Below are 64,802 nucleotides of genomic sequence, written 5' to 3'. Positions count from 1 at the left end.
CAACTATTTATTTTGGCTTCACTTCTCAGTGACTTGTTCTAATCGAAATGCTTTGATGAGATGTACAAAAGGGATAAAAATATGATTGAGAAGCCAGAGAGTAATATCTCGGTTTAAAACAATTGTGAACATAAACTTTAATCTCCGGCCATGTTATAAGGGCTATTTTGACCGATGAGGGCAAAGACTTTTAAGATACTATTTGAAAAGAATTTTGGGTTTCAGAGTGGGTGTAAATGCATCCTAACACTACCCTTACAGAATATATTTTCACCAAAATGTCTTTCTGCCTGTAAATCAGTGCACATTTGATATCTAAAACTCCATGTTTTAGAGGTTTCCATAATAATCTACAGCTCATAAGAAACTAAGGTTAGCTTCGTGCTGAGTTCGAGCAGTATTTGTGGGACTTGGGTTCCTGTTCCTCCTACAAGCAAACCAGTGGGCTTCCCTCCTATGTTCCACGAAGTATCTTCCTTGATCTACATAAAATTCATCTGTTTGTGATGTGCTTACCTGAAGTGGATATTACTTCCTGAAGCCAATAGCAACAATAAAAAACAAGTGTTAATATTTATCAAAATATCACCATATGTCAGGTATCCTCTAGTAGAACTGGGTTTGAAGCCTGACCAAACTATTTGACTACCTGTGAAAACATAGTAAGTTATTATCTCTCAAATCATCAGTTTTTTAATCTAAAAACTGGTGATAATATATTGGTTTGAGAAAGATAAATGCCATATGATTTCACTTATATGTGGAATCTAAAAAACAAATGAACAAACAAAAATCAAACAGACTTTTAAACACTGAAAGCAAACTTCCTTTACACAAGGAGATCAGTCAAATTGAATTAGGTCTATCTTAATGATCTCATTGTAACTTAATTATCTTTTTACAGACCCTGTCTCCAAATATAGGTCACATTCTGAGGTACTAGAGGGTTTCAAAATATGAATTTTAGGGGGAAAACAATTAATCCTAAAGCATGTGAAATGCTGAGAACATGGCATACTTTCAATAAATCCTAGCTCCCTTCTTCTGCCTACTTCCAAGGTTTGGTGTAAAGAAGACACAGAATATGTAGTACATGTTCTTTCAGTGGATTGTTCAGGTTATTTAGCAGATACGAAAATGCAAAATAATCCCATTTAAATGGAATGTCCATTGCTGCTCTTTGGCAGGCCTTCAGTTTAAAACAAAGGCAAACTAGACTTCACTTTACATCTCAAAAAAGCATATGTCAAGTTTCCAGGAGGAAATTTTACTTCCAGAGCTCTGTTTCCATTGAGTCAACTTCTAGTCAAAAGCAAGCAAAAAACTAGAATGACGGTGACAGTGATGATGATGTGACCGGGTAGCAATAGCAGCTCATATTTACTGAGGACAGACACATATGAAGCTCTTCAAATGCATTCTCCCATTTCATTTATCACATCTTCTACAAATGAGTAGCTGTGTGTGGTCTTTCAAATAAACTGAAGACTTTTTTTACGATTTCTCTTTTTTCTTTTTCTTTCTTTTTTTTTTTTAAGGAGAACACATTAGGAATTTCTACATGTAATAAAGGGTAAAATCAGTGTTGATTTCAGGAGAAGATTCACCAGCCCAGATAATCATTGTAACTTTAACTGTAGTTTTGCTGATATTTAAGGACAAGTAAATCATGTCTGAATTGACTAGAATATGCTGACATCTACTTTTGGACCCAGAGCCTGTTCTGCTGTACAGAGAGATTCCTTAACAGGTGTCAATTGACCATGAAAGGTGGAGATAATGTGCTTTCAAGTCCTTCTCTACCTATCACACTGCTCTGCATGCCATGAAGATAAATAAATATCTGTGGAATGAATGATGCACTACCCCACTGGACTTCTGCCGAGTTGCTCTCTCCTTTCAGGATCAACATGGCTAACAATTCTGACGGACTCACTGATCAAACAGCTGTCATGCCCCTCTTCTGGACACTCAAGAGACCTCCAATAACACACTGCTGCAGAATGAGGGAGAGCACCACTTGGGTCCTTGGTAATTTACTCTCAAGTGCGATAGGGGTTTTGAGCAAGAATCTTAGTCATGTAAACATAGCTGTGAAACAATGGTTAGGAAAGTAGAAAAAGCAAAAGTTGAAATTTCCAAGGTTTTTATTTAATGGCACTTCTACATCCGCCTCCTGAGGGAAAGAGAGAGAGAGAGACATGGCAGCTGCCACTGACAGTGATGGCAACACACATTTTGAAATACAGCAAATCATAGAAACGTCTAGGCCATGGTAATACCTGTTAGATTCTGCTTTTGCCTACTTCTGCCAGAAGAGGCAGGCTGCGTCTTCCTCATTTAGCTCATTGCAACTACCCATCAGAAAGAGTCAAGTGGGCATTGCTTTTGGTGACTCCTCCAGACTTGAACAAAGGGAAAGGGGGGACAGATACACTCAGAGAGCTGCTTTCTGTCAGCTGGTTCTCTGGACACGCTTAGGCCTGCGGGCAGGGCTTTGAGTTTCTGGCCTGCTGTCAACCCCATTGAGCAGCAGCCTTGGCTGGGTCATACACAACATTTTTTCTGTCTGAAGGATGACCTGGTTAGCAAAGGACAAATAGTAAAGCTCCCAAAAAATAATTAAGTCCTTGGACCCCTTTCTGCAAACACAAATCTGTGTGAGGTTTTCTGGAGCAAATGCTGCAGACTGCATTCCAAAGGCCAAAAGGCAAAACACCACACTGGTCAGTAACCCATGTTCTCTCCATAAATAGCACCATGCCTTTCTGAAGCAATGAGAGAGAATGTTAGACAGTCCTATTTGTGGTACCAGCTGGATGGAAGCTTTAATTAACAGACATGAATATGACAAAGACAACAACAGGGATGGATAGAGGATAAATTCAGTCAAAGCACAGCAGGCTGAAAAGTCACTTAACTACTTGGGCCTCAGTTTCCTCAGCTCTAAAGTTAGGCTAGTAAGTCCATTCCATAAGGTAATCCATTTAACCAGAACCCATCCACTGAGAACCTACCACATGTACAGTACCATGCTAACGGCTGGTGGTGAAGATGAAATAAAATGTGAGGGCCCAGCTGAGCAGCTGCTTCATAAAAAAAAGCCTTTCTACAAATGTTTGTTGACTATGGAAGAGAGGTTGGGAAAGAGGAAGCCCTGGGTTTCCTTTGAAAATGTGGATATTTATTCAGATTCTCAAAGTATTTATTAAAAGTATTAAAAATTGCTTTCTTCTACAGGAATAATGATTAAGTACTAGAAGCAGACAACCGAGACCCTGGGAACAGAGAATTAAGACAGGAATCGTGAGCTCTGTTCCTGCTCAGGGGAACCTTGACCGAGCTTTGACAGATGTGACTAGACTCCCAGGAGAATCCATGGCTTCAGATCTAGGTTCATATTGGTTAAGAGAGGAGAGGAAAGGTGCCGGGGGTGGGAGTGGGGGAGTGATGAAAGGGCAAATATATTATAATGAAAAGTATAGGATAATTCCTAGGAACAAACTAACAGACATGTTTATCCTGTGAGAAGCCTTAGTGACTTCAGTGGTTGGCTGGAGGAGGGGAAAATTGAGCTAGCATTAATCATGCTCCCAAGTTCAACTCTAGCTTCTAACAAAATACACAGTAACTGGTAATGCCATCCTGGTCCTCACAACACCCAGAATCAAGGCCTAGCTGGAATTACCCAACAGGATTTCAGACGAGGCCTGGGATCATGCATTTAAGCTTATTCTGAAATGCAGGCTGCATGTAGAAATAGATTTTTCTCAATCAAATCTTAAGAAAATCTGAACTTAATTAGAGTAACTGGGTACTTTAGATAATCCCATACTTTCTTTTTTTCCTCAAGAGAAGCAATTTGTGGCAAAAACCAGCCAATGGCACTAACCACAACTATTCCAAGCCCAAGTTTGGGTAGTAGCTCTTTTAATATGTATTTAATAGAAAAAAGTAATCCTTTTTTAACTACCATGTATCCTCTAGTTGCCGTTTCCCTATGTTTTGTGCTTTCTTTTGGCATTATCGTGTTCCTCTAAGGGTTAACAGAAGGTTAACAAAGATGACCTCGGGGAATTGGAGGAGTTGGTGCTTCAAAACATCTTCTGGGCGGGGACTACAGATGGCAGGTCAAAATCGACATCACTCTTCAGCTGCCTGGTATGCACCTTATGAAACCAGGCACACCCATGCTAAAATAACGAATTGGCCAGCACTCAGGGAAAATCACAAATGCATTTCTTCTCCCAGTGATATATGTAGAAGCAAAGGGTGGAGGTCGAGTATGGAGAGAGTAGGAGAGGAGGTGAAGCATAGCTGAGATGGCAGACAAGGGAAGTGAAGGCAAACCAGAGCATCCGATGCAACCAGTCTGTGAGGAGACCCTCCAAATGCTGGAATGTCTTCCATGCCAAAGATGCTCAGGATGAGTCCAATTTTAGCCCAGGAGAAATGAATCATCTATAGGGCAAAAGGTTTAAAGAGAAAAAAAAGTATTATTCCAAGTATGCAGTGTTGTCTACATCCAAAACTTCTAGGTCAAATCCAGTGAAGAACCGATGTGGGAAAAAGAAAGCAGCCTGAGCTCTCACTGCTCTGGGTTGGCTGGCAAGTGTCCTCATCCTCACACCACTGATGTCCCAGCCCTGTTGGTGGGCTATGGGAGGAAAGCTCAGGCCTTGTACCTCTTGATGCTTAGGGAATGCAGGCTGGGAGTCTCTGACTTGTACACCCTTTAGTTAAAGGGAATACATCCTTTTCAATGATAATGATGATGATGATGATGATGGTGATAAAAACATCTCAAAAAAGAATGGGGGTGTGCTTGGGCTTATAATTTATTCCAAGCCCTGTGGAAGGCAAGAGGGTTTGAAACAGTAAAACCTTATTTGCTCATGCAGCTCTGAGTAACTGAAGGGAGAAAGAGCTCAGAAAATAATTGATTAGATGCCAATTCACATAGCTCACTTAGTCTGCTTTTTATTATCAGTATTTCTTTAAAAGGCTAATAGATCCTGTTCTTGACAAGCATGAAGCCAGAAGGTGGGCTCTTATCCAGTGTTTTCATTTTTCAGCCCTCAAGAGGCAATGATTAGATCTTACTATTGAATGCGCAAACCACACTCACTGTGTGAACTCTCTGAGAGCACTCCCCACCTAGGGATAAAAAAGGAGAGAGGTTTTATTGGAAGGATTGTAAAAGGAAGAGGGAGGAGCATTCTGGGTCTCTTTGGGCCAACTGATGAGGGATGAGTTGATTCTCTTATGACACTCTAAATCTACCCTCCCAGGGAGGAGGAAAACCTGAGAAGATGACTTCAGTGATTTAATTCCAGGTCTTAGAATAGCCAAGCCTGGGCTGGAGAGGAGCAAGCAAAAGTCAACCAGTGAAAGAGACTTCTCTAAGTGATCGAAGTCCTGTGGATCCTAGGTAATTGCTGTGAGTGGAATTTCTCTCTTGCACATCTCATAAACTGTAACTGAACCTAGGAAAATGTGCCAATCAATGGATGCTCTTCACAGATTGTATGATCCAAAACTGAGCTACAAGGAGCCAAACATGATTAAAATGTGCTTCCAGTCATAACTTCGTGGCAATGCTTTTCAGAGGCATCTTTTGGTCCAATAAGCACTGGGCGTGTTTTACTCATTACAACACAGTCAGTATCAAGCTGCCACACATTGTATCTGTGTCTGCCACTTAACTACCCTCAACATATACTAAATGTGCAGCTCTCTCTCCTTCATAATGAGATTGATTAGTGAGTCTCTGGGTGTGCCCTTGGGAGTTAGACATCCCCTTCCATCACCAGTCCAGTGAGTGAAAAGAGGTAAGATTTTTTTTCTCCAAGGAAAAAGACATGCAAGTGAGTGGATGGCCTAAAGCCTAACCTCTGGGGCTAGCTCCTAGATAATCCAGTTCCTTCTGATGATGGCAGACATCTGTGAGGTGCTGGTGGGGCTAGCTGGGCTGGAGCTCCTTTCCAATATTTGGTTGGTTAGATAAAATATCTTTCGATTTTTGAGTATTTAGCTGCACTCAGTTTTTCTGAGCAGTTGCCCTACTTTTAAGAGAAGCTAAGAAACAGCAGGGCTTTTGAGATAATTATATAGTCCACTCAGCTCTAATTCATATACAGCCATTAAATTTTATAGGTTCCTATTTATGATGCTATAACTAAAGAGATTTTTTACAGTTTCAGATTAAATTCCTATCTTTTGGGGGAATATAATTCAGTTATAAAATGTTTCTCCTAGACCGAAACTACCTGGTATACAAAGTCTTGGTCAGAATAAAAATATTATTAGAAATCTCCATAAATATAACTTACATCATTAAAAATTATTTTGTAAAATAGTAAAACTAAGGTACCTGGGTGGCTCAGACAGTTAAGTGTCTGCCTTCAGCCCAGGTCATGATCCTAGGGTCCTGGGATCGAGCCCCACATCGGGCTCCCTGCTCAGTAGGGAGTCTGCCCCCCTCCTCTGTAATCTCTCTCACTTTCACTTTCTCAAATAAATAGATAATCTTTTAAAAGAACAGTAAAATTATATCTTTAGAACATATGCAGATGTGACACGTTTCTTATTTCCTTGTTATTTGTTTATGTACAAATATGTTCACCTATCTTTTTAAAGGTCATGTTTTATTATACCATTCAGATTGTATTATTAAATAAATTTTAATATCAAAAAATTTACCTTTCAATATTTACAGATTAACATTGAGAACACAGCCTCCAGTATAACAATGTATAGAAATGACAACAGCATAGATGAGTCCAGATATTAAAAAGGCAATACACAAATCAATCTGATTATTTCAAAGACACATTCAGTGTTGCCTATCAATGCCCTTCTGCACTGCCAGTGAGCCCATCTGTGTTCCCTGGGAGCCACGAGAAACGGGATAACGCTCAACCCCAGGGAAGGCGACAAGTGAGTGGGTAGAGGGCAAACCTGTCCTTTCCATTCTATTAGGGGTGAGATGCCACAACAGCTTTTCTCCCACAGTATCTCACAAATATATTTATTTTTTAAGGGAGGTTAAATATGTTTTAGCCTTGAGATTTTTGTTACTATAACCATAGCACAGTTGATATGAAATCCATAGATCATTGCTTTGTCTAGGGTGTTTTTCCCATGACTCTCAATACAGAAATGTTCACCCAGGGGGTGCCTCGGTGGCGCAATCGGTTAAGTGTGCAACTCTTGGTTTCGGCTCAGGCTGTGATCTCAGGGTCATGGGATCCGAGCTCTGCATCAATCCAACACTCAGTGCAGAGTCTGCTTAAGACTCTCTCTCCTTCTGCCCCTCCCCGCCTCAGTAAATAAATAAATAAAACCTTAAAAAAATGCTCAGCCAGGCTCTCACCCTTTGCCACTCCATGGATGCATGTATTTGAAGGCTGACAGACAGTTGGGAAAGGTAGCTGTCATACATCCATGTGGAGTTTAAAGAGTTGACACCATCATGCTATCTACTAACACTGTATTAAAAAGGAAACCTTATTTTTTTCCAATTTTTCTAATTTAAGTTCTTTTATTAGATAGGGTTTGTTCACTGCCTCCATGGTGTCTGTTGTTTTTTCATACTCTTGGCTGACTTACCTTCACTCCCTGGACACTTGGGAACACACTCCCAGCTGGGTGGAGAGGCCTCTAAGAGCTGCCAAATTCAGAGTGAGTTTGTCCTTCATAAAAAAGTAATTAAAATGTTCCAATGTAGTTCCTCTGAGAGGGCTAGAAGCTCTCAAGTTCTCTCCTGCTACTTTATCAAAAACTCCTGGGTAGACATTGAACACCATTAACAGTGCCAAAAATAGAATTTTTTATCAAATTAATATATGTATTTATTCTTAAGGCCAAATGAAAGTCCACTATTCTCTTTTTAGACATTTTTATTGGATGGTGTGTGTGAGAGACAGAGAGATAGAAAAAGAGAGAGAGAGAGAGAGCCACCCTATAGGAGAGCCAGATTATGTCTCCATCTAATGAGAAGTCCATGCTGTATGCTATTTTTCAAAGAAGTGCCATGAGAATCCCTGAGAATTTACCGATCTCTTCCAATTTTTATCATTTCAGTTACTTTCAGAAGTGGCTTACTAAGAGCATCTCATTTAAGCCCAGGAGTAAGTTAATATATCAAGAGAAGCGTTCAAATCCTTGATGCCTTTTGTTGGTAATTTCCTTGTGTGTTTTATGTCTCCCAGAACAGATAAACAAGGGGTGTTCACTAATTAGAGTCAGAAACCTCTCAGCCCAAAATGTCTGGAAAATCCTGTGTTCTGTTAGTTCTAATATACATGCACCAGCCATAAGGGATGTCTAATAGTGCAAGACAATAAAATCCCTTCATGTTTTCTGTTTTAGGGAAATCCTGCATGGTTGCTCTAGGGTCATAAAAAATTACTAATGTGTTTTCTCATGGCACTGGGCCATAACATAAGGCCCTGTGCAATGGTATTGTAAGCAGCCTGTAATCACAAACAAATGTATTCCACCAGCAGATGAGATGTTATATGAGAAAGTGTGAGAGGTTAGAGCTTGAGCCTTGGTGTCAGCTATGAAGCAGGTCCCCCCATAGCTGAAGACCCCAGAGGCCATGCAAATGAAAATGACAGTGCCTGGGAGATGGGGGTGAAAGGAGATGCCAAGAGAGATGAGGTCATCAAAAGACCATCCAGCTTTCCTCTGAATGGAAAACAAGAAAAGGCTTCAATTCCGGTGCTATCTGGACTAAGAAAGGAGGTGGAATTTATGGGTCAGGTTGAGGGAGACGTGGGAATTCCCATGAGGAGGAGACAGGTAACATCAGTGGGTGTCCCAGGAAGGGGGATGGGTAGCCAAACACAGAGCCAGCAGCCCAGGAGGTAGCCTTGTATCGGCAAGTGAAATGGATTGTCTGTTTCTGCCACCACTTATCTGATAGGTTCAATGGTCAGGTTAGTGCATGAAGAGGCAGATTGTTAACATAATGGCAAGGGTTGTCACCCACGATGGGTCTGGCTTGGAAGGACACTCAGGGCTGCTTTCATAGACCAAGATGAAAGGGAACTGTCCTTGAGAAGTTGATGTGTTTTGCCTTAGCTTCCAAAAAGGAACGTTTGAGCTGTGCACAGTGACATTTCTCCAGGTGAGTTCCTGCGATGAGTAGGAGTATGTTTCAGAATTCGCTGATGGAAATGGGGAGAATTCCATAGAACAACACAACCAGCTTACTCAGAAACAGTGCAGTTACCCAGAAACCGTGCTGTGTAGTGGAAATGTACAGGTTGAAAATCCTGACTCCACCACTCCCTCACTGATTTTGAGCAAGTTATTTATGCTTTGCAAACCTTGGTTACTTCTTCTGAAACCAGGGAGAGAAATATCTGCCTTAATGATTGTTGTCAAAGTAAATCTCCCACTTAAAGCCTACTTTTATGCTGGCAACTTCCAGGTCTTTCCTCTCTGGCCCAAATTTCTTTTCCAAGTTTCACAACCGCACACTCTATCCCATGTACCACAGGCTCTTCAGACCAACTGTTCCAAACGGAAACATCATTTTTCTTCTCTCTCACCTCACAGATCTGTTTTCTACTCAGCTGAAGATACCATCATGTGTCACTGGAAAACTTAGAAGTCTCTCAAATTTCTTTTTCTTCATCATCACTCTCCAATCAAATAAACTGCAAAGCTTCAGCTCTTGATTCCAGCTCCTTTGAAGCTTCCTAGTGATATCTCCATCACCAGTTTGGGTCCCACCATTCCATGCCTATTTCATCACAAGAGTGTCTTGTCCCTAAGGTTGGCCATTCGCCACACTCCATTCAGAGAGACTTTTGGGAAGAGCAAGTCCATTGGGTTCACTCCCCTCCTTACACAGCTTCTCACTGCCCTCAGGATATTTCTTACCCTGGCTGGCTAAGATCTGATTCTTTCTTACCACTCTGGCATCATATTTGGTCTTCATTGTTCTGGCACTGGAAATTCTCTCTATACTGAATTCTGTTGACTTTCACTCAACTCTGGGCCTTTACGGAAGTTGTTTCCTCTACCTGGAATTGACTTCCCTCTCTCTGCCTCCCTCCCCCTTATCTAATTGCCACTCATTCTTCAGGTTAATATAGAGATCACTTTCCACAGGAGTTTCCTCGGTGCACCCAAGGCTGGATATGCACCCTCTCATGTGCTGCCACCATACCTTGTAATCTCCTCATCACAGGTACATGACCTTACAACACTGGACTCTCCTGGAACTGTCAGTCTCTAGTAGAAAGGAAATTCTTTAAGGACATTGTGTATTCTTTAAAGGAAGGAAGGAAGGAAGGAAGGAAGTGAGTGAGGGAGGGAGGGAGTAATACTACATGTTGAGCATCTAGCACAGAATCAGTCTCATACCAGCAAAGGCTAGTCTCCACTCTCTGCTGATAAAACAGACATCTTTACCTTTCTTAATCAGGCCTCATAATTACTTTTTCACCCTCAGCAAAGTGGTGAAGTGTCTTCACATCTCAGTATGCTAAATTTCTATAGTCAGCCAAATGTCCCCCAAACCCAGCAGGCTACATCACTTTCAGAAGTCTCCAGGTTGGAGGTTTTGTTTGTCCGACTAGGCCTTTATTCTTCTTCACTTTTTTTCTTTTATTAACAGATTTTATTTTCTAGAGCAGTTGTGGGTTTAGAGAAAAATTGACTGGAAAGTACAGAATTCTCATATATCCCCTTACTTCTCACCTACACAGTTTCCTCTGTTATTAACATCTTGCATTGATGTGGTACATTTACCACCATTGATGAATCAGTGTCGATACATTTTTATTAACTAAAGTCCATAGTTTACACTAAGGGTCACTCTTTGTATTGTACAAATTTGGGGGTTTTGATGAATGTATAAGGACATATATCCACCATTATGACATACAGAATAGTTTCACTGTCCTAAAAGACTCTTGTGTTTTATTTATTCATTGTTCTCTCTTTATTCCTTCCCATCTTCCCAAACCCCTGGCAAACATTGATCTTTTTATTGTCTCTATTTTTGCCTTTTCCAAAATGTCATACAGTTGGAATCATACAATATGTAGCCATTTCAGTTTGACTTCTTTCACTTGATAATTAGCATTTAGGGTTCCTCCCTGTCTTTTTATGGCTTGAGAGTTCATTCCTTTTTATCACTGAACATATATACCATTGTTTGGATGCACTATACTTTGTCCATTCACCTATTGAAGGACATTTGGGGCAATTATGAATAAACATTTCTGTGAACATTTCTGTGAGTTTTCCATTTATTTGGGTAAATATCAAGGAGCACAATTGCTGGGTCATATGGTAGACTATGGCTAGCTTTGTGAGAAGCTGCTAAATTGTCTTCTGAAGTGGTTGTGCTATTTTGCATTCTCCCCAGCAATGAATTAGAGTTCTTGCTGATCCACATCCTTGTCAGTATTTGATGTTGCCAGTGTTTTGGATTTTCATCAAAAAGGTGTGTAGTGAGGTCTCATTGTTGTTTTAATTTGCAATTCTCTAAAGACATATGTTGAGCATCTTTTCATATGCCTATTTTCCATCTGTATGTCATCTTTGATGAAGTATCTGTTCAGGTTTTAGCCCACTTTTTGTTCTTGTAGTTGTCCGAGATTTACTAGAGATATTACAGTCCAGCAGAAAGATTCAAACAGCTCCACGTGGTGTTTTGAAATTCATCCCAACTATAGGGTGAGTGATCTGTAGATTGAACACACCACCAAAGTCGAGTTTCAACATGTCCTTAGTGTCAGGATCTACTTTAACCATCTCCTGATCCAGGGCTGAGAAATCAGGAACATAATTCTCTCTCCTCCTGCAGGTCGATGGAGATCCTCTCCCCAGGATCTCTCTGAATCCGCTTCATCAGATGTGTGACACTGTCTACTCTCTTGTCACAGAGCTTCTTACTGGGAATAATGGCAATCTCCTCGCATAAGCGCTTGTTGGTGTGGAAGTTGTCCAGACACATGTGGTACTCCTCAATTATGACTTGGGCTGCCGCCTTCATAGTTTTGGTGCAAACACAGTCCATGTTGGTGGGTATGATAAAAGAGAAGTTTTGGCTTACTTTTTAACTGGGTTGTTTTTTTATCCTTGAGTTTAAAGAGTTCTTTGTGTATTTTGGCTGCGAGTCCTTTATCTGACATGTGTTTTACAAATATTTTCTCTCAGGACCTGCTACTGAGTGCCAGTGCACTCCATGTCCACTGACCATGCCTGCAGGTGTGTCTTGGGCCACCTTCCTGAAAACGTTTGCTGCTAGCCTCCTGACCATGTGTGCCGAGGCCAAAGGGGTGCAGAGGTACCATAGGCTGGACCTGACAATACTTGAAATTCCACCAAAGCCCAGAGAATTCAAAATGAAGCTTTTGGGAATGAAAAAGACACACCATGAACCACAAATTTCTCGGCAATAGAAACCTCAAAATACAACTTTGCCAAGAACTCTGTGAATAATGCCATAAGTATTAAATATATATTTTAAAAATTTATTGAGTCAAACCAGTTGTCTTTACCCCAATGCAATGCTAACTGCAAGAGGAGGTGCCCAGGTATTAACTGATGCATTGAGATTTAACTATGGATTGCCCAATGTTTCTTGAAAACTGCCAAAGTTTATATCATCAACTTTTTGAATTTAGTTGAAGATACTTAGTCTTGAATATCATGTGAGAAAGAATATTTGCAGTGCTTCTTGACCTTGCAATTCTGGTTTATTTCTCTGAATAAGCTTGACTATCATGGCAAATGGGAATTATAAATTAACTATAATAAAATTGTCATTGACAATGAAAAAAAAAGGACAAATATTTTCTTCCAGTCTGTGGTTTGTTTTTCATTCACATAATCTCCTTCACTTTTGAATGATAGTTTTGAGGGATATAGAAACCTGGGTTGATGGATTTTTTTTTTCTTTCAACATTTTAGATATTTCATCCTACTCTCTTGTTGCTTGCGTGGTATTTGATGAGATGTCCAATGTAAATTGTATCCTTGTTTCCCTATAGGTAAGGTGTTCTGTTTCTCTAGCTGCTTCTTCTTCTTCTTCTTCTTCTTCTTCTTCTTCTTCTTCTTCTTCTTCTTCTTCTTCTTCTTCGGAGAGAGAAGAGAGTGTGTAAGTTGCAGGAGGGGAGAGGGAGAATCTTAAGGGAGAGAGAGAATCTTTAGCAGGCTCCACACACAGTGTGGAGCCCAACATGGGTCTCGATCTCACAACTCTGAGATCATGACCTGAGTGGAAATCAAAAGTCAGACACTTAACCGACTGAGCCACCTAGGCACCCCTTTCTCTGGCTTCTTTAAGGATTTTCTCTTGGTCATTGATTCTCTGAAATTCGAATATTATATGCCAAGGTGTATAGCTTTAGATATTCATCCAGCTTCGTATTCTCGAGCTTCCTGAGTCTGTGATTTGGTGTCTTCTTGGCCATTATCCCTTTAGATATTTTCTCTATTCCATTCTCCCTTTCTTCTCCTTCAGATATTCCAACAATGCATATGTTTCATCTTTTGTAATTGTCTCACAGTTCTTTAATGTTCTGTTTTACTTCATTTCCTTTTGTCTTTCCTCTGTTTGGGAAGTTTGGGAAGTTTCTATTGACATATCTGAAAGCTCACTAACTCCTTTCCCATTCATGTCCAGTTTTCATCTCTTTGCTTACATTACTCACTTGTTTCGCATGTTGACTAGTCTTTTTTTTTTCCATTAGAGCCCTTAATATATTAAACATAATTATTTTCAATCCCCTAATAATTTTAGTAACTGTGTCATATCTAAATCTGGTTCTGATGCTTGCTCTCTTTCTTCAGGCTGTGTTTTTTGTTTGCTTGTTTTGCTTTGTACTTTTTTTGTTGAAAGCTTGACATGATGTATCAGGTAGTAGGCCTGTAGTGTGAAGTTTTATTTTAATCTAGCTGGGAGTTGTACTGTGTTTAATATTTGCTGCAGCAATTGGTTCCAGAGACTTCCAATTTCTCTTACATCCTTGTTTTGTCTCCCTTGTTAACTTTCGGCTATCCTAAGTACTTCATCTTAGAGAAACCCTGTGTATTGCAACTGTTTCAGCTGTAAGTCACTGTTATTATACTGAAGACCTGTTGGTGGCAGTGATGGGGGGTAAGCATGGAAGAGGGGGAGCATTCTATAATCTTATTACTAAACCTCAGTCTTTCAGTGGGCCTACATCCCTGGGCTGTGACTTTTGTTGCTGTTTCTTCACTGTCTTCCTTTCCTCCTTAGATGAGATAAGGAGGCTAAAGAGAGGTCTATGAAAATTAAGTGTAGGGCAAAGCTGTTTGGGGCCTTAGTGTATATTGTCTGCTCCTAGGAGCAGTTTTAGGGCCCTGGGTGTTGAAGAGTGAGAAGGACAAAGCTTTAAGGAGATCTAACTCTGAATAAAGGCTGAAGATGTTGGTATTACCTCAAACAGAATCTGGAGCAAGAACATGGTGACTGGGGTGATACATAGTGATGTTAACTGGGTCATGTTTCCTCTGTGGGCTAAAGGAATGAACAGGAAAGTCCTGGACTAGAGGACAAAATGCAGGTGAAACTACTGAGGAAGCTTTAGATGATTCAAGGATTGAGAGAATGAGTCAATTAGGCAGAAACTGCAAGTTATGTAAATCATGGTCAGTGAACCAAGCTACATTGAGGTACTGTAAATGACCATATGCATCAACTGTAACAGGAATTCTCAAGTATCTGTGACCAGTAGAAACCATTCCAAACATTCCAATTAGAGTACATTAAGTGTAGACATTGCAGATCCATCCTGGCTATTTTGCTGCCTCTGACATTTGACATGCAGAGTGAGAAGAATATAACTGAGGTTTCCCAATAGAATAGCATACAGATATTTAAATGTTGTTATTTAAAACATTTCATATCCCAAATAAGTAACTAATATTGATAGACTCAAATTAGGTGATAATAATACTTCTAACCAGCCCAGTTTTCTCAAGGTCAAGAATGGAGGGAAAAATGGCTCTTGGTTTTTCAAAAGTTTCTTTTTTACAATAAAAAAAATTCTGCTTCAGTGTCACTACTTCATAGTTATCTCTGATGTATAGGCCAACTCTAAGATGTATTCACATTTTAGTTAGGAATTTTTCTCTTTAGAAAGAACAGACTAGGGGTGCCTGGGTGGCTGAGTCAGTTAAGCATCTACCTTCATCTCAGGTCATGATCCCAGGGTCCTGGATGAGCCCTGTATCAGGCTCCCTGCTCAGTGGGAAGTCTGCTTCTTCCTCCACCCTTTCTCCTGCTCATGCTCACATATTCTCTTTCTCTCTCTCTCAAATAAAGAAATAAAATATGTTTTAAAAAACAGAAAGAACAGACTATACTATGGTGAAGAAACCACATGATGGAGGGAAAACAGAGCAAAGTAAATGGGAAGGGACACCTGTTGCCTGATACAGGAACATGCTTATACATTATACAAGGACATGATATATAAGAGAATTGCAACAAAATAAAGCAAAACAATACAGGCTATTGTTCTTTGGGGTGGTGTACACAGATAAGTGGTCATGGAGACAGTTTCCTCAGAGCCTTGGCTTGAGCTTTACTGGAGATATGTTTCATCACATGGCTTGGAGAAAAAATATGACCATTCACTCAAAATATTTATTAATATTTTTCTGGCCCATTGTGAACCAAATAGTATTCTCAGCATCAGGCATATAGCCATAAAGAAAACATACACAAAAAAATCCCTGTATACATGGAGCCTACATTTTGTGGATGAGAGGGAGAACGTCAGTAAACAAGTAAATGATGATATGTGCTACAGGAAAAAATTAAACAGGAAAAAAGAAGAGAGTGCTCAGATGAGGGATATGGTTGCAATTTTAAGTTGGTTGGGGAAGCTTTCTCTGATTAGGTGATATTTGAGCAAAAACCAGAGGGTGATGTGGGAGTGAGTCATGTGGCTCAGTAGAGGGAGAGCGTTGCTAACAGAGGGAATAGTTAGTTTAAAATTCCCAAGTCAGGAGCATTCCTGGAATGTCAGAGAAACAGAAAGGAGATGTGTGGCTGGAGAGGTTTTAGACCTGGAAGAGTAGAAGGAGATTATATCAGAAAAGTTTTAGGTGCCAGGTCATGGAAGACCTTGTAAGTCACTATAAGGACTGTTTTTTGTTTTTGTTTGTTTGTTTATTTTACTCTGAGTGAGATGGGGGCTATTGGAGAATTTTAAGCAAAGAAGGAACACAAGGTGACATATTTTAAAGGTTCACTCTGCTGTGTTATGGGTATACTTTATAGATACAAGGGAAGGAACAGGGAGAAAGCTACCAGTAGTAGCTTCCAGGAAGAAGTCATGTTGGGTTGGCCATGAGGAGGAGTAGAGGAGGTGGTGAAAGAGTTCACATTATGGATACATTTCAAATACAATTTCCTGACAAATAGGAGGTAGACTGTGAGAGGAAAGAGGAGTCAGTGATGACTCCAAGTTTTTAGTGTGAGCCACTGGAAAGAAAAAGTTGCATTTCCTCAGGCAGGAAAACAGGATCACAACAGGTGTAGGGGAATGATCAGGAGCTTGGTTTGGCCTCCAAATGTTAAGCTGTTGTAAAGATGAAGAACAAACAGATGACAATGGAAAGGAACGGTCAGAGATGTAGCAGGAAAATGGAGAGAATGTGATGCCTCCAAATGATCAAGTAAAGAAAGTGTTTCAAGGAGGAGGGATTGATCAACTGTGTCACCTGTTCAGATAATTCGAGTAAAATGAGGACAGAGAACAGACCTGTGGATTTGGCCATGGACAATATGGGGAACTCTGACAATCTCGGTGCCCATGATCATGCAGGATAACACTTTAAGCAAGAAAAGAAAAATAAGCTGCATAAATTCAGGTTGAGGAATGAGGAAATGAAGGTCATTGTCAAAAGGTTAAAGTCTATTTGGCAAGTTACCTGTACAATAAAGGTATGACTTTTGTCCTATCTCATCTCTTTGCTCAACTACTGCTCATTAATTATGTTTCAAGTTTGCTAGTGAGTTCAGGGATGGGGTTCATGCCCTCATCATGTAACCTTGAACCTGTACCCAAAATGACTTAGATTTTCTCATGATGAAAATGAATATAATGGTCACCACTAAACTAAAATATCAAAGCCTGGGAATTGCTGGCCTGAGGGAACACAATTCTGGTATTGGATTTTCTTAAAAGTAAAGCCACATTCCACAACTACCTTAAAATCTATAGAAATGGAACAATTAAAAAATACAGAAAAAGAAAAAATTGCCAATCCAAATCTCTTTGGGTGGATTGGATGGCTCCTGCATAACTGTGTCCTGTTTAGAATGGTCATTCCTCACTAGCATAATCACCTATTGCCATTTGGAATTCAGGAAGTTGTACAGTGAGTGAATAAATGAAATGAATCAATGAATAGGATTTGTTAGTTATGGTTCTATGGCTCTCCCTGACTCATCTGACCACATGGTAACTATTATTTGTTATTTCTTTGGCCCTACCAAACTTGGTGCTACATTCCTTGAGGATGATATCAAAACTTTGTATTCTTTACCACACTTAGTTTAGTATGAGACCTACTACTTAATGTTTCAGTCATGATTCTCCAGAGAAACAAAATCAATAGGATATATGTTATAAGAGGAAATTATTATAGGAATTAGCTCATATGATTATGGAGGCTGAGAAGATCCACCATCTGCCCTCTATAAGCTGGAGAATCATAGGCTGGTGGTTTAAATCAGACTGAGTCTGAAGGCCTTTTTGTTCTATTCAAGTCCTCAGCTGATTAGGTGCTGCCCACCCTCACTGATGAGTGATGCCCACTGAATCAGATATGGATTCAAATGCCAAACTCTCTAGACACATCCTTATAGACACATCCAGAAATAATGTTTCACCAGCTATCTGAGCATTCTTCACTCCAGTCAAGATGAAACATGAAATTGACATTTACAATATATACCAATTGACAGAGTAAAAAAAATTTTTAAAGACATTCAACTAACCCAAGTCAAGAAAATAAATTTAATTTAAAACCCTCAAGACAAAGAGACAAGAGAAACAATCCAAATAAACCTTACCAAATTCAGATTATTATGGTTTGTAAGATTAAACAAGTTGGAGCCATATTTGTCATACCTTCCTCTGCTGTTTTGATATGTAAGACCCCATCAGAAGGTTTCCACCATTAATCACAAACTATTATTTGCTGTTCCCAATCACTGGTAAAGGTCTCTCCAGGGCTACAACCTAAGCCTTCCAAGAACCCTGTGCAACTGTTTTGTGTGATATTTTCTGCCAAGGAAGCTGTGTTCTTGGTTGCACAAACTTTGGTGTATCTCAATGAGATCCTGAGATTTGATTTTAGCCCACATACTACACACACACATACATACACACACGCATACCCTACTCCTCACACACCACCACAGGGGATCTTAGCTAGCATTCTTGCTTTTTTGCCCCCAAATAAATTTACATCATTGCTTAGGTCAGTAACAAAAAACAGACAAATATTGAGTGATTTGATGGTGGTCCATCCTAGTTAAAGACTGTTCAGCTCATATAACTTATTCACAGTCAAGATAGGAGTTATTGCAACTGTGATCTGCAGCAGTGGCATGGATAATAGGAAGATGACTTTGGAAAAGCAAAATGTTAAACTCTAACCTAAGACATAATTTGTGATCCTCCCTCCTTGCTGATTTAGTAAAGCAAACATTGTGAGCTTTAAAACAGTAGAGATGTGTATCTGGAAATTGAATGTTGCTCTTTTCTGTTTTTACCTCTACTATGCTATTGGTAACATGATACTTGAGGTTGTAGCAGAGCTTCCAAAATAAACTTGATCTTTAGAGTTTTACAACAATGATGGGTGAGACTCACAAAGTTCAGAGAGTCTGTCCAAATGGAGAATTAATGTTTTTGTGCCAATTTTCTTTACCTCCGAGTTATTGAGCTGAAGTTTTCAAAATAATGGCAATTTCTTGACTGTTTCATGCCACTGATAGGACGTAACACAAAAAGAACACATTTCTCAATGACCGCTCATCCATCCAACAACAATTTGTTGTAGTTTCTAGTGTTTTGCCCATGCCTAGATTAAAACATTGAAAATAAGGAATATGGTATTCAGATTTGGAAAGTGGGATATGAAAACATACTCTTCATACATTTGTACCTTGACACACCCAGTCCTCTTTTGTCCTCCTGTCTTTGATGGAAGCCATCGTCCAGAAACACTTACTCCTAAATTGTTAGCTATGGTCAACAATGAGAAAGGCAGATCTTTCCCAGCCAGGGTTAATCAAGAAATGAGGAGAGATTTTACTCTTATCCTTTGCAATTCTAAAGAAAGAAAGAAAGAAAGAAAGAAAGAAAGAAAGAAAGAAAGAAAGAAAGAAAGAAAGAAAGAAAGAAAAACAAAATAGATGTCATTAAAAGATGTTTTCATGACAATGGAATCAAATCCTAAAATAAAATTCAAAAGGCCAACCTGGTATTCTTCTAGATATGGGGTACACTATTGGGATCTCAGGGCTATGACAATAATGACTTAGACTGTAGGACAGGACAAGTAGTCATTCACACTACACTTGCATGTTCACTGCTCACAGAGGTGGCATCTCTCTGAGGAGGCTGGAGCAGGCATAAATGCCCACCACACAGCTCTGAGGCTGGATCTTTACAATCACACAGACAGCAAATTGCAGAGCCAGGGCTTGAATCGTGATTTCCAGCTTCTAAATCTGTATCATTAGTCTGCCTCTGGGGTGAAATCTTGAGTTTTGTAGGTAGTTTCTTTTTATTCTACTAAATACTTGGAGAAACTGATTTTGAATTATAAAAGCCTAATCCGTGCCTACGTTAAATCCTGACATTGTTGCATATCAGTAGGAATTAATGTAATCTCTTTCATCTCTGCAGCTATGAAAGGAGATGTCACCAAATGACACCAGCCACATAGAGTTGTAAGAATTAAATAGAATAATGCCTGCAAAGCATAGAGCCTGATAAGTGCTCAATAGACTATGGCTGTAATTACTGATAATAACAAATAAAACATGTCCACTGTAGACAATCCATCCAAGTATAAAGCAGAAAATAACAATTATCCGTGTATCTATCATACTGATATAATCACTAAAATATTATGATATAGTTTCTGGTTTTCTAGATAGTGCCACATCATACATTCTTCTGTTAAGAAAATTTTCAAATATATATAAAAGTTAAAAGATAAATACAATGAACACCTATATATCTTTGATTTAGAGACAATAATCATAAATACTTTGCCATATTTGCTCTGTCTAAACGTGCATATGTGTATATTTTTATATGTACGTATTCATTTTTGCAGACATATTTTAGATTGCATTCATCATGGCATTTCAATCCCAAATATTTTGATATGCATCTCCTATAAATAAAGACATTCTCACACAAAATCGTAATGTCATTATTACAACAGAATATTAATGATTATTCCCTAATGCCATTTAATATCCAGTTCAGAGTCACATTTTCTTAATTGTCTGCAACATTACTTTTTCCTGTTTTTTTCTCCCCAAATCAACTCATGCATTGTGTTTGATAATGTCTCTTATGTTCTAAAACAATCTTCTCATTAATTTTAAGTGACTCTTGGGGCCTCTAGGTGGCTCAGTGGTTGAGCAGCTGCCTTAGGCTCAGGGAGTGATCCTGGGTCTGGAGATCGAGTCCTGCATCCAGCTCCCTGCAAGGAGCCTGCTTCTCACTCTGTTTATCTCTGCCTCTGTCTCTATGTCTCTCATAAATAAATAAAGTCTTAAAAAATTTTTTTTTTCCCAAAAAAAAAAAAAAAAAAATTTTTTTTTGATTCAGGGGGAGAAACTGGCTCCACACAAGGAGACCGATATGGGACTTGATCCCGGGATGGGGGTCACGCCTGAGCCAAGGCAGATGCTCAACCGCTGAGCCACCCAGCTGTCCCAATTTCTTTGATGATTCTAAGCATATTTTAATGATGCATACCTTCCAACGCAGGCCTGGCCATCACCAATTCTTTAGCTTATAGACACACAAGTGGTTCCCACCTTTTTTTTCCTATTATAAACCATGCTAAGATGAATATTTGGTTCACTAACTTTTTCACCCTGATTACTTCCAAATATTTATTTTTCCTAAAAGATATAAAAATATTTAAGACTCTCCTTACATATTAGCAGATCACTTTCCAGAAAGTCTGATCTACTGCTATCCCCTAAAGTATCTGAGTACACCGGCAGAGCTAGGGTTCTCAACCTCTAGGTCCTGATTTGAATGTCACCCCTCTAGGGGACATTTCATGGTCATCTACACTGCAAGAGCTTCTCTGTCTTGTTTCCATAGCCTGGGATTACTTCATTATCTGGCTCCTCCCTTAGAGGAACAAGGAATTTCTACTTGAAAAGGTCATAATTTTTCTCTGAAACTGGAAGCTCAGTGAAGCTGACAGATTACTTTTTGTATTGTGCTGATTTTCATAGACTTTTAACACAGAACTTCTGGGTCTTTAATTTTTGCCTACACAATGTACACATTAAGATTAAATATTACCATATGTACATTAAATATTGTCAGTACTTTGAAACCAGTGAAAATTTATCCATAAGGGAATCTGATGAAAAATTCTTATTTTAAAATAAAATAACCCAAAAAAACAGTATTAGGTGAGTGGATAAGTAAGTATGGCAAAGCTGTATGATATAGTACAGTCTGTAGACATTAACAATAGTGCTCACTTTGTGTAATAACACAGAGGGAATACTTACTAAATGATACAGATACAATAATTCTTAGAAATTCAGAATAATAAATCTAGGACAAAGAGACCAGTATGACCTAGTTAATGCTGCAACTATGAGTGATCAAAATTATTTTTATGAAGTGTTTTCTTTCTTTTTATCCAAAATACAATGAAAGAAGGAGCTTTAGAAAAACATTATTCAAGCATCCATGGTTCCTGCTTACCAAACTATACAATCAGAAAGAAGTTTTCATGCCTGGGTGGCTCAGTGGTTGAGCATCTGCCTTAGGCTCAGGGCGTGATCCCAGGGTCCTGGGAGCAAGTCCCATGTAGAGCTCCCTACAGGGATCCTACTCCTCCCAGTGCCTGTGTCTCTGCCCCTCTTTCTGTCTCTCATGAATAAATAAATAAAATCTTAAAAAAAAAAAAAGAAAGAAAGAAAAAAAAAAGTTTTCACTCATGATAATTTCTAAACTTTTCAATCTGATTCCTATAACATGAACTTACTGATAATAATACTTCAATCTATAAAGAATCTGGCAAAAATAAAACAACCAGCCAGCAAATAAGTCTTTTGTAATTTTCCGTTTCCTTCTGAAGATTTTTAGCCATGTTTTATTACGGCAGTATTTATAATTCCAATTTTTAATTTATAGGCCCCTTCCAAAATGTATCCATTTGCACATCACCATGCAAATAAACATAGCAAATGCCAGGTTATTTTAATGTCTTCATCTTAAGTGGTAATTAAAGGCATTTACTAAGCATTTCAAACCCAGCATTGTACTTGTTATATAAAGCGGCTTGCACCATAGACTTGGCCTGAGCTCTAGAACCTTACAGCTAATGACCTGCGATCAACAGACTCATCTTTCGTCGAACCACATGACAAACCTCCTGGACCCAGAGCCAAAGGAATTTACAGCTTTCTAGGGGAACATGATATTTGCTTTGACAGTTTCACATAGCTTTATCCTGAAGCCAGACAAAGAGCTAAAGTTTCATCTTTACTCGCCTTTCCTGGGATCAAGCCCTTTGATGGAAAAAGATCATTGGGAATCCATCTCTAGGCCTGGAGGTGTTAGAGGCAGAAACCAGACGTACAAATCCTGCTCTCTTTGGGCCTCTGGGAAAATACCTAGCCATCATTGCCCTGATCTCCCAGTCTCATGTCGTCCACCCGGCTCCAACATTAGCTCAAGTGCTGACTCCCAGCATTGCGTGTGTCTGGGAAGTGGGAGAGACAAGGGGAGGGAAGGTCAAGAGGTGTGGAACAGAGCCAGCCAGTGACGCCTGCCCAGAGCACTAGCAGACCTCATTAGGCTCTGGGGTAAGTTTTGAAATGCTCCACCATTGCTCCTGCCTGGCACCCGAACCCCTACCATTTTAAAGCTAACTTTTAACATTCTTATCTTCTCCCCAATGCTGCAAGGTAAGACCTGTGCCTTTCTCATGGCTCCAACACTGACACTCTTTTGGAGCAAAATTTTTTACAAGCAATAGTGCCAAGGTATCTTAGCCAATTTCTGCAATCAAAGTGAAACAAAGAAAGGAAACTTCATAAAAATTGGCATTGCGGAATGTAATGAAACACAATAAATAACAGCCTGGGGCACACTTAATAACCTCAAGGCTTAGCATCCCAAAGGTTTTCTTGAGGTGTCATGAATAGATTTTTTTTTAAGATTTTATTTATTTATTCATTAGAGACACAGAGAGAGGCAGAGACACAGAGAGGAAGAAGCGGGCTCCTTGCAGGGAGCCTGATATGGGACTCCATCCCCAGACCAGGATCACGTCCTGGGCCCAAGGCAGACGCTCAACCACAGAGCCACCCAGGCATCCCATGAATAGATTTTTAAAGAGGGAGATGGCATTTTCTAATTGGGAACCTACAGTTGAGGTACTTTCTGAAACATATATAGTCAAAGATAGCAGTGAAGTGGCCATACGGCAAAAAATTAAGAAACAGGTCATTGTGAACCTAAAATACCTCCTCAGAGTGGAGACATGACTTGTAAGATATAAACGAATATGAAGCAACCAGACATGGCCAACATGGTGGTTCTTTGGGGCTCCTCCATCAGGTAACATGTATCGTGTTAGAAGAACCCACGGAGGTTCAGAGTGGCTAGAATGGGGCGGGGGAGGTGGTGAAAGTTACTGTGAAAGGTGAGACCAAAAAGGTAAGCAGGACAAGTTCATCACAGGTCATTTTAAAGAGTTGACAGTCATTTAAGTGTTTCAGCAGAATTATTTTGCATGATCGATTCATGCTTTAGAAAAATTTCTCTGGAAGCATGAAGAATGGACTGAAGGCAGGCAAAAGTAGTGACAGAAATACCCAAGCAAAAAATGACAGTGGCGGAGTTTGGGGTAGTGGCTGTAGAGGTTGAGAGATATACATGGATCGGGGAGGTATTTAGGAGGTAAAATTGGTAGGTCTTGGTGAATAACTAATGAGTCTGGATAAAGAGAACAGTGAAGAAAACAAAAAGAGGCTGGAATGACTGCCAGACAGACTGTGGCTGAGGCATCAGACTTGAGTGGATGGTGGCACTGAGTCAATGAGGGTGCTGGGGGAGGGGTGGCACATTAGGAGTGATGATACTCACATTTTGGGGGTTCGGGCTTAAAATATGTTTGGAAAATCTCACAGATGGATCTCAGCGAAGAGCTTTACTAGGCTTTACTGTTATACACAGACCTAAAGATCTGTGTTCTACTTATTGGGTTGGAAGTGATCGGCATATAAATAATAAATGAAGCTGTAGATGTGTTGGGGAGAAGTTGTCTGGTAAGAAGAGACAGAAGGGCACATGCACATTTGAATACTCTGTTCACTCTTAACAGCTTAATGTAAAGTCATTTAACAGCTCTTTCCCAAGTGCGAGGTCTGGGAAAAGGTAACATGTCACACTGGGCTTAAGAATGGGGAGAGGAAATGGCCAAAGCGGGGAAGGAAGAGAAATAATCCTAGGAGTGACTTTCATTACCAGCAGTTTGTATGAGCCAGGTCCTGTGCTGAGAACTTTATATGCACCGCTTTTCTGAATTTTGTTGAATCCTCACAAGAATCCTACAGAAGGTACAGAAGGTAGGCATTATGATCCCCATTTTGTAATAACAAGAGCAAAACTTCTTGAGGTTCAGTAACTCTGTGACTGGTGTCTGGTATGTTAGCTGCTCTCTCTCCATTGGCTTTTAAGGACTTGAAATGTGCTATGGAGGGACTTCGCCTGTAATTTTATTTATTTAAATTCAATTTTATGTCATCGTAATTAATTTAAATTCAATTTTATTTCATTGTAATTCATTTAAACTCAATTTAAATACCAATACTGGACCCGGTTATTGGAAAACGTTTAAAGTATGTTTGGAACAACTTGGATACATGAATCAACTTTTCCGACTGTCAATTTTATGAAATCTAAACACAGACCAAGTAGTTCCAATGGAGAAGCTAGTGTCCGAAGCGAGATGTGCTGTTTGTGTAAAACAAATACCGGATTTCAAAGACCTGGGGCGACTCAAAAGAATATAAAATACCTCAATCAGGGCAGCCCCTGTGGCTCAGCGGTTTAACGCCTGCTTTCAGCCCAGGGTGTGATCCTGGGGGTGGCAGGATCGAGTCCCACGTCGGGCTCCCTGCATGGAGCCTGCTTCTCCCTCTGCCTGTGTCTCTCTCTGTCTCATCAACAAATAAATAAAAATATTAAAAAAAAAACCCTCATTCATAATTGTTTCTATTGATCATGTGTTGAAATACTATTTCGGATGTATCAGGTCAGATTATAGAATTCAGCTTCACTTCACTTGGTCTTATTTTTCACTTTTTCTTACGTGGCTATTGGAAAGAGATTGAAATCCCCCAAGTGGCTGGCGGGGGGTGGGGGTTCCCTGAGCCTGACTGCGGGCGGCGGGGGAGCGAAGCCCGGGAAGCGGGGTCCCCGGGGCTGAGTATTTCGGGGAGCAGGCCAACCCAAGTGCGCGCGCACGTGCGCGCCCGGGCCGTGCAGCCGCGGGGGGCGGGGAGGGACCGAGTGTCACCCGGTGCCCGCGGCTAGCCGCCTTTCCTGTTTGCCTTTTTGAACTCTGTTTTCTCTGAGCCTTGAAGAGCCAGGGGCCGTGATGTCACTGTATAAACAGAGGGAAGGGTGGGGGCGAAAGTTGCGCCCGGGCGAGGACCCGGCAGCGGAGGCCGGGGCGGCGGGATGGGGGTGGGGACGCGAGGTTTGCAGAGGCGGCTGGGTCTGGGGCGCGTGGGAGCGGCGGGAGCCGGCGAGGCCGGTGCAGACGCAGGACGGGCCCGCCAGTGCCTGGGCTGGGGGCGGGGATGGGGACGTGGCTGCAAAAGAGAGAGGGTGGGGGTGGGGGTGGGGGTGGGGGTGGGGGGTGGAAAAATCTGGGACGCCTAGAGCTAATTCCCCTGATTAAAAATGCATTAGTTTGGAGGTGTCAGGGACACGCAGCTGTTTTCAAGGAAAGCCTGGCTCCAAGGGGTCCTCCCCGGCCGGGCCGCCTGGCGGCTCCGTCTCGGAGAGGGTGTCCGCGAGCCCCCGGCCGGCCCGCCGGCGCTCGTCCTGCCCCCGACAGGGCCCTGGCCAGTGTCCTGCTGCTGAGGGTCGTGGTAATTTACATCCTCTCTGTGTACATTAACTTATCTGCAGCCGCGCTGGCTGCGCTCCTTCAGTCTGCCTGGCTCCTGCGCAGCCTGGGAGACTCCCCGCCCCCTGCCCCCCGCCCCCCGCCCCCCGACGGCCGCGGGGCCGCAGGGGGACCGCGCCGCCCAGCCCCTGGCCCTCCCCGCGAACGGCCACCGCCGGCCCCGGGGAGCCCGGCGTGGGGGGCAGGAGCCCGGCGTGGGGGGCAGGAGCCCGGCGTGGGGGGCGCCGCGGGCACAGCGCGGCCGGCCCGGGGGCTGCGGGCGAAGCGCTCCGTGGCTAATTCATGGCTCATGACTCATGCGCAGGCTCCTCTTCAGTGACAGCCGGGACAGTTGCTGGTTATTTGTAGTCCCCCCCGGCTTTCATTTCGCTGTAATTAAGCAGTCATTGGAGGGTCGTTTCATACCAGTTATAGGTTCCCCTGTTTTAATGATGTTTTAAGTTCCAGGGCGGGGGGTGGGGTGGGGGGGCGCGGCGGCTGCAGGGAGTGGAAGGGGAGGTTGGGAAGGAGGCGCGCAGGGCAAGAGGGTAATCGGCTCTGAGAACGTGTGCACTTTCCATAACTCTTCCCCTGACAGGCCCCGGAGTGGAGTTTCCTCTGCTGCCGCCTCCAACTGCTCTGTTTCGCAGCGCGCAGGCCAGATCCTCTTCCCCGACGCGAACGGGCTGCCCCCCGAGAAGAGGTCTGGCCCGGGCTGGATTTTCTTCTTTCCCCTCTGGCACCACACTAATCATTCTCTTTAATCACGGCAGCTTTTTAATGAGGCCAAGTAGGTATTTATGGAGCCGTCTACTCTCTAAACGCTAATGCTTGATAAGTCATTTATAACTTATCGGTGGGCTTTGCATGGCCAAACCCAGAAGAAAGGAAGTGAGAGTAAAACAGAGTCTGGAGTTTGATCGGGGGGAAAAAATGCAGCCTATCTTCAGGTCCTAGATGGTACCAAGCCCCTGTGGGGGAAATGTTCAATCCATCAGGCACAAGCATAAGGAACGAACGACCCGTCTGTCCCAATTTTGCGAGACTCCCCTGGCTGTCCTTCTCGCTGTTTTTCATTCCCATCCCTTTCTCCTTTGGCTGGCTCATGCATCTTTGGATATCATTGGAAGTTCCATTCTGAGGCCAATTCTACAAAGTTCTCTAAAGAATCCTGGAGCTATTACATTTGGAGGGTACACAGATGCAAAATGAAAGCCCTGGAAAGAAATTAAGGACAGAAACCAGATTTCCTGTCACTGCAAAAGTAGGTGCCACATGCTCCAGATTTCAGCTGATGTTAAAATTAAAGTTAAGGCTGGAGTATGTAGTAGCAGCAGGAGTGTAGTTGCCTTCAAACAAGAAGAGGAGAGAAAACCCTCCCAAGGAAGGGTAGGAGAAGGAATGGTGAGGAAGAATGCACGACAGGATCCCACAGACTACAAAAAAAAAAAAAAAATCGATCCATAACAGGAGTATTTAATACACATTAAGGAGACGTTTCAAAAGTTTTCAGCCATAACGAGGAATGAAGTGCTGATGTGTGCCTCAACATGGATGAACCTTGAAAACATTACGCTAAGTGCCATTTACAAAAGATCACATGTTATATGATTCCATTTATATAAAATGTCCAGAATGGGAAAATCTATAGAGGCAGGCAGTAGATTAGTGGTAGCCTTGAAAGGGGGAGGGGGTGGAGAGAGGAAGGAGTAACTGCCAAATGTACAGGTTTCTCTCTGTGGCACTGAAAATGTTCTAGAATTGATTGTGGTGGTGGCCGTGCAACTCTGAATATACTGAACACCACTGAATTATACACTTCAAATGAATGGTATAGTATGTGAGTTATATCTCAATAAAGCTGTTACCAAAATAAAATTTTCAAAATTTAGAAACGAGTCTTCCCCACCCCCTCAAAATGTTATTAAAAAAATTATTTTGCTGACTACACTGCTTCTTTTTCCAAGACAGTGTAGCTAGCAGGTAATGTGCTTCAGGGCAGGGACTTTGGTTTTCCTTTGGGCCCTTAGTGCCTAGAATAATGCTGCTTATTGAAGCTACTCAACAGGTATCTGCTGAAAGAGAATTATCCAGACTAGCCTAGTTGGTAGTACCAGATGGGTACCACACACACTTACCACTTCCTCTCTGCATCACTGATCTAGCTTTTATTCAGTTATTTACTTTTAATTTATTTATTATTACTATTAATACAGCTAGAAAAAATAACTAATAAACAAAAAAATTGTTATCTGTTTGCCAGGCACTGTACATATATTTGTCTCTAATCTTTATAAAACCCAGCAATGTAAACCCACTGAACCCAGGTCTGTCTGGCTCCCAAAGCTTTACTCTGATGTAAACACTGCCTCCTAAAAATACTAACAACAAAGGCAGGGAGGAGCACAGACATTCATAGAGACCAAATACCTATACCTATACCAAAAACATATAAAGCAAACCAAAGTACACAATTTGGTTTTTATGTTTAAACTGAAAAAAAAAAAAAGCATCATGAACCCATCAGTGATGCGTGTTCTTATTTAAAATTATTCTAATTTTATAATAACTATGGATTATATATCCAACAAATATAGAGTACTTTCTACGTGCATAGCCCTGAGTGTGGCATCAGGAAGAGTTATAGAAGCAGTTCACAAAGGAGTTTATACTCACACCTACCATAAAAATCATTGCCCCCCTTAAAAAAAAAAAGTACTATTGAATCTATTTGTCTAAATAGTACACAAAAGGTTTAAATACACATAATCTGAAAGGTCCTGGTTTCCTGAGACCTATTCTTAAAATTGAAACATTTCTGTGGAACGTTGAGGACAAAGTCCAGCACTCTGAGAAGAGCTAATTAAATGACCGCCCACCGCCTACCCTCCTCCCCCACCATGTGGCTGGGTTGGAACATAAGTAAGAATACCTCCAGACTACATGAAAGCCATTGTGGTGTCTGCAGTCAAAGTGTCCATTAAATGGTTAATATTTCTCATGTCAGTAATCCAAGATTCCAGATCCACATCCCAACTGAGACTCAGTGTCACCAATTTATCTCAGGCATTTTAGTTGATATATTAAGATACCACCTGGAATGACACAAAACCTTCTCATTAAAATTTCCACATTCCTCTATTTCACAATAAAAATTTTGATCTAAGGCTTATAATAAATAGCCCACATTTTACAACTGGAAAAATCAAACGACCTCGGAAACTACTTACGGAAACCATCCCAAAGACCCATGACAGTATCAATAAAAGATTCCGAATAATTGACAAGTTCTCCTCCCAACTGTTAGATACATCTCCCATCTAAACTGGTGAGAGATGCTCCTTCTACTTAAAACTACATATACCTCATATATACATTTTTATATTCAATAGGTATATATACAACTATATATACATTTTTTTTTTTAGTGAAGTCTGAAAAGGAGGCACAATCCAGTCCATTAATGTGGGGAAAATTCATAGTTCACCCTCTCTCCTACACATGGGAAATTCCAGAAATGGAAATGCCAACCACTCTGGCTGATGAGCTTCAAGAAACTGCTCCAGACTTTGGAATGTGCCTAGGTACCACGGTGTCTACGGAATGGCCATCCACCCCCAAGCATATGTGGTTGTCACCCTCTAGTGGATGATCTATGATAATAGTTGGCAGCCTCCCCCTGTGGGGGACAAACGCGAATGTCATCCAAGACTGACTTATCTCAAAGACGTAGATGACAGATAAGCCTGCGCCAGAACTCTTAAATCTTGGACACGTATTTCCCAGGAAAATGGGTTTTTGTGGGCTGTTTATTCAGTCTACAGTTCCCTGCTTCTTTTGAGTCTACAGTGTGTGTTTCCTACTGGTATTGTGGCATTTTCAAGAACAATACGTATTTCCTTAAGGCAGACTTCTACAATTGAGATAGTTCTAGGCAATTGTTTGCCTCCAGACTGGCCTCCGAAGCTTTTTTCTGGCTGCCAGCCTACTGAGTGTGCCCGACTACTTAGCTGGTAACATAGAACCTGCCAATTGAACACCAGTCCTGTGTTGAATGATCTGATCTGCCTAGGGAAGCTGTAAATAAATAAATATCGCCTGATATTTACTATTGTATAAGGATCCTAAATATAGAGACGTAAATAAAACTCTCTAAAAAGTGAAGTCTGGTTTTGGATACATTCATATTACTAGATTCAGAATATAATAATATGATTTTCTTGTTTCTATTTTATCAGGTAACTGAAGAATTGCATTTCTAAGTCTGGATGGGAATTGAATTTGTACATCACAGACAGTTTCCAGGAGGGAAGGATTATGGGTACAGGAAATACTCTACATTCTCAAAAGCCTACATTGTTGGTGCTTGCCTTTGCTCTGTGAGAACTTACTGAAAGAAACCATTTCTCCGGAAGACAAGTATAATTTCCTGAAGATCTGTTTATTCGTCAGCAGACATGTTGAATGTTTCAAGTCGAGGATGACCTTGGTTCTAATCTGAGGTCAAATGGGAATCAGAGCATCATAGAAACGAAATGCCCCTCCCCTCATCTTACGCATCTGATAGATGAAGAAATGAAGAAACTGAGATTTGGCCATGTGAGGCAGTGTCAGCTAATTACAGAGCTGCTACCCAATGAAAGTTTACTCTGCATCCCTTTGGCCCTTGTCTTTCCCCCACATCACTCTTGTCTCTCGGGTTGAATTTTGTTAGTGATTATGAGGAAATCCATTTCCTAGCTTTGTTCATAGTAGATGTTCTATTGGGTTAGAAAGCTTTTTTTCTATGGTGACAATATATACATAACATAAAATATATCACTTTGACCATTTTTAAGTGCACAGTTCAGTGGCATTAAGTACATTCATGTGTTGTGCAACCATTAGGAGCATCTATCTCCAGGACTTTATCTTCCCAAACAGAAATTCTGCACCCATTAAACACTAACTCCCATCCCCCTCTCCCCCAATCCCTGGCAACCACCATTCCATTGTCCATCTCTATGAATTTGAGTACTTCATAAAAGTGGAAGCGTACAGTATTGGTCCTTTTATGATTGGCTTATGTCACTTAGCATCATGTCTTCAAGGTTTGCCCATGTTGGTCATATGTCAGGGTTTCCTGCTTTTTAGAGGCTGAATAATATTCCACTGTAAGTATATACCACATTTTGTTTATCTATTGATGAATATTTGTCGCCGAAAAAAATTTTTAAATACACAAGAAAACTAAATAAAAATGTCTTTTAAGAAATAAAAGCATGTTTGAAAGCAGCTTGAAGCTATATTTTTCAAAAGATTACTGCGAATTGCTAAAGAGTAATTTGATAATTTGCTGTAGACTTATTTTAAATATTATATTAAATCTATAGAATTTGGTTTACTTAGCATTATATTCTCTGCCACCACCTCCCCTCTCATCCCAACATCAACATAGGGTCACATGTGGTAGGTACATGATAAATGTGTGCTCAATTTCTAAGTCAGGCAGAGGGAAAATCAAATGTGGTCTATATTATCATGATTTTTCTTAATATTTCCACTGATTATACTAGAGAAGGTTACAAAGGTTCTGGCAGAAATTTGGTAGAAAGAATATTCTCCTGGAAGAACAATATATCTGTTGATGTTCCTAATGTCTAGCAACAGAAACTAACTCTAATGGAGCATGACCCAAAGGAATTTATAAAAAGAATATTGTATAACTCATGGAATTACTAGGTGGATAGAGGGCCAGGCTTGAGGCTTCCAAAAACAATGCCCCAAAGCATGTTGAGAACTGACTTGAGGAGGAAAACACTACCGAAGTTTATGCTGTCATGGAGCAGCAGGTGTCCACTTTGAGCAGCTGCCAGGACTTCATTGCACCCAACATCAGCATATGTTGCCATTTCTGCCCAGGATGCAGACCAGACTGCATTGTTTGCAGTCTCCCAAACCTGGAAACCTGGACTTTCATCTCAGTGGCAAAATGGATTCCACAGAGCCCCTTGCTCAAATTGTAAAGCATGTCTCATGTAAGCACAGTGAGGGAAGGAGTGCCTTCATACGCACACCTGCAAAGGTGGCTGGGAACTAAGTTTTGTTTTTTCTACCTGAGGGAGGTTGGACACATGAGGAAGATGATTCCCCACACATGGATAGAGTTCAGGAGATGCCAGACAGCGTCTCCTGAAGGTAAAAGGACTAAGAAATAGGGCAGAGGAACAGATAAAAATCCATTCTTGACCATTAGAATCAGTGATTTCTTTAAAATGCCATTAACACCTGATGTGGAGGAAAGCAAAATGAATTGGCAGGTTTTCAGACAGTTCATTTCAGCCCCCCACTGTCATTATAAACTTACAAAGCATCACTGGATGACTTCTCTTACTAGAAAGAGCTTTGGCCTTGATAAGGGAAACCAGAGCTCAATTGAGCAATAATTGATAACAGCTGAAATGTTTAAGGAAGGAGCCATACCTTGTACTTAGACATTTGAGTTATTGTTCTTGCACTAATTCCTGTACATTTTCTTCTATGTTTTGATTGTAAAAGATAAATAATCTATATTAATATTTTAAGTTTACATTCAGGTTGAGAAAGTAGAAAATATTAGATCATATCTTAAAACTTCTATTTCTATTATCCACATCTCGTTAATTGACCCTTATTACCTCAGCAAAATATCACTAGGCAAAACAGACATATGCCTGAAAAGAAATTGCTTCCAAAGGGCTGGCATTGCTGGCTCTGACCTACTGAAGATGGCAAACATGCAGATGGTCATATGCATCACCATAAAGAAAAGCCCAAAAAAGAAAAAGAAAAGGAAAGCTCAGAGAAAGAATATTGCTTCATCAGACAGTGGCTTTCTCCCCAAATTATCTGAAATGGGCCAATCCCTAAGTCATAATTTGTCACGACTTCTCATGATTTTTAAAAAAGGAAAGAAAAATCACTAACTCTCATGAAAACTTAGACCTTCAAGTAACTCCATTCCTGACAGTTACAGTCACATGCATCAAGGAGATCTACCTGCTGAGAGATACATGCAATTGCTGGCATTTTCCCTTAAGCATTAATCCGTGGATTCTTCAATTACACATGACCTATGTCCATTAAAAAAAACTTCACTAAATATACTAAAGTTGATAGAGAAAAAATTCTAATCTACATTTCTAACTTCTTGGTATAATGTTTCATGAAGTAAACTGATCTGGTTCATTAAAATGCTATTTAGCAGAATTTTTCTTTTTTTTTTTTTCAATTTTATTTATTAATGAGAGAGAGGGGGAGAGAGAGAGAGAGAGGCAGAGGGAGAAGCAGGCTCCATGCAGGGCGCCGATGTGGGACTCGACCCCCTGTCTCCAGGATCAGGCCCTGGGCTGAAGGCGGCGCTAGACCACTAAGCCACCAGGGCTGCCCTAGCAGATTTTTTCTAACTTTAAGTGTCTAAGGATACCCTATAAATTGTATCTTTAGGAAGATCTTCTGCAATCTAATGAATGCCCTATTTAAAAAAAAGAAAAGCTTAGAATCCAAAGTAGACAATGAAAATCATAGGCTAATTTTTAGCCTGAAATAACGCATTCAGATGATCTTGTCTAAGGTTCACAAATACATGGGGGTAAGGAGAGTCATTTTTCTAGTTCCTGTCCAAGGCAGAATAAGACAGCAATTTCCAGCTGAGCCCACACGTACATAGTCTTATAATTCTTCTTGCAGAGCTCTGGTAGCTTCTGTCGTTCACACGGCATTGACATATGCAAAGAAACTATTTGCCATCCAAAAAAAACAAAACAAAACAAAACAAAACTATTTGCCATCCCTGGTATTCTGAACTTCTCAATTTACATATATATATATGTGGAGACTGAAGAGTATGCAGTGACCAATGTCTTGACCAATGTCATTCACCTAGAAAAGGAAAGACTCAGCATTATAACCCTGATCATCTGTGCATGACTTAGATGAAATTCATAGATAGTCATAGAATACATAGCACTCAGCTGATTGCAATCAAGGCTCTAAATTCCCAAGTTTAGTCATTGTAATGCTCCTAAAAGAATTTATATTATCAACTTGATAATTACCATTATAAAAGTGAAATAGGAAAAAAACGGGGCTTATGATTGAGTATGTATGAGTTCATTGATTGTTCATAAAAAGGGAATTTGGGTTTTTTTTTTTTTACCATGATTTAAAGGAAAACGTTAAAGCTTTTCCTGTACATGAAATTATGATTAGATTACGGTTGCAATTTAAATGCAGTGAGTTTGGAGCAGAAGAGCTCTTTTGCATGAAATTTTCTTTGTTACAACAAAAATTCACAACATATCACAGCACCTGCAGTTTAAACAACTATTTACTCTCAAATAAAAACGATGATGATCGTAAATGTCTTTTGGATTTAATAACACCTTGTCCCATCCACAAAGACAGCATGGTTATCTAGTTTAAGTTTGATGTACTATTTTCATTTCTCCATTTAACTCATGAGTGAAAACAAAACCCAGAAATTCAATGTCTGAAAGTAAAAGTGCCCCAAAAGAAGAAAAAGATGAATCACTCTTGGTTGTAATCATTCACATAAGATCAAAGAAGTCTGTATATCCACACATCCTGTTTCTAGATTTTTTTTCTCAAATGTAATTTTGTAGTTTTCCTTTAAATTTTCTTTATCAATATAACACACATACGTTCTTTTAAAAATTAAATTGTACCAGAAAGCTTTTATTTTTTTTATTTTATTTTTTTACCAGAAAGCTTTTATTTTATTTATTTTTTTAAATATTTTGTTTATTTACTAGAGACACAGAGAGAGAGAGAGAGAGAGGCAGAGACACAGGCAGAGGGAGAAGCAGGCTCCATGCACCGGGAGCCCAACGTGGGACTCGATCCTGGGTCTCCAGGATTGCGCCCTGGGCCAAAGGCAGGCGCCAAACCGCTGTGCCACCCAGGGATCCCCCCAGAAAGCTCTTAATGAGAAACAGCAACAACTCCATTCTCCCCACCACACATACTTCACACCCTAAAAGTAACTACTTTTCAACATTTTAGCTGTTTATTCTAGTATTTATTCCTGTATTTCTAAATAACACATGTATACATATTATTTCTAAATAATAATATTATGTCTTGATTTATCCATCTGGAGTTTATCTCTTGTGGTATATAAAAATTTCAGTTCCTCCATACACCTTTATTCTTTCCCTTTGCACTCTCTCATTTTTTTGTTAAATCCAAAATCAGTGTTTTCATTATTATAACTATGGAAATATTATTAATATACTGTGGGATATTGCAGAAAAGCAGTGTTCTAGGATTTCTTTTTTATAAAATGTTTTATTTTTCTTAAAGTTAATAGTTTCCTCATATATTCATTTATTTAGTTTCTTTTGACAGTATAGCCAAATCTTCCAACATTTCCCCACAACTTTGTAAAATGCCTCTCAATACAGTTTTACACAAAACCAAACCTAAAAGTTGTTCTGTCTGCTTCATTTTGCTTTTCCTGGAGACATTTTCTCACCACCTGCTCCAGTTTTCCTGGCTGCTGTCTTGGTCTCCTGCACAATTATTGTCCTGGTGCTTCCCTTGGCACATCTGCAATGCTAGATTCCCCTCTTTCCAGGATCCCATGTCTTCCTCTTCCCTGGAATACAGTAGTTTGCCCTTATCCATGATTTTGTTTTCACTTTTAGTTACCTGCAGTTGCTATGGTCCAGAAGTAGATGATCCTTCTTCTTATGCACCGTTAGAAGGTCCATAATAGCCCAACACTATTTCACAATGCCTACATCATTCACCTCACTCATTTCATCATATGGTCATTTTACTCTCTCAAATCCTCTCAAGAAGAAGGCCAAGTACATGCATATGGAAAACCCTAAAGATTCCACCAAGAAACTACTAGAATCGATAAATGAATTCAGTAAGGCCACAGGATACAAAACCAATATACAATAATCTGTTGCATGTCTATACACTAATAATAAAGTAGCAGAAAGAGAAATTAAGAAAACAATCCCATTTACGATTGCATCAGAAATAATAAAATACCTAGGAATAAACTTAACCAAGAAGGTAAAAGACTTATACTCTGAAAACTATAAAATATTGATGAAAGAAATTAAAGGTGACAAAAACAAATGGAAAGATCCCATGCTCATGGATTGGGAGTTATTGTTAAAATGTCCATGCTACCCAAAGTAATCTACATATTTGATGCAATATTTACCAAAACACTAACAGCATTTTTCACAGAAGTAGAACAAATAATCCTGAAATTTGTACAGAACCACAAAAGTTGCTGAATGGTCAAAGCAATCTTGAAAAAGAACAAAACTGGAGGTATCACAATCCCAGATTTCAAAATACACTACAAAGCTATAGTAATCAAAACAGTATGGTATACTGGCACAAAAATAGACACATAAATCAGTGAAACTGAATAGAAAGTCCAGAAATAAACCTATGATTATGTGGTCAATTAATCTTCTAGAAAGGAGGCAAGAATATGAGAAAGGAAAAAGTCTCCTTAACAAATGGTGTTGAGAAAACTGGACAGCTACATGCAAAAGAATGAAACTGGACCACTTTTTTACACCATACATAAAAATAAACTCAAAATGGATAAAAACCTAAATGTGAGACCTGAAACCATAAAAATCCCAGAAGAAATCACAATCAGTAGTTTCTTGATAGCAACATTTCTCTAAATTCATCTCCTAAGGCAATGGAAACAAAATCAAAAAGAAACTATTGAGACTACATCAAAATAAAAGTCTTCTGTGGAGCAAAGGAAACAGCAAAACAAGACAAAAAGCCTAGTGAATGGGAGAAGATATTTGCAAATGACCTCTGATAAAGGGTTAGTATCCAAAATATATAAAGAACTTACAGAACTCAACACCAAAAAATAAAAGATAATCCAATTAAAGAATGGGCAAATGACATGAACAGACATTTCCTCATAGAAGACCTACAGATAGCTAATAGACACATGAAAAGGTGCTCAACATCACGCATCATTGGGGAAATGTGTATGGAAACCACAATGAGATATCACTTTGCGCTTGTCAGAATGGCTAAAATAAAAAACACAAGAAGCAGCAAGGGTTGGTGAGGTTATGGAGAAACAGGAATCCTCATGCATTATTGTTGGGAATGGAAACTGGTGCACCCACTGTAGAAGGCAATATGGAAGCTCCTCAAAAAATTTAAAATAGAATTATCCTATGATCCAGTAATTCTAATACTAGATATTTACCCAAGGAAAATGAAAATACTAATTCAAAAAGATAATATGCACCCTATGTTTATTACAGCATTATTTACAATAGTCAAATTTTGGAAGCTACCCAGGTGTCCACCTATAGATGAATGGATAAAGAACACAATACACACCCCATAAAAAAGAATGAAATCTTGCCATTTGTGACAACATGGATGGATTTAGAAGGTATAATGCTAAGGGAAATAAGTTAATCAGAGAATGACAAATACATTACTATTTCACTCACATGTGGAATTTAAGAAACAAAACAAACAAAGAAAAAACAGACTTAAATATAGAGAAGAAACTGGTGGTTACCAGAGGAGAGGTGAGTGCGGGGATTGGTGAGATAGGCAAAAGGAATTAAGAGTACACTTATCATGATGGGCACTGAATAATGTATAGAATTGTTGAATCACTATATTGTACGCCATATATACGAATATACCATGGATATTGGTTATGCTGAAGTTAAAATAAAAAATTATTTTCAAAAGGGTAAGTACAGTACACTAAGATATTTTGAGAGAGAGGCAACATTGCTATAATAGTTCTGTTTATTATTAGTTGTTAGTCTTTTACTGTATGTGTTGCACATCCACCAAGAATTTCCTGAGAAAGGATGCATGGTAGATAACTTTTTCTGAGAACGTAGCTGTCTGAAAATATCTTTATTCAATCTTCACACTTCACCAATCGTTTCACTGGGTATCAAAATCAAGTGAAAAATGTTAGTTTTCCCAGTAATATTGAAATCATTGCTTATTGTTGTTCAATTTCCAGTACCACAATTTCCATTCTTATTCCCGACCTTTCGTAAATATCCTTGTTGTCTATCTTTGGGAATTTTTTAGCATATTACTCTAATCCTCTGTATTCTAAAGATCCACAGTGATATGCCACAGTATGAGTCTTCTTTTAAGTTTTTTTTTAAATTCTAGTTAGTTAACATACAGTGTAATATTGGTTTCAGGAGTAGAATCTAGTGATTCATCACTTACGTATAACACCCAGTGCTCATCCCAACAAGTGCCCTCCTTAATGCCCCTCACACAGTTAGGCCATCCCCACCCACCTCCTCTCTAGCAACCCTCAGTTTGTTCTCTTATGTAGTTAAGTCTCTTATGGTTTGTGTCCCTCTTTTTTTTTTCTCTTCCCCTATGTTCATCTGTTTTGTTTCTTAAATTCCACGTATGAGTGAAATCATATGGTATTTGTCTTTCTCTGACTGACCTATTTCACTTAGCATACGTAATACCCTCTAGGTCCATCCACGTCATTACAAATGGCAAGATTTCGTTCTTTTGATGGCTGAGAAATATTCCATTGTGTATATGTACCACATCTTTACCCACTCATCAGTCAATGGACATTTGGGCCTTTCCATAATTTGGCTACTGTGTGAGTCTTTTTTTAATTCACTGATTTGGCACTTGGAAGGCTCCTGTCATTCAATTATGGAAAAATTTGTTTACAGAAATAATTTACTCCTCTTTTCTCTGTTTTTTTTTCTTTCTTTCCATAATGCTTTTTAGTAAGATATTGGATTCTTTAATTTTCTTACCTTTCTGGTTTTTATTTTTTTATCTTTCTATCTTATTTTTTCTTTCTATGTATTTTGATTCTACTTTCTGGATGAGTTTCTTCATTTTGTCTCCAGACCTTTCAAGTGAGTATTTTATTTCTGCTGTCAGTTTTTCATTTATAAGGACTCATAATTTTGATATCATCTGGGTCTCTTTTATGGATATATCTGAGAATACTAATTATAATTTTCTTTTATGAAGTTTTCTTCTCCTCTTGGAATGTCTGTTTTCTTCATGCTCCTTTGCCCCCTATCTATTTTGGACTCTATCTTTCATGTTGCAGGCTATCCTCAAATGCTAGGTGTTCCTTGCCATCCAATTTTATTGAAGAACAGAGTACTAAATGCCCAATCAGGAGCTCTTTGGGAAGCAGCTCTTCACTGTTGAGTGACTGGGTGGCACTTGTATCTTTGCCACATATTACCATGTGTCTGTAGCTTCAGGTCCCTCCCCTGAGTGGGTTCTAAGTACCCTCTCTCTTACCTGTGGGTTAAAGCCTGGCTGCTTTCTAAGCTTGGGTGGCAAAGAGGGTTGGGTATAGATTTTCACTTTATCCCCTAGTTTTTCTTTCTCTCAGCCCATCTTGACCTGCTCTGTGCCAAGTGGCCTCAAATTCACAGTATTTCTGACTCAACCTCTTCAGGACCTAAACCTCCTGTCTCCTGTTTGGTGGATGAGTGTGGGGTGGAGAACAATCATCTGGCTGCATAAACTGGTGGAAGGAATTCTGGCATCTGTAGCTCCTTAAGTGGACTTTGAAGGGACACCTTATTTTTAACATCCTCTCCCCCCAAACTTTGGCAGAAGCTGCTCTACTCCAGTGCCTTTCCTGGGTTCTATGGGATGAATCACTTTGCAAGTGTGGCCCTCTGCAGACACTGGTTTGTGTTACCTCCTCTCTCTCTTCATTGTTAGATGGCTATAGATTACAGAGGTCTTCAGGTACCATTAGAGATGGAACTTGTGCATGGTTCTTGCTCTCCTTGCTGTTGGATGGTGATATTTGAGCAAAGAAAGGATGAAAAGAGTTGTTACTTAGCCATCTTGAAGGGGTATCTTCAGCACTTCTTGGTGTTGGCTCATGGCTGCTCAGGGGCAAATCATTGAGCATCCTGTGTCAGTCTTCTAGGACTGCTGTAACAGAATACCACAGACTGGGTGGTTTAAATAACACAAGTGTATTGTCTCACTGTTCTGGAACTAGGAATCCAAGATCAAGGTGTCAGAAGGGTTGGTTCCTTCTGAATGCTGTGAGGGAGAATTTGCTCATGACTCTCTTCTAGCTTCTGCTAGTTTGCTGGCCATCTTTGGTGCTCCTTGGCTTCTGTTGCATCACCTCAATTCCTGCCTTTGTCTTCACATAGCATTCTCCTTGTGTGCATCTGTGTCCAAATGTTCCCTTTTTCTCAGGACACGAGTCATATTGGATTAAGGTCCACCTACTCCAGTATGGCCTCATCCTAACTAATTACATCTACAACTACCTTATTTCCAAATAAGGTCACATTCTGAGGTGTTGGGTGTTAGGACTTGCACATAGGGATTTTGGGAGGACATCTTTTAACCCTAACACAACCCACATATGATATCTTCTGTTTAGGGTGATCCTTTGTTCAAAGCAGTCTCAGTTTATACATAGCATCCCTGCTTAATTATTAATAGTGCCTCTTCCCACTCTCAGTGTGTCCAACTTTGAACAATCAATTATGTGGATAATTGGTCCTTTCCAACTGAATGAGTTTATCAAAATAAAGGATTTTACTGTCATTCTCAGTAGATTCTGGACACAAATCTGGAAATAGTATTTTCATGTTTCCTTATTTTTATTTTATAAAGAAAAACACATGTGTATATAGATGTACATATATGATTTTTAGGAAATCTTATATAAAAATGTAAAACTACATATACATAAATATATATATAACAAACCACATATATGGATTTAAACACATTAAAGCTTATTATGAGTAGCATGTGTATAAGCAGAATTTTGAGTCTTTTTTAAAAATAAACATTTCTTTAAAAAAAAGAAAGAAAAAGAAACAAAACAGAGTTTTATGTTGCTAACAATAAACAAACAAACTTCCAGCAGCTCAAGAAAATTGGAAACTCAGAACTCCCAGGGTTCACAGAGGCTCTGAACTTGGCCAAATCAACTGCTTCGAACCCTTTTTTTTTAATGGGACTGGGGACAGCTCAGTTCTTTCCATGGCAACCGACTGTGCTGTCATAAACACTACAGGATGGTCTCTAAAGGATCCAGCAGTTGCTGGACTACAAGGGAGATAAGATCTTATTAAAAATACAAAAATTGGAACTAACATACCAAAATATGGAGATACATTGACAAGGGGATTTGCATTATATATAAACAGTCCTTTCTCCTTTGACCTCATAAGGAAAAGGCCCTGTTTGGTGAAAATGAATTAATGTCAGTCTTCTAAATAATTTTTACACAAATTACCTACCAACCAAGAAAAAGTTGTAAGGAGAGGAAAAAGCAAGTATAGGCAATCCCTTTTGAAGTGTGATTTGTGCCTTTGTCCAAAAATTTAACCCCACAGCTTAGAGTATTTCTTGGTTCAGAGCTATTTTTCTCTTAAAAAGATAAAATTTGTTATATTCTTTCTTAATGATAAAAATAATCTCGTTTCATAAAATTTAGAAATACATAAAACTTAGAAATACATAAAACTTAGAAAATAAAAATTACCTATCATTTCACCACCCTGAAAATTTTTTAAACAACTACAATCATGCTGGACATGGAGTTTTATATCTTGCTATTTTTCATATAGCATTACAGCATGAGCTCCATCCTATGTCATGAAAAATATATCACAAACACGACAGTTAGTGAATGTCTAGTGGACTGGCATATGGATGAACCAAAGTTTATTATACCATTTTCTTGTTGTGGTGAGAAGTTTTTAATAAACTAAATTTTTTAATATCATAAGAAATATGATGGTGAGCATCTTATACATCTATATTCATATTTCCTATTATTTTATTGAAATATACTGTTAAAAATGAAATTATTGTTTTTTTAAAAAGGTTACAAACATTTTTAAGGTTTTCCACCTTGGGATCCCTGGGTGGCTCAGTGGTTGAGCACTGCCTTGAGCCCACGGTGTGATCCTGGAGACCTGGGATCGAGTCCCACATCAGGCTCCCTGCATGGAGCCTGCTTGTCCCTCTGCCTGCGTCTCTGCCCCTCTTTCTCTGTGTCTCTCATGAATAAATAAATAAGATCTTTAAAAAAAAAAAGGTTTTCCACCTTAAAAACCCTTTTCAGAAGTTTTCTCTGTTCTGACTTGTTTATATTCCCAGATGCACTTTGTTTAAAATTTTCACATTCTAGAAAAAGTTATAGGGATAACACTAAAACTGTAAGTTCAAGTGGGAAGAACTGACATTTTTACTATTTTCAGAAACTTGATATGTGTATCCATTTACTGAAATCTTTTATATCTCAATAAATTTTTGCAGCTTTTTTTGTACTGTTCCCGTACATTCCTTGTATTTAAATTTTTTGTTACTATTAAAAATACAATATTCTTGTCATTGTGTAACCAGGGATTGCTGGGATAGAAAAAAGTTACTAATTTTAGAAATATTTATCTTTTAACCAATTTATTTAACTACCTTATTATTTATAACAAGCTTATAGCTCGTGGTGTGGGTGTATGGTATGTGTGTGTGTGTGTGTGTGTGTGTGTGTGTGTGTGTGTGTATGTGATGTGGCATATAATCATTCTAGCTGAAATCATTACATTTTGGCTTTTTCTTTCCAATAGCAATGCCTTTTTATTTTGAGTTCTTGTCTTTTCCATTGGTCACCTTTTAGCTTTCAGAAAAGTTAACTAGTAAAAATGACAGATGGCATATTTGATTTGCCCTAATTAAGGGATGACAATAATCTTGTACATGTCACACTGCTAAATATGATGCTGATTGTTAAATTTAATACTGGACTAAGGCACATGTATATGTCCAAAGGAGTTATACAGGTAGCAGGAATAGTGGAGCAAGCCGGGTCAAAGACCATAGAGCTTGCTGGAAATTGTGACAAACCAGAGGGTACTCCTTCTAAAGGGAGCACACAGCAGATGTTCAGCTGAAACCAATTATATACTATGAAAATGTGGACTTACTGTGAATAGATCTTCCATATTTTTCAAGTTAGAAAACCCTAATTTTTTTTACACAAAAGAGAAAACATATGATTTTTATATGAAATATCCCAATTATAAAATATTTGTAGCTAAAATAATTTCCCCAATACTGTACAGGCCAAAACAAATTAATTTAAAACAGTGGTTCATATTCAGTCCATTTGCAAACTCAGGTTTCAGATAAATATCTTAAAGCATATTAAGAAATATTTTTAACCCTATTATTTTTAACCGTATTAAGAAAAGGATCAATCTAAGAGCTCCTGGGTGGCTCAGTTCATTAAGCATCTGACTCTTGATTTCGGCTTAGGTCATGATTTCAGTGTCATCGAATCGAGCTCCGCATTGGGCTCCATACTGAGCGAGGAGCCTGCTTAAGATTCTCTCTCTCTGCCCCTCCCCTGTTGTTCACTCTCTTTTTCTCAAAAAAAAAAAAAAAAAAAGGATCAATTCAATTCAAATCTTCCAAGAATGTTTTTTAGAAGTATTTGTTATATCTCATGTCTTTTCTTTTACATGTGTATGTTATTTATTGAATCAGTAGACTTCTAATATTTAAAAAAATTTCATTTCAGGGATATTGTGCACAGTAATATACACTTTTAAAATTTCACTTTTAAAATTATATTTGGGAGTTTCATATTTATAATCAAATACAATTTTTTAAATGTTCTTTTTTAAATATTTGATTCTGGTTTGGTAATATGTAAGTTTCATAAAATGAATTGAAGATTTACAATATTCACAAGTAGAATAGCATAGAAATTTTCTGTTTCTTAAAAGTTTGGAGTAATTTCACCTGGTAAATTATCTGGCATAAGGTCTTTGAAATAATTTCTTTCATACATTTCTCAACTTTTTTCATGGTCATTAGTCTACTGTTGAGTCAATTTTGGCCTCTTCTGTTCCTTGAAATGCATATTTTTCAAATTTGACATCAAATTTGACATCAAATTTTATATATCATTCTTTTATAATTTTGACACCTCCTCAGTATCTGTCATTCCATATTCTTTCTTAATTCTAATACATTTCTTGTCGTTTTTCTTTGAATAAATTTGTTAGATTTTTTTATAATATCACTTTCTTTACAGAACTTCTCCTATATTTATTCTACTGAGCTTTTTCCCTTAAATTCAGTAATTCCTGATCTCATATCTCCTCTCCTAAAATATACTTTATTATATATCTAACTTCTTGAATTCTATGATTAGTTCACTTATTTTCATTAATAATGATGACAAGGCTATGGGTTTTGTTTTTTTTCTCTAGTAGAGTTTTGACTTAATACTGAAGACTTAATACTGAAATATAGTATTCTCAATTTTTCCTTAATATTCTAAAGAATCCATTATTATAGTATCACTGATATATATATTTAGAATTAAAACAATATTTACATGGATTAGAAGAATTACTATCTAAATTTGTTAATTTTTCAGTTTATTATAGTATGATCATATTATATAGATGAGCAGTTTAATTTTGCATTTTGAAACTTGCTGAAATTTTCTTTGTGATTAGTTATATAACAATTTTACTAATTGTTTCATGGAAACTTGAGAAAGTATCTTACCCATATAGTATAGAGTTGACTATAGATCAAATCCAACCTCATAATATGATTCAAATTTCTTGTCCTTGTTTTTTTCTGTATGACCCGACAAAGACTTAGAATTCTCCCATGATAATTGTGTTCCTGATTATTTCTCTCCTGCCCAGAACTTTTGTTTCCATAAGATAAAAAGCACCTAAGATGATTACTATATTTTATCTGGAATTTTTATTTATTGATAACTCTTTTTCCTTCAATGCTCTTTAGCTTTTCCTAAAATTGGTATTATCTTCCTATTGTTTTTTTTTTTAAAAGCTTTGTTTTATTTTTAAGTAAAAAATATTAAAGCATTTCTATAAGATTTTATCAAAAACTCTCCTAAGCAGCTTAGAGTTGCAATTTTCATTATTATATCTGTTAAATTGTTTAAATTCTATACCTGATTCACATCTAGGTTGAAAGGGGACATTTTTTTAGAGCAATTCCTTTAGGAAGGGCACATAACTGGTGCATTTCTGCAGTCACCACAGAATAAGAGCACAGTAATATGCAAAATTTTTAGATCACATTTCTCCTCAAACTTCAGTAGACATTGTTTCATTATCCTCAGGTTTTTTGTTATACAATTACATTCCAAGAGCCAGTACCACTCTTAGAACTAGGCAGGCAGGGTTCCTGTCCCACACCCACTCCTCAGAGAGACTAGCACTTGGGAGCACCTTCCTTGAAACTTTCTAAGTTTCCATCTGGTACCAGGACCATCAAGGAGGGGCCTCAGAGCCATGTAGTTGGGGTCCTCTGAAGCAGGACTACTGGGCCCCCATCCTATTTCTTCTTTTTTGAGATACCAGGTGATTTCGAATAATTAGAATTTACAGATTTCAAGCCTGACCAACTTTTTCAAAGTAACCAGCACCCAGTCTGGGATATATAATCTTACCAGCATTTCAGAAGTCTCCCTCATTACTCCCAACCTGCAACCACTATTCTGACTTCTCAACAATACATTAGTTTTGCCTGTTTTTGATTTTATATACATTGTGTACTCCCTTAGGGCTGCGCGGCCTTTTCACTCAACATTGCATCTGTGAGTTCATTCCTATGGTAGTGTATAGCAATAGCTCTTTTTTTTTTCATGATTTATAAGATACCATGGCATGAATTCCACAATGTTTCCATTCTGCCACTGACGGAACATGCGGGTTGATTCTAGCTTAGGGGTATTATAAATAATGTGGTATTGAGGGTCCTTGTATATGTATATATACATATGCATTGCTGTAGCAAATATTCCCTTAGGAGTGGAATTGCTAGATTGTTGATAGACACTAGTAGATACTGTCAAATAGCGGTTGACTGGTACAAAAGAGGTTGTACCAGTGAACATTCTTGCTATCAGCATATGAGTGTTCCTGCTGTTTAACATCCTCATCAGGCTTTAGTAGTGTCAGTGATTTATTTTTAAGTTAGCCATTCAGGTTCACGTGTATTAGTTTCTCATGGCAGTTCTAATTTGCATTTCACTGATGGCTAATAATATTGAGCACTTTTTATATGCCTTAGTAGCCTGAATATCTTCTCTTGGAAAATGCTCAAAGATTTTACCCAATTTTTAGTGGGTTGTTGGATTGTCTACCTCTTTCTTATTGATATATTAAAGTTCTTTTTATATAATAAAAATGAGCTTTAAGTTTGATATATGTATTGCAAAGTACAAATCTACTTGTCTTTTTGCACCTTAATGTTTTCTAATTTTAAAAAGTTCTTAATTTTAATGAAAGTTTTAATCTTATGGTTATAATCTTCAGTAATCTTTGCCTGCCCCCAGGTTTATTTCTAAAAGTTTTATTGCTTTACCTTTCAGATTTTGGTCTGTAATTCACTGAGAATTGTTATTTTGTGAATGAAAAAAAGGAGGAAATCAAGTTTCACTTGTTGGCAGATATATATGCATTTGCTCTAGCAGAATTTTTTGAAAAGAACAAACTTTTTCCTCACTGCATCGCTGAAACACACTTTTTTTTGTAAATCTGATGGCTGCAATACCACCTTTAGACACAAGCCAGTGGACCTCTGCCCAGAGCCACACGCCTTAGAGGGCTCCACCCATTGGAGTCCTATCCTCCAATCTTCCTTAGGTCCTGGGTTTAGCAGTGCTGTCCAGGTGCCCTGAGCCCAGGCTGGAGATCTGCATGGGACCCATCCCAGTTTTCTCCTTTGACTTGGGGATTCTCTGTCTCTACATAGGGAGTTAATCACATGCCCAAAGGATCATCCAGACTCACCTATAGGGTCATCCGAGGGTCCCATGGATGGGTCCTGGTTCTAGAAGGGGGACCTGGTAAGTGTATAATTCCTGGTAGCTGGAATGATATTCACAGGGTTGTGCAAGATTGGGCCACTGGAACAGTACTAATGTGCTGACATGGGATGACACAAGACAAGTTCAGGGCTCTGGGCTGTTAACGGTCGACCACTGAACCTTGGTCATCAGCTACACTTGTGGGTCTTTGTGTTGGCTGTCATTCCTCTGTGATCTAACTGTGGTGTTGCCTTTGGTCTACAGCTCCCAAGGGCAGCAGAGGAGGTAGTGACAGGCATCTTATACCATGCCTGGCCCCAGCTAGTGGCACCATTGTGGTTCCACCCCTTTCCATCCTTCATGACACATATCAGTCCTCAGGAGTTGGCCTCAACTATCTCCTCCAGAGATTTCAAGACTCTTGATCCTCACAGTTAATTCACCCTTCAATTAACATAAGGGTCTTTCTTGCTTCTAATTAATGTGACAACATCAGGCTCTCCCAGGTTGGACCTGGATGAGAGACAGGCATTCCTTACATAAATGAAAGCACTCCTCTTGTTCTGCACATGGGACTCTAACTCCACTGATGGTAGAGTATAGAATGTAGGGGTACAGTCAACAGTGAAAGTGATTGCATCCTAGGAATGCATCATCTTGACTTCCACCACCTTAGTCAAAGTCCAGCAGCCTTCTGTCTTTCTCTGTCCACTCCTGATCATGACCCACTGTTCTGGCCTCAGACTGTTCTCTCTTGGTATTAGAGTGGTCAGTTACAAATATGAATTCTGTAATGTTACCACCAACCTTTCTTATAATTCTTTGGTGACTTCCTGTTGCACTTTGAATAAAATCCAAGATCTGTAACTTGGCCTTTAGGGTCCTATATTACACCGCCATGCCTACCTCATCAACCTCACTTCATGCCACTTCCCATCCAGCCCTGTGTGCTCATTACATGGACTTTATTTCAGTGCCTTGAATATACCAAACTCTTTTCAACCTCAGGATCTTTGCACATAGTTTCTCTTGGTCTGGAACACTCTTCTTCTAGTAGCATTTATGCAGAGCTCCTTCTCATCTTTTGGAAATGATTCTGAATTCAATTTATGGTCTAAGAAAGATCTTTAGTCACCTAATCTGAGATTCCTACTCTATTGCTTTAATTCTTATCACAGCTGCATGCTTCTTTCTTCTTAATGGTAATCATGATGATTTTTAAGTATTTGCTTATTTACTTATTTATTGTGTTCCCTTCAACTAAGCCATAACTCCTCAAGGGACCATGTTTCTATTATTCACTGCTGTGTCCCCAGTACCAGACACATGATGTTTGGTTAATATTTGCTGAGGAAATGGTGAAGGCTTCATATGTGAGATGTTATACAGATAGATAATAGAAGTGTGGAAAGGTAAAAGCAAACTAATTTATCTGCCCTTCATCTAAAATCAAATGTCAAGGTTACAAATGAGTTCAAAACCTAAGAAATAACCTAGTCCTATACAATAAGCATTTTAAAAATGTTTGCTGAAGTAGCATAGTTAAGAGAAAAAGACACTAAAAATTAAGTTTCTTATTTAGAGTAGATTTTCTTTTAAATTTTATCATAATTCATGGTCCTAAAACACTCAATATAAGAAATTTTGGAAATGCATAGTGTAACAAAATTTTTTATTTTTATTATTTTTTAAATTTAAATTTAAGTTGGTCAACATATAGTGTTGTATTGGCTTCAGGTGTAGGATTTAGTGATTTATCATTTACATATAATTGCCAGTGCTCATTACAAGTACCCTCCTTAATTCCCATCACCCATTTAGCCCATTCCCCCTGGCTCACCTCCTCTCTAGAAACCCTGAGTTTGTTCTCTATACTTAAGAGTCTCTTATGGTTTTCCTCCCTTTCTGTTTTTATCTTATTTTATTTTTTCTTCCTTTCCCCTATGCTTATCTGTTTTGTTTCTTAAATGCCACATATGAGGAAATCATATGGTATTTCTCTTTTTATGACAGACTTATTTTGCTTAGTATAATACACTCCAGTTCCAATGAGATTGTTGCAAATGGCAAGATTTCACTCTTTTTGGTGGCTGAGTAATATTCCATTGTGGATATATACCACATCTTCTTTATCCATTCATTAGTCGATGGACATTTGGGCTCTTTTCATAATTTGGCTATTGTTGGTAGTGCTCCTATAAACATTGGGGTGTATGTGCCCCTTTGAATCATTATTTTTGTATCCTTCAGATAAATATCTAGTAGTGAAATTGCTGAGTTGTAAGGTAGCTCTATTTTTAACTTTTTGAGGAATCTCCATAATGTTTTCCAGGTTGGCTGCACCAGTCTGTATTCCCACTAAGAGCCAAAAGGGTTGCCAACATTTGTTGTTTCCTGAATGGTAACAAAAAGTTTTAAATTAAATATACTATCACCACCCAGCTTTAATAATAGTTAATATTTTGGTGTATTTTTATCCTACACTATTAGTGAATATATAATATGTGGTTGATAAATATATTCAACATTTTGTTTTATTTTTTAGTCTTCCATATGTACAATGTATAAAATAAATAAATATAAGTATATTTAACTATTATAAACATTATTATAAAATTAAGGTTATATTTTATGTAATGCTTCATAATATACTTTGTCCAGTTCACATTATATTCTGAACATTTTCTCATGCCACAAAATGATTTTTAAAATACATTTTAAAAATTTCTGCATAGTATTCTATCATAGTAATGTATCATAAATTATTTAACTAATGTTCTTTTTGGGTTATGGACAGTCATCCAATTTTTTAATGTTATAAATATTGCAACAATGAAAATTCATGTATATAAATCTTTGTACACATCTCTGATTAGTTCTTTTGGATAAATTCCTAGAAGTGAAATGACTAGGCCCAAGGGTATGAATTTTTCAAATTTGTATATACATTGCCAAATTGTCCTTCAGATATAGTTGGGTACATTCCCACTAGCAAACTACAAGACTGTTCATTCTCACTTCACCAAAATTGAGTATTAAGTTTTGCTAACTTGGTGGGGAAAATGTTTTAATTTACATTTCTTTGATCACAAGTAAAATTTAAATATATATTTTAATATATTTATTGGGATTTTGATATTCATTATTTTGTTAATTATTTGCCTATATCCTTTGCCTACTTTTCTATTTGGATGTACATCTTTTTTTATATTTTACACTTATTTTATATATATTAAAATAAAAGTATGATATATAAATATAATGTTAGTCATATATATTTCAAGTATTTATTTTCAGTTTATTCTCCGTTTTGCTGGTGTTGATTTATTTAACATATAAATTAAAACTGTCAAAAAGTCAAATATATTTCATTTTTTATTCTTTTTCATTTGTGTTGTAGGAAAACCTTTTCAACTCTAATATCAAATAAGAGAGTCATCTATGCATTTTCTACTTCTTTCAAGATTTCTTTTTTTAAAATTTAATATAATTCAGCTGAATATGTGTGATGGAGTTAAAACAGGGATAAAATCTTGTTTTGTTTTCCCCCAAATATTTAAGCACTTACCACAGATTCATTTTCACATACTAATGTCACTCTCTTTGCATGAATTTGGAAGGTTTTATTATTTTTTTAATCAAGTTCTAAGATTTATAAATCTAGGATCAATTTCAGAACTCTCAAGGCTCACCAGTTTTGTCCAGCGTGACACTTTTCAAATTATTATATCTCTATAGTAGAGTTTATTATGTGGGAATGTAAATCCATCCTATTTATTTATTTATTTATTTATTTATTTAAAAGATTTTATTCATTTATCATGAGAGATACACACAGAGAAAGAGAGAGAGAGAAGCAGAGACACAGGCAGAGGGAGAAGCAGGCTTCATGCAGGGAGCTCCATGTGGGACTCAATCCCGGGACTCCAGGATCATGCCCTGGGCCAAAGGCAGGCGCCAAACCACTGAGCCCTCCAGGGATCCCCCATCTTATTTATTTTTGAAAATTTCCTGACCTATCCATAATTTGATAAAGGTGCAAATCAACTTGATTCTCTATATCTTGTTTTACTCTACTTAGAAAACAGTGTGTAGGTTACGTATACTTTATTTGGCAACAAAATTAATGTTAATTCTTTCATACCACTAATTTCATCTTCCTGGACCTAATTAACCATTAGAGAAATTAACCAACTTTGGGCAAAGTATTTAACTTTTCTTGGCCTCAATATCTTCCTCTTAAGAAGAAAAGAAATCTCTTTTGTCTCCCAGTTTTAAAATACCTGAATAATGTTTCTTCTCACAAATTACTCAAAACCATCAAAGAATAAAAAACAATTTCAAATTCAATCTCTAACAAAACCAAAAAGCATCTGAAATCTAAAACTACAGAAGGAAGACCATTAAAAGAACAAATATCAAATAGGGATGTTGGGAGAATAAAGACAAGATAGAAGTAACTAAATTTCTTTCAACTTATTAAAATAAAAGTTTTTAAGACAAGAAATGCACCCTGAGGTGTAAATCACAAATTTTTTCCCCATCAATAAGTATGGTCTGTGCCAACTGATGAAAGGCCCTTTCCTGGACCTGGCTTGGGCCCCAGGGGAACCAGAAGCAGAGAAGGCAAGATTGAACAAGGAATCACACTGACAAACCAAGTTTGCAGGAAGTAGGCTGTCAAGGAAGCAGGTAGAAGGAAAGGAACTACCTTTTGAGCTGCCTTGCAGTACCAAATTGTTTTGGTTTGCAAGAAATAAAGGCTGAAAGAACTCTGGAGACACTCTCAGCTATAAGTCATAATAACTGCCCATTTGGAACATGGACCTCTACCTAATCTATGTGAAGGTCTTACAAATAGTTGGTGTGGGAAGAATTACGTTCATTACCAGATGAGCAATAATGCAAACAAAAAAGAAAATTTTCATTATTTAAAAACTGAAGAAAAATGATAAATTAAAAAATTCACCCAAACATTGTTGCCAAAAAGGTAGATGAAAATTATGAGCAAACGTTCATTATGAATTTTAAAACCTTGGTGAGAAGAGAAATGTAAAGCTCTAGTAAACCATATAAGCCCCAAATAAATGAAGGTATATAGCATAGTTAAGTTGTCATCTCTTACCACACTAATCTACTAATTGAATGCAAACTAAATTTGCATCTGGATGTTTTTCAGAACTCAAGGAAATTATTCTCAAATGTATCAAGAAGAATAATGTATGTCTAAGAACCTAAATAGCTAAGTAAAACATGGTAAAGAATAGCAGAGAGAGTAGACTCCTTACCCCCAGTTATCAAGATATACTGCAAAGGTATAGTAAAAAAATCCAGTAAGGTTTTGGTGCACAGATCTATGGATCAATGGAACAAAGAGAGAAATAAAGAGCTCAAGAATGGATCTATGTGTATGTGACAAATTTCTATAATAGAGTAAGTGAGAAAAGTATTCACTAAATAATGACATCGGAAAAATTGGCTTTTTTTTTTTTTTGAGCTTGACGGAGCAAACATTTAATAAGTTATAAGATACAATTTACAAAAACTGGCTTTTTTAATGGAAAAAAAGAAAGTTGAATCATGATCTTACACCATAAACTGGAGTGGACTCTAGATGGATTCAAGATCCATATATGAAAGAAAGCACTATATATCGATAGAAGAAAATACAAGAAACTGTTTCTGTTAAATAGGAATGGGTAAAATCTTCCTAGCCAAGACCCTCCAAAAGTAAAAGCCACTTACAACATCAAAATTTGAGATTTTTGTTTAACCAGAAACAAAGAAAAAAGACGACTAACAAGTTCAGACTCACTAGTAATCAGAGGAAAACAAATTAAAACAACAATGAGATACCACTTGACATTTCTAAGAATGGGGAAAGGTTGGAAAAGTGGGTAAGCATTGAGTAGGATGTGGGAAGAATGAAACTTTGATGTGCTGTTAGTGAATGGGTAAATTGGTATAGACAATCTAAAAGCAATCTGGCAGTATTTAGAGAAACAGAGTATGTGTCTGTTTTATGACTCAAAAAATCTATTTCTCAGGTTATATCCCAGAGAATTCTTGAATTGGTTGGAACCTTGAGCAAAAATATAAATTATGGTGTTTTTGGTGGTAAATATAGAGATAAACTTAAATGTCATCACATTGATTACATACAGGTAAAGTGAGCTGCAGAGTGATGGAATATTATACTGTAGTCAGGATAAATGGACCAGATATTCAGAAAGTAGTAGCATAGCTATTTAGAGTGGAAGATTTTTTTTTTTTTTTTTTTTTTTTTTTTTTTTTTTTTAGAGTGGAAGATTAAGTAAAGAAAAGTAAAGAACAATTCTTCTCTTCTCATCTCTCTCACCTTTCTATTTCCTTTCTTACCCAACTTGATCCATAATTACAACCTCTTTTTTACATATGTCCGAACTCCTTTGTCCTTCTTTCACTTATGGTATTAACCTCCCTACTGGAGTCTGGCTTTTTAGAAACAAAAGACACAAAGATTTAATATCAACAATTAGGAAAAAATCCCGTTGTCCTGAATTTGAACTGGAAGTACTAGAATAAACCCATGATGTAATTCATCTTTAAAACATAAGCTTGCACACATTTTCTAGCTCTACTTAAGAGACCTAAAAATTATAGCCAATACAATAGTAATAAGCACCCTAGTAGACTGTAGTTTCTAAAATAATTTCCCACTAAAAGTAACTAGGGCTTCTTGGAGAAATGTCCACTTCCAGGTCTGGACAGGAAATGTGCAAGATAAGCCTGGAATTTCTTTTCATATAAGTAATGTAAGAACTATCAATGACTTTTATCATGTCTAAAAAACACAGGAGCCATTTTCAATAAGTTCCCACTGGCCAAAGACAGAACAATTTGAGTATCAATGAAGAAACTAACTTCAGTGGACTAAAACATATCAAATATGTTTAAAATGCATATATTCATAGTAATATAAAACAAAACAGATCTCACTAGTCACATTTGATAGATATTAAGGATCAACAAGTTTTGAAAACTAGTAAAGAGAAGAAACCAAGTCTTTATCTTGCCTTTCCTATATGAATGCACCTCCAATGATTATACCTCAGTATAAGTTGCATACATACAAATAGTTAATGAAGAAAGCATCTCTGTTTAGAAATATTCCATCTAATAAAAGAAGAAAAATGATACAATTAGAATATCACCATTTTCCATGTTCTGATAAATCAACAGACCCAGGAAATAATTATCAATGACTTTTAATACCACAAAGAGAAAAACAACCAGACATTATTTAGTCTTCCCTTCAAAAAAAATCAAACCTGAATTTGATCACATTTCTAGATCTAATTAAATTTATAGGAAATACAGAGGATAATATGATAACCCCATGGGGAGCCAATCAGCAAAATCCAAAATATAAGAACCTCTACAGGATAAATGATCCAATTTCTTCAACAAAAATTTGCAAGGTAAAAAAATGCTGGAGAGTAAACCTATAGATTAAAAAGAGACTTAAGGGACATATCAAATAATTGCAATATATAGATTTTATTTAAACACCAATTCAGACAAATGAGCTAGAAGAAAACTTAAAATCAATTAAGGAAATATCTACTAGATATTTAAGGATATTATGAAACTATTGTGAAATATTTTAAGTCGCAAAAAGTCAAAAATGGTTGTGTTTTTTCAAGTTATTTTTTTTCCCCAAGTTACCATATCTTAGAGATCTACACTTAAATATTTGCAGAGGAAATTATATGAACTCTTGGATTTGCTTCACAATAATCTGAGTGGGGGAGGGAAGAGAGCTGGAAGATGGATGAAGAGAAATTGGGTATGAGTTGACTATTGAAGCTGGATGAGTATGAGGAGTTTCATCATCCTCTTCTGTCTCCTTTTGATGTGTTTGAAGTATTCTATAATAAAATGTCTTAAATAGTTATAATGGGATTTTCAAATCCTCTTTATCATAGGAACAAATATATAAAACATCTAGAAAAATGAGTAATAGATTTTTGAAAATAAAACTAAAACATTACTGAAAGACACAATAGAAGACTTAAACAAAAGTGCACCATTGGGTGGTAAGTCTCATCATATAGAGATGATTTTCCTAACCCTAACTCTTCTCCAGAACAGTCTAAGAATAGAATGCAATCCCAATAAAAATACAAAAGTGTTCTTTTATGCCAGATAAGCTGATTCATATGAAAAAAATAAGTATATATGACAATCCGAAAAACTGAGGAGGAGGAATAATAAGAAGGGGACAAACTCTAATATATATTAAAATGCAAGAAACAGGTCAGTGAAAGGGAAAACAAAATTCAGAAATAAATCTAAATATACAAGGTAATATAGCATAGATTATGGGTGGCATTTTAAATATGTAAAGAAAAGATGGATTGATAATGGCGTTGTTACTGAGTAAGCATCTAAAAAAATTAAACTTGGGGGATCCCTGGGTGGCGCAGCGGCTTGGTGCCTGCCTTTGGCCCAGGGCGCGATCCTGGAGGCCCGGGATCGAGTCCCACATCGGGCTCCCGGTGCATGGAGCCTGCTTCTCCCTCTGCCTATGTCTCTGCCTCTCTCTCTCTCTCTCTGTGACTATCATAAATAAATTTAAAAAAAATTAAAGTTACATTTGTAGCTTACACTATATTTTACTGGCCAGTCCTCAACATGGCAGTTTAGGAGGGACTTCCTGAAGGCAAGATTTGGATTTGACTTGGAAGGAGGAATAAGGACTTGGAGGGAAGTCAGAAAGAGATAGAGAAGAGTGAAGGATTTCAGGCATAACTGGCAGCACATGCCAATATACAGGACTGTCCTCTACAGGACATGAATTCAAGCCTCTGTAAAGATTCTATCTGACTGGTTGGGAGAAATCCAAGTGAGCAGAGGCAGTGTGGGTAAGCAGTGTGAGTCTAGGTAATAACAGACTTTGAGGATCAATCTGAACTTTGCATCTCACTGGGAGTGTTTGTAAAGCAGGCTTGCATGTAAAGCAAGTTGAGGCAGGGAGTGATGCCTCCGAGCAATGTTTTAGCTCAACTTGGTATTATCCAATTGCGTTGTATTTGTTCACTGTGTTTGCTCTACACCAAGACTGTCCAGATTTAGGATGTTTCACTATTGATGGGGAAGAAGGAAACGGGGAAGAGAAAGAGCTAAAAAGTTGTTTATATTCAGTGGAACTTTGAGCATTATGTTAGGCATATGACATACACAAAGTCCCCCCCCCCGCCGCCCCCGCCTTGTTCTTGTACAATCCTACAGAAATGTGAGCATTGTCTCCATTTTACACAAGGTAAGATCATTCAGATATAAGTTGCCAGAGGCCATTCCAACTATTCCATCCAGGACTAGCACTGAAGGCCAGTTGTGATCAGCCAATTCTTACTGTACAATGCTACCTATTAGAAAGAAGGAAAAAAAGATGAACTACAAACCATACTATTGGACCTATTTCTTCATTTATAAGCATACATAGGAAAAGAGTGAAGAGAAGAAAGATGCATGTATTCAACGAAATCTTGGTGGATTTGAATAATGAACATTGTATTCATAGCTCCATGACTATAAATAAATAAGACTTAATGTACTCATGAATTAATATATCTGGGATGAAAGGGCAAATTGCAAATGATGGCTTTTAACCAGATTGAAGGATTTGTTGTTTTTTTTAACTGACCACACATTTAGTGAGACATTTGGAGTGGGGTGACATCACAGTGGTTCAGATTTTGAATCTCTGTGGGGGGAAATGGGGGAGGATGGAAGAACCAGAAGACATGACATCAAGTAACTGTGGGAGAGGAGGAAGTGGCTTCTTTCATATTCTTCCTAAGAAGGCTGTAAGAAAGTGAGCAGTCGATACATTAGAAAGAAATGAGGTATACATGAAGAATAGAGCCTGAGGTGGGGGAGGGGATGGCATGGGGAGTAATATCTACCTATTTATCTCCGTTTCAGGAGAGGGTTATGATTTCCATTTTCAAAATTTCTAATCTAGAAGGTATCCATGTAAAACAAAGACCATGAACTTATGGAACAACATAGTCTCTGCAAGGAAGGGATGTGTCTGGTCAAGCTGTCAGAAACCACCCAAAGTCTCTCAGCGTGTGTGCCCCTTTGCTGTTCTGGAAGCTGTGTCAGTTCTTTGAACAAACTTTATTTTTTTAGGCAACACACCAAAGGGTGATGTAAACCTTGAAGGCTGACAAGTTGGATCCCAGTCCTAGCTTTTTCTCAGAAAACTTTGCTTTGTCGGTTAGAACAACTTTTAGAGGATGCAGAGGAGGAGACCTTATTGACTGGAAAAATAATTGGTAGCACTGAGATGTTAGAGCAAAACCAAGTTGAGGAGAGTTAAGAGATGTCTGAAACTCTTAGATTGTAATAATTTTTCTTAATATTTTTATGATTTTGTATCATAAATACCTAGAATTAGATCCTACAGGACTGAAGTGCAAAGAGTTCTGCGAAAAATGGCTTTCATGGAAGAGCCTGGTGCTTTCAACTACATCTGTTCATTAAGATGTGTGTGTGTGTTTAAGTGCCTACTACTATATTCCTAGCACTAATGTTAGGGAGATTATAAAGAAGAATAAATCAAGTCTCTGCACATAAGGGACATATAATTAAATTAAATATACAAAATCAAATACCATTATAAGAGAGTATAAAATAAAAGCACATGAATGATATAAACAGAAACAGATTACCACAGTATGTAAACTTGTGCATCATTTGGAGCAAGGAGAAAGGAGAAAAAAGCCATTATCTGATTTCATGTAAAAATCTATCTTGATCCACTGGAGACTAAAGGAGGGAGGGTCAATTCTTACTGTTTCTTCTGATGCCTTTGATGCTGGAACCAAGATAAATGATAGAAAATAGATTTTTATAGCTCTTCCAGAAAAATTATCTTAATAATATAGAAGATAGATGGCTCAGAATATTGTAAACTCAGAAGATAGACTCCTAACTGTGAAAAAAATTATTAAAACTAATGAATGAATGAATAGTTGTTTCTTTTTATTTTATTAAATTTTCAGGAAAGCAAAAATAAATGAAACAAGCTAAAACTTTGAGGATTTAAAACAAAATAAAATAAAATAAAACAAAATAACAGCTTTAATTAATTTATTTTTTTATAAATTTATTTTTTATTGGTGTTCAATTTGCCAACATATAGAATAACACCCACTGTTCATCCCATCAAGTGCCCCCCTCAGTGCCCGTCACCCAGTCACCCAAACCCCCTGCCCACCTCCCCTTCCACCATCCCCCCCCCAGTTCGTTTCCCAGAGTTAGGAGTCTCTCATGGTCTGTCTCCCTTTCTGATATTTCCCACTCATTTTTTCTCCTTTCCCCTTTATTCTCTTTCACTATTTTTTATATTCCCCAAATGAATGAGACCATATAATGTTTGTCCTTCTCCAATTGACTTATTTCACTCAGCATAATACCCTCCAGTTCCATCCACGTTGAAGCAAATGGTGGGTATTTGTCATTTCTAATGGCTGAGTAATATTCCATTGTATACATAAACCACATCCTCTTTACCCATTCATCTTTCGATGGACACCGAGGCTCCTTCCACAGTTTGGCTATTATGGACATTGCTGCTATAAACATCGGGGTGCAGGTGTCCCGGCGTTTCACTGCATCTGTACCTTTGGGGTAAATCCCCAGCAGTGCAATTGCTGGGGTGTAGGGCAGGTCTATTTTTAACTCTTTGAGGAACCTCCACACAGTTTTCCAGAGTGGCTGCACCAGTTCACATTCCCACCAACAGTGCAGGAAGGTTCCCCTTTCTCCACATCCTCTCCAACATTTGTTGTTTCCTGTCTTGTTAATTTTCCTCATTCTCACTGGTGTGAGGTGGGATCTCATTGTGGTTTTGATTTGTATTTCCCTGATGGCCAGTGATGTGGAGCATTTTCTCGTGTGCTTGTTGGCCATGTCTATGTCTTCCTCTGTGAGATTTCTCTTCATGTCTTTTGCCCATTTCATGATTGGATTGTTTGTTTCTTTGCTGTTGAGTTGAGTAAGTTCTTTATAGATCTTGGATACTAGCCCTTTATCTGATAGGTCATTTGCAAGTATCTTCTCCCATTCTGTAGGTTGTCTTTTAGTTTTGTGGACTGTTTCTTTTGCTGTGCAGAAGCTTCTTATCTTGATGAAGTCCCAATAGTTCATATTTGCTTTTGTTTCTCTTGCCTTCATGGATGTATCTTGCAAGAAGTTGCTGTGGCCAAGTTCAAAAAGGGTGTTGCCTGTGTTCTCCTCTAAGATTTTGATGGAATCTTGTCTCACATTTAGATCTTTCATCCATTTTGAGTTTGTCTTTGTGTATGGTGCAAGAGAGTGGTCTAGTTTCATTCTTCTGCATGTGGATGTCCAATTTTGCCAGCACCATTTATTGAAGAGACTGTCTTTTTTCCAGTGAATACTCTTTCCTCCTTTGTCAAATATTAGTTGACCATAAAGTTGAGGGTCCACTTCTGGATTCTCCATTCTGTTTTATTTCTCTATTCCACAAGTACAATAATTCAGATTACAGTAAGAACCTTCACTTAGTAGGTAATATAGAATGCAAAGAAAGAATACATTCCTGAGTGGTGCAGATGAACAAGTGAGCAGCAATGTGAAATCTTGTTTGCACCATCTTGCAGATTTGGCATTGAATTTTCCATCAGGGGAAAAAATGTGATTTAAATTCCTCAATGCTGAATAAAGTTTGGCAGTTTTAAAACTCTGACTTCTATATTGATTTTGTTCACATAGTATAAACAGTCCCTTATGCTAAACCATCCCTTAAGGTGGTAGAAATGATCATATTTTCAGTTATAATTCAAGAAGAGCATGTTGTAAGGTAAACGAATGGATATAATAAGTTGTCTCTCATGAAGACATTCTGAAGCATTCTTTGAGATGGTACCAGAGAAAAATCTTTTAAATATTGGAGTTCATGTTCTTTTTTGCTAGCTATCTTAAAAATGATCTGCTGGGAAAATATTCAATCTTATTATTAATAACATAAGGGCAATTATAAACAAAATATATTTCTTGCCAAACAAATTAGCTAAGATTGTTTTTAATGAGGACAACCACTGCTGTGAAAGTGTGTAGTATAATGGGCATATTCATACATTGTTGAGGGAAGCATTCACTGAAATCGTTGTTTTATAAAGCAATTTAATAATACATATCAAAAGCCTTGAAAGTGTTCAAATGCTTTGATTCATTATTCCTACTTCTGGGAATCCATCTTATCAAAAAAAAATAGAAACGTTGTAGAAATTTTATGAACAAAAAACTCATTAATAGAATAAAAGTCCCTCCCTTCGATCTGACTGAACTAATTTAGGTCACATCCTCACCGCTGGACCAGGCACAATGCCCAGAGCATATTCAGACAAACTAAGACTGAATTTTTAGACCAGCCATCAGAAGGAAAATGGGAAAATCAAGCCTGGCCTAGACAAATCACCAATGACCCCCAGAGCTGGAGGTAATTCCTGGAACTACATCCCTGCTACACAATGGAAGAGGAGGCGAAGGCATGATAGGAGCTGACTTCCATGGTCACCATATCTGGTCCTCCAGTTTTCCCCAACTCAGTGGTCCCTGTATCTACTGGCTTAGTTAAACCAATAAAATGGAATCATCCCTCATAGTCCCCTTTTCATTGTCCCCCATGTCCAGTGTAACACTAAATCCTATTATTAGGCAGAACCGTGTGAAATTCCCAATAGGTGAAATCTTTGACTCACAAAGCATGACAATTACATATAATTCAATGTATATTTCTACCTGCAAAATATTTCTCAAATCCACTCACTTCTTCCTTCCCCAATGCACCACCCTAGTTGAAGCCACCCCATTCTTCATGAAGGTAACTGCTATGCCATCCTAACTGATCCTATTTCCACTCATCCGCATTCCTCATTTTCAAGTTTGTCAGTGGTTCCCTAGGGCTCTCAGGATACACTGCAAACTTGTTAGCTGGACTTTGGAAGCCCTGCATCATCAGACTCTTGCCTACAAATCTGGTCTCCAGCAAGGTCACTCTCCCCATCACACTCTGCTCCAGCTGTTCCTCTCTCACATCTTCTCTCCATGCAAGTCCTCCCTCACTGGTCAACTTACCAATTATACACACCCTTCCATTTTGCACTTCAGTTTACTTCCTCAAACCAGTCTTTCCTGATTTCCCAACCTAATTTACTTTGACCCAGTTATTGTCTCTTGTATTGCCCTATTTGTTTCCTTTCTGGAAACAATTTTTAGTTACCAATTTATTTTGTTGTTACTGTGTTTTTGTTTAATATTCTCTTTCTGCTATACTGAAAACTACACGAGGACAGAAATGGTGTCTTTTTTGTTTGTTTTGATTAGTATTGGGTACATAGTAAACCTTCTATAAATATTTGTTGAATGAATAATTGCATGATAAACAAATAAACAGATCAATAGCTAGGTTAAAATGTTGATGGGAAAAAATTGGCTATAAAATTGTGTGGAAAAAAAAATTGTGTGGACACTATCATTACAACTAGTTCACTAGACCAAGCATTAAAGAAAGAAAGGCTTGGAAGGAAATACAACAAACTGTTAGCAGAAGTTATTTAGGGGATGGGATAATGAGTAATTTGAATTCTTTTTTCTTTGCTTTTCTGTATTTTCAAATTTTTTCTTAAGAAGTATCTAAAACTTGAAGATTATATATTTTACAACTTTGTGAGCAATCTTTACTTCCTCTATAATCCTCTTCCTTACTAACATGATATGAATTTTTGATCTCCCAATATTTATTATAAAATGTTTCCATATAAATTTTTCATATATATATATGTATGGCCAATTTCCCTCTTTCTAATATGTAGAGTTTGAAGAGTATATAGGGGAATTTTAAATGGAATCCATGCCCTCTCTGAATAGGTGAGAAGACAGTCATTAATTCATTTCAGTGTGGAAAAAAAACTAATTTGATTACATAAAAATCTATATGGCATATATGTATATGTCATACATAAATAACAGATAACCACATATTTTCTATATAAATTGATGTACTTGATATTTCCTAGCAATTTCATGCACATAGGCCTCTGAAACTTCATCAGTGTGACTTTCAGAACTCAGTGTAATAATCAGTAAAGATCATTCTCTATTTCCTGAATAAATTATCTGTTCATCACCACCAAATATTCCAGAAACTTTCCCTTTACTCTGACTTCTCCACTTTTAAAATATCAGATGTGTTCATATGTTGAAAGAGGAGTGGAAAATTTTTTCACTTTCCAACACCTTTCTACTCCACACACTTCTTGTCACATCTCTCCATCCCATGTTCACCCCTTTAACCCAGGCCATTGTCATCTCAACCTGGATACAGCTCCAATCTCCTAAATGGTTCCTTCCATCCATTTAAAAAGAAAACCTTTATTAGAATACATTTTATATAAAATATAACACGCCTATTTGGTTGTACATTTCAATGATTTTTTGGCAAATTTATATATACCTTAGTGGACTCACCACCACTGCCATAAAGAGGTAGAACGGGGCAGCCTCGGTGGCACAGCGGTTTGGAGCTGCCTGCAAGCGGGGGTGTGATCCTAGTACACCCCGGATCAAGTCCCGTGTCAGGCTCCCTGCATGGAGCCTGCTTCTTCCTCTGCCTGTGTCTCTGCCTCTCTCTCTCTCTCTGTGTCTCTATGAATAAATAAATAAATAAAACCTTAGAAAAAAAAAGAGGTAAAACATTTCCATAACCCCCAAATTTTCCTTATGCTCCATCCTAGTAAATCCATTGTATGGAAATACCACAACTTGTTTATTGATTCCTTATTGATGACACAAGAGTCATTTCCAGGTTTTTTTGGTTATTATGAATAAATAAATGTGCTACCAACATTCATATATTAGTCTTTCTGTAGACATGCTTTAATTTCCATTGGGTAAATGGAATCATATGTTATGTATATATTTAACTTCATAAGAAAACTGCCAACTGTTTTCCGAAATGGATGCATCATGTTGCATTTGACCAGCAATGTATAAAATTTCCAGTTGCCAACATCATTGTCAACACTTGACATTGTCAATCTTTCTAATTTTAGGTATTCTAATATTGATATCTTATTGTGGTTTAAATTTGTGTTTCCCTAATGGATAATGATGTTGAGCATCTTTTTATGTGATTATTAGCTATTTAAATATCTTTTTTTTGTTAAGTGTTTCTCAAAAATATTGCCCATTTAAAAAATTAGGTTGTCTACTTAAAATTGAGTTATAAGTTTTTCATGTAATTTAGATACGATTATTTTGGCAGTTATATGTGTTGTAAATATTTTCTCCCAGTCTTTGGTATGAACTTTTATAACTGTGAGAATATTTTTCAAAAAGTGGAAGTTTTTCATTTTGATGAAGTTCAATTTATCAAAATATTCTTTTATGGTTCATGCTTTTTGTGTCCTAAAAAATTCTTGCCTACCCTAAAGATGTAAATATTTTCATCTATAATTTTTCTAGAAGTTTTATAGATTTTGCATTCCCATAAAAATTTTAGAATCTTGTTGGAAATTTTTATCAAAGAAAAAAAATCCTCCTACAACTTAATTTGAATTGTGTTCAATAGACAACTTTGCAGAGAATAGCTATCTTGGAAGTATTGAGTCTTCCCATCCATAGCCTCATGCATCTCTTCACTATTTAGATCTTGAATTTCTCCCGGCAATGTTTTAAAATGGTTTTATTTTAAAGATTCTGTACTTATTTGTTAATTTTATCCCTAAATATTTCATACATTTCTGATCCCTTTTAAGTGGTATTTTTAAATTTTAATTTACAGGGATGCCTGGGTGGCTCAATGGTTGAGCATCTGCCTTCCACTTGGGTGGTCCTGAGATCAAGTCCCACATCAGGCTCCCTGCATGGAGCCTGCTTCTCCCTCTGCCTCTTCTCTCTCTCTCTCTCTCTGCCTCATGAACAAACAAATAAAATCTTAAAAAAAAATAATTTCAGTTTACAACTGTCCACTCCTAGTATCTAAAAGTACAAATGATTTGTGATACTAACTTTGTATACTCAACCTTGCTAAACTTATTAGTTCTAACAGCTTTTTGTAGATTCTTCAAGGTTTTCTTTGAAGATAATCACATAATTAGCAAGTAAAAAGATAATTCTTTCTTTCTTTACAATTTATGTGTCTTTTATTTCTTTTTCTTGCCTTTTTGCAGTGACTAGAACCTCTAATATAACATTAAGTATAAGTGAAAAAAAAATAAGTGGTGAAACTGGACACCCTTGCCCAAATTTAGTAAGAAATTGTTCAGTTTTTTAGAATCAATCATGACATTAACTGTAGGTTTTTGTGAATACTCTATCAGTTTGAATCCCTTCTATTGCTAGTTGCTGTGAGTTTTTATCCCAAATGGGCATAACATCATTTCGTACATTATTGAATTCTATTTGCTAACATATTGTA

General features: G+C 37.9%; 2 pseudogenes; one reads left to right on the top strand and one right to left on the bottom strand.

The window, feature by feature from the left end:
• Positions 1 to 11,658: 11,658 nt before the first annotated feature.
• On the bottom strand, positions 11,659 to 12,046 carry LOC100682767 (annotated as a pseudogene).
• Positions 12,047 to 12,227: 181 nt separating this feature from the next.
• LOC100688860 lies at positions 12,228 to 12,431 on the top strand (annotated as a pseudogene).
• Positions 12,432 to 64,802: the final 52,371 nt, after the last annotated feature.

This window comes from Canis lupus, chromosome 7 (assembly GCF_011100685.1).
Source record: "Canis lupus familiaris isolate Mischka breed German Shepherd chromosome 7, alternate assembly UU_Cfam_GSD_1.0, whole genome shotgun sequence".
Lineage (NCBI taxonomy): Eukaryota > Metazoa > Chordata > Mammalia > Carnivora > Canidae > Canis > Canis lupus.
This window is presented reverse-complemented; position numbering and strand designations above follow the sequence as displayed.